The sequence below is a fragment of the Harpia harpyja genome, chromosome 19, assembly GCF_026419915.1.
Source record: "Harpia harpyja isolate bHarHar1 chromosome 19, bHarHar1 primary haplotype, whole genome shotgun sequence".
Lineage (NCBI taxonomy): Eukaryota > Metazoa > Chordata > Aves > Accipitriformes > Accipitridae > Harpia > Harpia harpyja.
In genome coordinates this window covers 20673952-20741873 of record NC_068958.1, presented here as the reverse complement: position 1 = coordinate 20741873, position 67922 = coordinate 20673952, and the positions used below count along the sequence as shown (strand labels likewise).

General features: G+C 47.5%; 4 protein-coding genes across 4 annotated transcripts in view; all 4 read left to right on the top strand.

Annotated features, from left to right (window-relative positions):
- The window catches only part of LOC128154793 (zinc finger CCCH domain-containing protein 11A-like), a 9648-nt gene extending 7927 nt beyond the window's left edge, over positions 1 to 1721 (top strand). Inside the window, exons 14-16 of the mRNA XM_052815874.1 lie at positions 223 to 389; positions 792 to 859; positions 1415 to 1721. Coding sequence (XP_052671834.1) covers positions 223 to 389; positions 792 to 859; positions 1415 to 1679 — 500 coding nt within the window. The 3' untranslated portion in view covers positions 1680 to 1721. The remainder of the gene's footprint in view (positions 1 to 222; positions 390 to 791; positions 860 to 1414) is intronic.
- Positions 1722 to 10238: 8517 nt separating this feature from the next.
- LOC128154239 (zinc finger CCCH domain-containing protein 11A-like) lies at positions 10239 to 16894 on the top strand. The gene is made up of 13 exons (XM_052814504.1): positions 10239 to 10292; positions 10487 to 10606; positions 11233 to 11356; positions 11805 to 12023; positions 12324 to 12440; positions 12969 to 13049; positions 13539 to 13649; positions 14219 to 14281; positions 14543 to 14638; positions 14849 to 14886; positions 15172 to 15336; positions 15736 to 15803; positions 16359 to 16894. Exons 1-13 carry the CDS (start codon positions 10239 to 10241, stop codon positions 16621 to 16623), a joined length of 1521 nt encoding a protein of 506 aa, XP_052670464.1. The 3' UTR covers positions 16624 to 16894.
- A 16538-nt stretch (positions 16895 to 33432) lies between these two features.
- Positions 33433 to 42714, top strand: LOC128154826 (zinc finger CCCH domain-containing protein 11A-like). The gene is made up of 16 exons (XM_052815961.1): positions 33433 to 33603; positions 33799 to 33918; positions 34546 to 34669; positions 35118 to 35336; positions 35637 to 35753; positions 36282 to 36362; positions 36852 to 36962; positions 37532 to 37594; positions 37856 to 37955; positions 38160 to 38245; positions 38775 to 39275; positions 39797 to 39870; positions 40587 to 40899; positions 41217 to 41383; positions 41786 to 41853; positions 42408 to 42714. Exons 1-16 carry the CDS (start codon positions 33550 to 33552, stop codon positions 42670 to 42672), a joined length of 2463 nt encoding a protein of 820 aa, XP_052671921.1. The 5' UTR covers positions 33433 to 33549; the 3' UTR covers positions 42673 to 42714.
- An 8612-nt stretch (positions 42715 to 51326) lies between these two features.
- Positions 51327 to 57773, top strand: LOC128154238 (zinc finger CCCH domain-containing protein 11A-like). Its single transcript, XM_052814503.1, has 13 exons — positions 51327 to 51380; positions 51575 to 51694; positions 52321 to 52444; positions 52893 to 53111; positions 53412 to 53528; positions 54057 to 54137; positions 54631 to 54741; positions 55311 to 55373; positions 55635 to 55730; positions 55941 to 55978; positions 56264 to 56428; positions 56828 to 56895; positions 57451 to 57773. The coding sequence occupies exons 1-13, from the start codon at positions 51327 to 51329 to the stop codon at positions 57713 to 57715; spliced, it is 1521 nt and encodes a 506-aa protein (XP_052670463.1). The 3' UTR covers positions 57716 to 57773.
- The last annotated feature ends 10149 nt before the right edge of the window (positions 57774 to 67922 follow it).

Here is a 67922-nt window from a genome sequence, read left to right as displayed (position 1 = left end):
TTGTAATTGTTTTGCTCCTTTTTATGGCTTGTTGGTAAACAGAGTTAACGGTGTGGAAGATAGTGCTGAGAATCCGGGAAAAGGCAGTGTAGTTGTGCTGGCTAAATACATTTAACTAGAAGGGTTGTGGCGCTGTTAAGAGAACCTGTTTGTTTGTTGTTTTGTTTTTTTTTTCCTGAGGTAGAGCATGACGGTATCAGTTCTCTCTTCCTTTTACTCTAGCCAAATGGAAGGTGTGCCTGAAGCCTTTGGATGGGAAAGCCACCTTCCCCACAAAGCAGCCACTGAAACGTAAGGCAGCCGAGAGTCATCCCTCTGCCGTGGCGGCTGTGAAGCCATTGAGTGCCACTGGTGGCGACGGGAAGGAGCCTTCAGCTAAAAAAGCAGCTGTGGTAAGGACAGCGACTGAGGCAGTAGTGGGTCCCTAGTAAAATTGATGCCCAAGTTGTACGCTCCTCTTGGAGAACAGGTGGAAGACTGAAATGTTCTCCGGCTCTCTGTTCCCTTTTAAATCCAGAAGTGGTCGACAGGACGCTTGTAGTACCTTTCTGCTTTTTACGAGGTGAATGGCAGTGTTTACATAACGCTCTGCTACGTCCATTAATGCCGTGTTCTTTAGGAAGACCCAAGGTCGTTAGTAAACTTTAAGGGAATACTAACTTTTCTTCAGGTGTGCCCTGGTTCTGTATTTTGGTTAGGGTTCAGCAATGCCAGAGGAGAAGCAGTGGAGGAAGAATCTGCAAAGCAGTCTTTGACCTGTGTATCATAAAAACCACCTTGCTTCTTCCTAGGCCATTGTTCCGGCTTTGCCAGAGGACAGCCTCCTCTCCGTACGTGGGAGAGAAGAACCCCAAGCCAGGTAACAACTAGAACTTGTTCTTTTTCTTGATCAGTGTGCCTTTCACGTGAAACTGAGTTGTGTTTTTTTCACACGTGGAAACATTAGGGTTTTGAGATAATTCATGCCAAAATCCAGCAGAGGAAAAATTTGTCTGAAAGAATAAGCTTCTAGTAGCTGGCTGGACTGCTTATTCAGATTCTTGTCTGAAAATGCTGCAAGTTGGTACAGCTTTTCAGTGGCTTCTTGGGTTTTCTGAACGCCTGCAGAGGTTGACTTGGTAACCTTTTTGCAGTCAAATTAGTAAAGGTGGCCAAGTACCTCTGGCTACAAAAATGGAACCTTCTTTGCCAGACCCCAGATGCTGTGTCTTCGCGGATAAATCCCCAAACTGCAAAATGTACCTGCTGATACATTGGACTCTAAAAGTAGCCCCAGGTTAATTGAATAACAATCCCTGTGTAAGGCTGAGGTGTAGGAGGGATTAACTACCGTTTTAAGAGCTGGTTTGCAGAAAACATGTCTCTGCTTAAGGAATGTCATACACTGATTTGCTCTCTTTCTTGTTCTTCCAAGTCCTGTACTGCATCTTGGAAGCCAGGCAGACTCTGTGGCACAGTCAGAGGTCACAAGCTCAACTTCACCTTCTTCACAAGTAGCAGTAAAGAAACGCCGGTTGAGCTTCTCAGGGGCCTGGGAAGCCCCCTTCTCTGTAGAAGATGACTTTGAGAAGTTTCTTTGGGAAATCTCAGGAGGCAAACAGGAAGACGAAGTTGATGTGGACCCAGAGAATGAGGAGGATGACTTCTTCATGGAAATTGGTGAACTGATTGACGGCTGAAAATAAAGAAATAAATAAATTGCAACTGATTATTTTGTTGGATACCCAGAGGTGATTCTTTTTCGAGCTGAGGTTTTGCAATGAGTCTTAAAGCACAGGTGAACTGGTAGAAATTGGCAGTATCTGCACTCAGTTGTCCTGAACTTCCCTGCAGGTCAGAGGTGCGGTCTGAATTTGTGACCCTGCAGAAGACAGCTGAGACTGGGGTCTATTGTGTACCCTGCCACCAGGGATCGTTTTCCCTAGCAGCTACCTTTTGAATGATTTTCTTAAATTTTTGAAGAACTTGAGTCTCTTCTCTTCCTACGAGGATTTGTGAAGCTGCGGGGGCCCTCAGGCATTTGCTGCTGGCAGAGGAAAAATCGGTTGTCGGAGTTGCTTGTCAATACTTTCTCTCTGGGAGAAAACACTTGCGTGCTTTGATAATCCACTGTGCTGTCTTAGTTCCTAGAGGAAAGGTCTGAAACCACAACTGAGCAAACTGCTGTTCCGGCTCCAGAAGGGTCACCCAGCCCCAAGCTGCCGACGCTTTATCCTGCTGCAGGACTTTCTCCCGCTGAGACTTCTGCGCAGACTTCGGGAGAGAGGAAGAGCGTGCGAGAGCCCGGCGAGGAAGGCTTCCCCCTCGCTGCTTCCCTCCTACTGCTCTGTCGTCAGCCTTCGCTGTCCCCGGCCTAGGCTCTGCCCGTGGAGACGGGGTTTGGTGTACGCCATGGTTTCTGTAAATATTTTATTCTTCCCTCTTATATTCGTATTCTCCCGAAGGTCCTGTATTAAATGTAGCCTGGCCTCCTCTGCCTTCAGCCGTAGCCTAGCCGTTCCCTATGACAGCAGTTAACTCGGTTGCCCTTCTCTGGACACGCTCCAGCACCTCAATGTCTTTCCTGTGGTTAGGGGCCCAAAACTGAACGCAGGACTCGAGCTGCGGCCTCACCAGTGCCAAGTACAGGGGAACAATCACATCCCTGCTCCTGCTGGCCACACTCTTTCTGATACAGGCCAGGATGCCGTTGGCCTTCTTGGCCACCTGGGCACACTGCCGGCTCATATCCAGACGGCTGTCAACCAGCACCCCCAGGTCCTTCTCTGCTGGGCAGCTTTCCAGCTGCTCTTCCCCAAGCCTGTAGCGCCGCACGGGGTCACCGTGACCGAAGCGCAGGACCCGGCCCTCGGCCTCGTTGAACTTCATACGATTGGCCTCGGCCCATCGATCCAGCCTGTCCAGATCTCTCTGTAGAGCCTCCCTACCCTCAAGCAGATCGACCCTGCCTCCCAACTTGGCGTCATCTGCAAACTTGCTGAGGGTGCGCTCAATCCCCTCATCCAAATCATCGATGAAGATATTAAACAGAACTGGCCCCAACACCGAGCCCTGGGGAACACCACTTGTGACCCGCCGCCAACCGGATTTCACCCCATTCACCACGACCCTCTGGGCTCGTCCGTCCGGCCAGTTTCTCAGCCAGCGAAGAGCACGCTTGTCCAAGCCACGAGACGCCAGCTTCTCAAGGAGTATGCCATGAGAGACAGTGTGAAAGGCCTTGCTGAAGTCAAGGAAGATAACATCCACAGCCTTTCCCTCATCCACTAGGCGGGTCACCTGGTCATAGAAGGAGATCAGGTTGGTCAAGCAGGACCTGCCTTTTGTAAAGCCATGCTGACCGGGCCCGATCCCCTGCTTGTCCCGGACTTGCCACGTGAGCGCTCTCAAGACAAACCGTTCCATAATCTTCCCTGGTACCGAGGTCAGGCTGACAGGCCCGTAGTTCCCCGGATCCTGCCTCCGACCCTTCTTGTGAATGGGTGTCACATTGGCAAACCTCCAGTCCCCTGGGACCTCCCCTGTTGACCAGGATCGCCGACAGATGATGGAGAGAGGCTCGGCAAGGACCTCCGCCAGTTCCCTCAGTGTCTTGGATGCATCCCATCTGGTCCCATAGACTTGTGAGTGTCCAGATGGCGTAGTAGGTCCCTAACTGTTGCCGAAATCCGGAATAAAACTCCTTAACAGCAATGAGAAGTTAAGAAGCAGGCACTCCTTTATTGCAGCGCTGGGCACACGGGGGATCGCTCCGCCTATCCTGTGCACCTGTCTTGTCTTAACGATACAGTTAAATACACACCTGTTACACATATTCATTAAGTTTCTGGGAAATGTTATACATAATCATCAACTTTCCAGTAAATCATTAGCATATGTATATGTCTCTTCACGCAGGCGCAGCAACGGTCTCTGGTGGTCTTCAGAAGCCCTCTGCTGGTCTTTCATAGTCTTCCTCACTTGTCCGCTTCTTGACCTCTTTTAGCTGATTCTGCGCAGTATGATTCTCATCACTATCTATATTAGTTTGCATAAAAATGTATACTATGTTCTCTTTTGAAATCTAACTTTTTCAATGATTGGTCTTTCAGTTATCAAGATGGGAAAGGTAGGGAGTTTCCAAGAACCAAATCTTCTTGGCTTCTTAAAAGAAAATATAAGCCAACGATAGTCAGCTAAAAGTACAGTACTACACATTCTTTAAGTTCTTTATCTACTGTAGTCACACACTAGAACTTTATATTCCTAAGATTTTAGCTGTAATCAGATTTGATTTCTTTTAAAATGTAACATAACTATTTCCTCCTGGATGAAGGGGGGTATGTTCTGCTCTTCATCCTTGCCTTCCAGCTCAGGGGGATGTTCGTGTATATGCGTTATACTCGTATTCTCCCGAAGGTCCTGTATTAAACGTAGCCTGGGCTCCTCCGCCTTCACCGGTAGCTGAGCCGTTGCCCATGACAGCAGTTAACAGCGTTTTTACCGAACCCTGGCGCAGGAAAGGTGCGGGTGCGTGGTCTGTCTGTGGGGAGGGGGGGGGGCACAGAGGGTCCCGGGGGGGGCACAGAGGGTCCCGGGGGGGCACAGACGGTCCCGGGGGGGCTCCCCGCTGCTCGCCACGCCGACGCGGAGCAGTAGAGACGCCGGTCCTCCCAGCCGCCTCGAGCGGCCTGGTCCGCCAGCATCCCAGGGCTCCTTGCGCGCTCCCGCCCTGCTTCGCGGCTTCCGGTGGCGGTGGCGGCGGCGGCGGCGGGAGCGTGTGCCGGGCGGCAGCAGCAGCGGCAGCAGCAGCGGCAGCAGCAGCAGCCATAGCCATAGCCATGGCGTACCGCGGGCAGGGCCAGAAGGTGCAGAAGGTGATGGTGCAGCCCATCGTATCCTTCGTGTGGCGGGGGGGGGGGGGCGGTCTGGCGGGGGCGGGGGGCTGGGCTAGGCGGGCAGGAGCTGCTGTGTGGGCCCGGGAGGCGCCGAAGGGCCGTGTCGCCGAGGACTCGTTGCCGTGCTGCGTCCTTAACGCTCCGCTCCAGATCCTCATCTTCCGCTACCTGCAGAACGTGAGTACCGCCGGGCTGCCGCGGCTTCGGCCCCGTGTGAGAGGCACGTCCCGGTGCTTCTTGCGCAGGGCCCTTAGAGCCGTGTGGGGAGCGGGGCGGCACGCCGGAGGGGTCTTTCCGAGTTCAGGATGGGGTTTTTGGAGCCGGTTCCTGTTGAACTGAAGAACTTGCCGTCGTTGCGATCCGTGAGAAGACCAGCTAGTTCCGAGTTGGGCGTTTTTCCTCCTCACCTTAAGGGGTTACCTTTGTAAGAGGCGTTTGCTCTTGCAGTCGGGTGTGCAGGGATGTTTTCCGTGACAGTCTTTAAAGCCTGTGCTGTTGCGTGTTCGCCAGTGAAGGCAGAGAGTATTTCCAAAATAGTCTACCACCTTAAAAATGACCGAGGATGTAACCGAAACCACGCGTGAGAGTTACTGCCTCGAGTGTTACGAAGCTATCGGCAGCAAGGAGTTGTTAATGCACAGGAGAGAACAAAATTGTGTGGAGTGTTTATGTTCCTGTTGTGCTCTCCCCCTCCATCATTTTGCAGAGGTCCAGGATCCAGGTGTGGCTTTCTGAGCAAGTGAACATGGGGCTAGAAGGCTGCATCATTGTGAGTATCAGGATGTCTTTGGCTTGGGGTTTTTGTTGGTTGTTCTTCAAATTGATAAAACTGTTTCTTCCTGTCAGGAAAAACTAGCATGGGGGGGTGGCAAGACCTCGTGCCTCTCCAATTAATAGTCTTAATTGTCCAGCCCACGTCAGCACAGCTCACGATAGTTTGTGTCGTTGTTGCTGAAGTTTAGCGCAGGGGACGTAGCTCACCGACGGCTTTTGTTGCTGATTTTTAGGGCTTTGATGAATATATGAACTTGGTGCCGGACGACGCAGAGGAAATTCACTCCAAAGCAAAACCAAGGAAAGAGCTGGGTATGTCAGTGTGTCTGTGTAACCCGAGCGATGCCTGAATCCTGGCTGCGTGAGCCTTCCCCGTAGCAAGGCTTTAAAGCACAAAAGGTGTGAAGAGTGTTGAGTTTGGAGTACAGTGAGCAGATACTGGCTAGGTCTCGGTTCCTGCTGTTTCCTGAGCTGGTGGTTTTGTTGAACGTGAAGGAGAAAGAATCTGCCTCTGCCTGAGGCGAGTCTTTGTCTTTCAAACGTGGGGAACAACGGATGGACTGCGCTGCACGTTTTCTGCAGCCCGGCTGGCTGGAGGGGTCCAGTCGAACTCCTCCCAGCTACGTCTAAGGCAGGTGGCCCTGAACAATTCTGACACTTGCTGTGTCATCTCTGAGTTGAAGCAGGGAGCCACCTGTGTGGCGGTATTTAATATTTACCACCTGCTGGTGAGGATAAACAGCAGCCTGTGCTAAGTGACATGTTTGGGCTCTTGGTGGGGACAGAGTGCTGTTGAAACAGCGAGCTCAGGAGTCATCAGTGATTCAACTGATCACGCTGAACAGATAGGCTGAATTTGTTTCTGGGTGGCTGGGTGTTTCAGGGGGAAAGGTAGTCTAGAGAAAACTTCCTTGTTCTGTCGCTTCTCATCTAAAATGGCACCCTTCTAAATGGCTGCAAATGGTCTCTTTGTGAGACTTACTAAAATGCTTCAGTGAGGAAGCTGAATCGTCGTAGTAAATTGCTGCCAGGCCCCAGCATTGATTTCCGAAATAGAAAAAGAATGAGTGTGTCTTATTTAAGTATGCCTGTCTCGCCCAACAGTAAATGCAGCAGCTCTAGTAGTCCCCTTAGTTTGGAATTGATTCCCGATGCGCATTTGGACACGGAGGAGGAAAAGCTGGTGGACAGAGAGAGCGATAGAGGAGAGCCGCCCGCTAAAAATACGAGAAAGAAGGGGTTATGTGTTAAGGGAAAGCCACTATGTTAAAAATTGGTGCTATCTAAAAATTTGTTGAGGATTTGGGATGTGCAGGTAGTGCTACAGCTGCGTGTGTTGCAGTCATGCCTGTTGGCACTGAGCAAGATGGAGAGAGCTTCGTTACTGAATGCAGTATGTTGAAGCAAGTACTGTTGCCTGGAAGAAGAGCAAAGAGTTGCATCGTGTGGAACTTTGGATCTATGGTTTGCCTGGTGTGCCATATCCAGAATAAACAAACAAAAAAAAATGAGCTGTGGCAAGCCAGGTACTCATGTGGGGACACTGAGTCTGTAAGTGCTGTAGGGGAGGGTGAATGTGCCTGTAACGTGTCTGTGTCAGCCGTCTCCCCGGACAGGGGTTTTAACAGTGGTGGTTTGACGTATGTTCCCAGCTCTCACGTGGGCAGTGACAGTGTGGCAGAGCCAGCGGGCTGGTTTTTCAGCTGGAAGAAGAGGAGGAGTGAACTGCAACTGTGCCTGGGTAAACAAGAGCTGTCAAAGAGATTTGCCATAGACGTGGGTCGTTGCAGCTGCAGCAGTAGTGGATTCTGGAGCATCTGGAGAAGGTAGAGGGAGTTTTCTTCGTGCAAGCGATACTGTCCAAAGCCAGAAATCAATAGAAACACATCTGTTGTCTGGAACTTCTCAGTTGACCCTCAGTATACCTGGCAGGCTCCTTGCAATGTTTAAAAAGCGTGTTGGGCAGGGCAGAGCAGGGACTTGCTTTGGCACTTCCATGTTGCAGCAACGCTTGCAGACCACATGCCCTGCACGCTGGGCCAGGGCCTAAATGTGATGGTGCTGTTGGTAACCTGAAGCTGAGGAAGCACTTCTAGATTTTTCTATGGTTCCACGTGAATTTTTGCCTCGTCAAGGTGACGTATTGAGCTATTTCTTTTCAACGTATAGGCTTAGAGCCAGTTGTGGTTGAACATCTCCAGGCTTGGGTGTTCCCGGTCCATCTTTGCCTACTGAGCAGGTGCTTGGTAGGAGAAAGGACATGAGTCTTAAGCATGGGATTCAGACTGTCAACTACATACTGCTGTGAAGGAGCTCGGATAGGAGAATGCACTTAAATAACAGGTCAACAGAGCTATTATAAAATTGATTACTGAAGACACTTTTTTTTCAATGCCAGCATATTACAAGCTCATACAGGTTGTGGCACTAAGAGAGTCAGTTCCCATCTATAACGTGACTGTACAACAGTGTAAAAGGAAAATTTGTCACGGCTTTGGAGAAAGCACAACACAGAAGTATGGATTGAACTGTTGATACCCGGACCCTGAACCACCCACAGACTACTTGACAGTGCTGGCCCAAAGATATCTTTTGATACACAGACTGCGCCGGCAGAAGTCCCCTTGTGGAAAACAGGCAGCTCCCTCCCACTGGCTGTGCTAAAACTTCTGCAGTAGGAAGTGTCCTACAAGAACCAAGTTACCAAACTGATGTGTGGCTTTCCCTTAATCCCCTGCCCCCGACTTTCCAGCTTCCAACAGCACTGCCAGCATTGTGCGCACAGTGCTAGGTGCCAGCTGCCGTGTTTCGTGTATATTTTGAAATTAATGATTCCGGACTTTGAGCACAGGGGCACTGAGAGCAGGTCAGCAGGTACTTAAGTGATTTTCTTGCTCATTCTGCTAGTTCTTCAGGGACTCCAGCATCCAAACGATCTTGTACAGGATCACTTGAAGCAGGAAACGGCTGCTCAGCGAACCTCTCTCTACCTTTTAGGTTAAAGTGACTTTAAACAAGCAGAAGGTGGAGCAGCATCCCCCGGGGAGGGAGAGTGGGTCTCTTCTCAGCTGATTCCAGTGGTGCCAGATGTCTGATGGGTGCAAGGTTGTTGGCCTGCAGGTGGAGGCCAGTGGGGAGCTGCAGTTCTTAGTCAAGCGCTGCCATCGGTCACGTCCATCCAGCTTTGCAGAACGTGTGGAAAGACTTTGAGATGAAAGGTGTCGCTGTCGCTTTTGGACTGGGAGATGGGTGAAATATTTTAGGGTTGAAACTGATTTCCTCCGGAGTGGTGCGCTCGGGTCTGAACGCTTTGTCTTGGCCACTTTACTAGATTGCTGCTGTAAAGGTTGCTTTGAAGAATTCCTTCTCCTGCAGAGACAAACTTGATGTGTCAAGCTAAAGAGAGATCTGTAGTGAAGCAGTGTGTGACCTGATGAGTGCTTCAGATGAGGGTTATTCTTTGACAGTTAGAGAAACACCAGGCCAATCAGCCCTTTCAGGAACAGACTGATTTGCCTCTCATTTTAAGGAAGGATGTCCTAATTCAGGTCCCCGAAGTGGCACATCTTCAAATAGAGTTGCTCCAGCCAGCAAGGGGCAGCTGTGCCCCATGGCTGCGGTAAGTGAGGGCTGTGACTCTCGGATCACGAGGAAAGGTGACCCCGACTCAGGGGCAGAGGAAGCTGAGACAATCATCTGCTTTAAGCTTTGCTTTCTTGGCTGGCAACCTTGCGGTTGTTGCTCTGAGAGGGTCTTGAGTGCTGTAACCGCCAGTCTCGGAACATGCCCCCAGTCCATGTTTAGACAGTATTTAACAGGTAGAGTTGACTAAAACAAATGTAAAGAGTGGAAATTCTGACTCTTCTGCTTCAGCTTTGGACAACTTGGCTTCAGATTCTCATCCAGAGATGAGATGTGTTAGCAAGAGCTTGTTCTGTGCTTCAGACGACCCGATGGGTGGTTTGCATACGCATCATAACGCAGCATTGTCTATGTAACTTGTGACACCTAGGGCGCTGTCAGCCTAGTGGAGTGCGGTAACAAGCAGGTAAATCATCATCAGCTGTTTGCAGCTGGGGTAAGGCTGACAGATTGACAGGGGGGATGAGAACACGTAGTTCCTGGTGCTCTGCCTTCCTTGTGATCTGACTGTCGTAATAAACAGGGGGGGCGTTAAGCATCTTTAATACTTTTGTAAGCGATTAAAGGCACAAAGTAGAGCAGCAAGAGAGACTGCCCAAGTGGAATACTTTGTGCTTTATAACCCACAAGTACCCACAGGTAGGTGCAATAATACTCCCCTCGTGCGTTTGTTGGGGTGCAAAACAAAGTTTTGTTCCCTTCTTGGTCTTTGGTACAGGATAAAGGCAGGTCAGCAAGCTGGAAGGTTAGGCCAGGGAGTAGGACTGTTTCTTCTTTTTCACCTACTGATACCTTTCTTTAGGGTTACTTTGAAAAAGAAGATTTGACTGATCAAGCATTGACTTTCAGTCCAAGAAAGAGCGAAGCCAGCTCTTGCCAGGACTGGAGGAAGTCCCTGTTGAGAGCGAACCCTTAGGACCTGAGCTCGTTCTCAGAGTGTCGATTATGTCTAAGCAAGGAGACGACTGCTACTTCTATTTCTATTCCACCTGTAACAAGGTATGTTTGGGCTTCTTTTGCTTTGGGGTTTCTTGTTGAGTTTTTAGGAGAGGAGGGGGCAGAGGGGGAGGGGACATCCAGATTTCTGTTAACTGAATAAGCAGTTAGATTCTGCTTCCAGTTCTGCTAGCATGGATAATTTTTTAGGCTGTACTGTTTTAATTTCCTTTTTGTTGATTTCCTTTTGGTTACAGGGAGACAGCTGTTCCTTCCGCCACTGTGAGGCTGCTCTGGGCAATGAGAGAGTGTGCAGGCTGTGGCGGGAGGGTCGCTGTTTCAGGACTAGCTGCAGGTTCAGACACATGGAAGTCGAAGTGAGTGTTTGCCTAAAGATGTGTTCTCAAACGAAATCCCTGAAAGCATTTTTCCTTGCTGTCGGTAGACTGAATGTGCTTGTACGTGATAGCTTTACTTGCTTTAAAATGATACTGGTTTGTGTTACTTGGAGGGGGGTGGGAGGAATTTGGGGGAAGAAAAATCAATTTCTTAGGTATATCTCAGCAAGACATTTTTGTATTAGGTGCTGACGTTGTTCTGAGGTCTTGGGGTAGCACAGGGTGGGGAGGGAGAAGATGGGAAGGAGATAAGGCTCTGAAAGGTAAATTGAGAGAGATTCAAGCTAGGCAATTTAAGGCATTTTTTCCCTCTGAAAAATCCCAGTATTTTGCACGTTGTCTTAGTTTAACCCACCCTGAACTGGTGTGTGAGAGCCGCCCATCTTCTCCAACGGAATGACAGGAAAGCTAGATAATATGTAGTTGTTACAGCTTACGCAAACTTTGTCGATCTGCCCTGAAATGCTTTCAGTGATAACTGCCCTTTGGAATGATGTTTCCGCAGTGCACTGCAATAGCCCTGTCTCTGGCATGACGTGTAACTATGTCTCTTAGCAAATCTCAGGCGAGTGTTACCATGAGCTTTTATTTCTTTCTGTCTTCAGAAAAAACGCAGTGAGATTCCTTGCTACTGGGAGAATCAACCAGCTGGCTGTCAAAAATCCAACTGTGCGTTCCGTCACACGAAAGGACGTTATGTCGACGGACGCTTCTTCCCGCCAAGCAAAAGTGAGTTTCTTGGGTCCTTTTTCTTTCAGCATTAAAGAATTAATTTTGAATATTACTTAGGAGTGGGTACAATGCCGTAGAAGGCATCAGGTAACTGCTCACTGATGAGTGTAGGGAGAAGTGTGCAGTCGCAGGCTCTCAGCTAAACGGACTGTAATTCTGGTATGTAATTTTTTCTTTCATGCTCAGCTTCTCTGTGCTTTGTGTGATCTTTGCACTTCAGGTTGCTTTCCCCTCATTTAATCCTTTCTGGATGGTCGGGTGGCGAGATTAGTGTGTGAAGGGAAGCGGTTGTTCCTAGTGTGTTCGTAGGGGTGGGGAATAGGAAACTCTGAATTCAGTAGCCAGGTGGGTTATGTACCTTATCTACCCTATCTAGACAGTGAGTGCAAGGTTGAGGTGAAAGTTTTACATGGCCAAATGAGAGATGATCCTCGTCTTCCTCTAGCTACGCTTCCAAGTCCCCCTGAGTCTGCAGAAGATGCTGTGAAAATGGCTCAGGCGTCACTGCAGCAAAACAAACTTTCTGTCCAGTCAAATCCCTCTCCGCCGCTGAGGGGGGTGATGAAAGCGGAAAACTCTGAAAAGGTCCCAAGTCCTACGCATCCTCCAGTTGTAATCAATGCTGCAGATGATGATGAAGATGGGTACTTTTTACTTCCTGAAGGCATTTCTACTGGAGGTGAATGTATAAATGACAGAATGCCTGAACTGTGTAGCGTTTAAAGCTACGGACGAGAGTCTGGACTCTTAAATAGTTTTTCCCCGGTATAGCTCTTGCTTATATGAGCTTGTCAAGTCAATATAGCTGTTTAAAAAAACCCCTCCTACAAACAGTTGCTTGTAGTTAAGAATACGAACAGAATGTGAACCGTGGACTGAAACGTCATTGTACGAGCTACATAAGCGTGAAACATCTTGTATAATCCCTGCTCCCTAACTGAATAGGTTTATTTTGGACTTTCAGACCAGCTTTCTGAAGAAGGAGGTGAAACTAAAACAGCTGTCCAGCAACCGGCAACAGAAGCCCCTAGTGGATCGCGGATAATTTCCACTAGGAAATGCAGCGGTAATACAAAGCAAGGTATTCTAGCAGCTGTAGTAGGATGGATTGGAAGGAGAACTTGACGATTAACTCCAAAGCACTATGTTCTAAAAGTACGGTAGAACATAGGGTAGCTGGATGGAGTCAGTTATTTCCATGGGCTCGTTCCTGTCTAATAATGTCGTATGTCCCTTGGGTCAGACAGGTCAACTCCTCCTTGTTGACTTTTGTAAAACAAAATAGAGCCACAGCGTGGAGTTTAAATGCCTGCAAGTGTGTCCTTTCAAACACTGTGGGAAGCCATATCTAATGACGGAGGAATCGAATATCATGTAGATGGATTAAAACGCTTAAAAGTGCAGGTTTTACTCTGTAGGATGGGAGGAGGGGTGCCAATTGCTTACCAAAATGCCCATCCGTTCTATGGCTTTTTTTACTTGTGGGGAGTGTTGAGAGGGTTTATTTGGAAGACTTTGGAAGGGTTCTGAGGTGTAAGAAGCTTGAGGAAGCGTGCTCTTCAACATGTGCCTTTAGGCCTCAGCTTCATTAATGATTTTCTGTTTTCAGAGGACAATTTAAATTTTGGAATAAAAACAGTTAAAGAAATCAAATTGAAGAAACTAAAGGAAAAAACAAAAAACCAAGGTGGTGAGTTAATATCCCTTACTTTCTTATCCTTCTGCCTTCTGTTCACCTTCATCCTTTTGTTTTTTTTGTTTTTGTTTTTAAGCTTCTGATACTACCTGGATAGCTGGCTATGCACTGGTGAATACAATTCTTGGCACGAGAAAGGAAATTTTTGGGGGCTGTTGGGTTCAGACTGGGAGGTGTATGCAGCTGAGAGCTGCTTGAGGGACAGACTTCCATGCTTAGTTGCAGGCCTTGAGCTACTTTGGCATGCAGTCTGTTTTCTTAAACTCAAACAGCTGATATTCTAGATTGGAATTCCAAGGGCAAATCAGAGGGAAATTGCTCATTTCTCTTATTTACATGCAGTGGTCATTGTGTGTTTGACAGTAATGGATAACTAATGTCTTTGGTCTTTGTGATAGTTCTTCTGTTTTGGTTGGTTGGTTGGTTTTTTGTTGGTTTTATTTTTTTCCCTAAACATCCTTATGTTTTGCTTGCTCTGATCAGAAGGTCCTTCAGGAGTTTCTGTTCCTCCGCTCCAATCTCGGGCTGTTCCTGTGCCAGAAAAGGAAATTGTACGGACGGTAGTGAGAACTGTGACTCTGTCTACAAAGCAAGGTAATAGCCAATGCTATTGTTTCCATTTCATGGCTCCTCAACCACAAGGTTAAGTAATAATTAAGGTAATTCAGACACGTTAGCCTGCTGGTGCTGCCTTTTCTAATTAAAACCCTGCTTTTATGCTTAAAGGCCCTGGTTTGATTGCAAATATTTGGCATTTGTAGGTGCTGAGTTTGTCGTATTGCAATAAAAGATCCAGAAGTGGTTTGTCAATACAAGTGTCAGTATGCAAATAAGGGGATAACTGGAAAACCCGGGGAGTAATGAAAGGGAAGACCTATAGAAGATGGTATTATACAAGTAGCCAATTTCTGAAGCATTGACGAGGCTGACGGTGGCACTTGCGGAGAGTAGCGTGATACGAGTCTGTGTATAAGTGGTGGTGTTCAGATCTGCACAAATTCCTTGGAAAGGCAAAAAACGTGTGGCACTACTACTACTCGTAGTCACTCGTTTCTGTGGTTTGGCTACCAGAAGAGTGTCTTTTGCTGGGACGTGGGCTAGAAGGACAATGCTTTTACTGGCTACTGGTTTGTGTGCACTGAAGAGATTATTCTTTGTTTTAGGGGAGGAGCCTGTGATTCAACTGAACCTTGGCGAGAGGATGGGAAAACGGAAAGCCTCCACAGGTAAGAGCTTTTTGTGAGCCGTTGTTCGGGTGTCCTCATCTAAACGTGAACTATATTTAAGGGTATTTTTGCTGCGTGCAGGAGGAAAATACATTTTGGCAGAGATGTGTATTGATGGCAGAAGTGGCAAATTTGGTTAGCAGCTGAAAGACAAATATAAGCAAAGATCCCTGGAAGCATTGAAGTTTGTGGCTGACTGTTCTAAAATCCTCCTCCAGAGAAACGTTCTTAAAGTATTGCTTGTTTTCTCTCTTTCTGAAGCTGGTAAAAGTGTCCTTCCGCTAAAGCGCAACCTTGCTGACAGGCTGGGGAAGAAGACAGAGGTTCTGGATAGTGCTGACAAAGCAGCAAAGAGAGGTACGGCTACTAAGCAGACATCTGGGTTTGATGCACAGATTTTCTGTTTAGGTTTGCTGTTTGTCCTTTCTTCTAACGGTTCTTTTTGCGCGTTGGTTGAGGGCTCGAGGTAGCTCTGAATCCCAGTGAAGTGATGGGTCTCATTTCGAAATGCGAACACCAAATGGAGATTTATGCAATCTGCCTAACTTTTCCTCTTCTCTCTTGTAGTTCAAGTCCCCAGGTCTCTGAAGGAGAGGCTAGGACTGTCCTCTGAGCAGACCAGTACAGAGACAGATAAGAACTGGCTATTAAGTATGCCTTCACCTTTTTCCTTTCCATGAGCTTTCATACAGCCCTAAAAGTTAATTTAAAAACACCTGCCTGATTCCTCTTGCTCGAGTGCTGAAGCTGTCCTCTTTAGCTGCTGGCTAAATACACTTACCTAGAAGGATTGTGGGACTGTTAAGAGAACCTGTTTGTTGTTTGGTTTTTTTTTCCCCTGAGGCAGAGCAAGACGGTATCAGTTCTCTCTTCCTTTTCCTCTAGCCAAACGGAAGGTGTGCCTGAAGCCTTTGGATGGGAAAGCCACCTTCCCCACAAAGCAGCCACTGAAACGTAAGGCAGCCGAGAGTCATCCCTCTGCCGTGGCGGCTGTGAAGTCATTGAGTGCCACTGGTGGCGACGGGAAGGAGCCTTCAGCTAAAAAAGCAGCTGTGGTAAGGACAGCGACTGAGGCAGTAGTGGGTCCCTAGTAAAATTGATGCCCAAGTTTTACGCTCCTCTTGGAGAACAGGTGGAAGACTGAAATGTTCTCCGGGTCTCTGTTCCCTTTTAAATCCAGAAGTGGTCGACAGGACACTTGTAGTACCTTTCTGCTTTTTACGAGGTGAATGGCAGTGTTTACATAACGCTCTGCTACGTCCATTAATGCCGTGTTCTTTAGGAAGACCCAAGGTCGTTAGTAAACTTTAAGGGAATACTAACTTTTCTTCAGGTGTGCCCTGGTTCTGTATTTTGGTTAGGGTTCAGCAATGCCAGAGGAGAAGCAGTGGAGGAAGAATCTGCAAAGCAGTCTTTGACCTGTGTATCATAAAAACCACCTTGCTTCTTCCTAGGCCATTGTTCCGGCTTTGCCAGAGGACAGCCTCCTCTCCGTACGTGGGAGAGAAGAACCCCAAGCCAGGTAACAACTAGAACTTGTTCTTTTTCTTGATCAGTGTGCCTTTCACGTGAAACTGAGTTTTGTTTTTTTCACACGTGGAAACATTAGGGTTTTGAGATAATTCATGCCAAAATCCAGCAGAGGAAAAATTTGTCTGAAAGAATAAGCTTCTAGTAGCTGGCTGGACTGCTTATTCAGATTCTTGTCTGAAAATGCTGCAAGTTGGTACAGCTTTTCAGTGGCTTCTTGGGTTTTCTGAACGCCTGCAGAGGTTGACTTGGTAACCTTTTTGCAGTCAAATTAGTAAAGGTGGCCAAGTACCTCTGGCTACAAAAATGGAACCTTCTTTGCCAGACCCCAGATGCTGTGTCTTCGCGGATAAATCCCCAAACTGCAAAATGTACCTGCTGATACATTGGGCTCTAAAAGCAGCCCCAGGTTAATTGAATAACAATCCCTGTGTAAGGCTGAGGTGTAGGAGGGATTAACTACCGTTTTAAGAGCTGGTTTGCAGAAAACATGTCTCTGCTTAAGGAATGTCATACACTGATTTGCTCTCTTTCTTGTTCTTCCAAGTCCTGTACTGCACCTTGGAAGCCAGGCAGACTCTGTGGCACAGTCAGAGGTCACAAGCTCAACTTCACCTTCTTCACAAGTAGCAGTAAAGAAACGCCGGTTGAACTTCTCAGGGGCCTGGGAAGCCCCCTTCTCTGTAGAAGACGACTTTGAGAAGTTTCTTTGGGAAATCTCAGGAGGCAAACAGGAAGACGAAATGGATGTGGACCCAGAGAATGATGAGGATGACTTCTTCATGGAAATTGGTGAACTGATTGATGGCTGAAAATAAAGAAATAAATAAATTGAAACGGATTACTTTGTTGGATACCCAGAGGTGATTCTTTTTCGAGCTGAGGTTTTGCAATGAGTCTTAAAGCACAGGTGAACTGGTAGAAATTGGCAGTATCTGCACTCAGTTGTCCTGAACTTCCCTGCAGGTCAGAGGTGCGGTCTGAATTTGTGACCCTGCAGAAGACAGCTGAGACTGGGGTCTATTGTGTACCCTGCCACCAGGGATCGTTTTCCCTAGCAGCTACCTTTTGAATGATTTTCTTAAATTTTTGAAGAACTTGAATCTCTTCTCTTCCTACGAGGATTTGTGAAGCTGCAGGGGCCCTCAGGCATTAGCTGCTGGCAGAGGAAAAATCGGTTGTCGGAGTTGATTGTCAATACTTTCTCTTTGGGAGAAAACACTTGCGTGCTTTGATAATCCACTGTGCTGTCTTAGTTCTAGAGGAAAGGTCTGAAACCAAAACTGAGTAAACTGCTGTTCCAGCTCCAGAAGGGTCACCCAGCCCCAAGCTGCCAACACTTTATCCTGCTGCAGGACTTTCTCCCGCTGAGATTTCCACCAGAGTGGGTCGGTCGGTTGCTAACTTGCGCGCAGACTTCGGGAGAGAGGAAGAGCGCGCGAGAGCCCGGCGAGGAAGGCTTCCCCCTCGCTGCTTCCCTCCTCCTGCTCCGTCGTCAGCCTTCGCTGTCCCCGGCCTAGGCTCTGCCCATGGAGACGGGGTTTGGTGTACGCCATGGTTTCTGTAAATATTTTATTCTTCCCTCTTATATTCGTATTCTCCTGAAGGTCCTGTATTAAACGTAGCCTGGGCTCCTCCGCCTTCGCCGGTAGTTGAGCTGTTCCCCATGACAGCACTTAACAGGGTTTTTAACGAACCCTGGCGCAGGAAGGGTGCGGGTGCGTGGTCTGTCTGTGGGGCGTCCTTAACGCTCCGCTCCAGATCCTCATCTTCCGCTACCTGCAGAACGTGAGTACCGCCGGGCTGCCGCGGCTTCGGCCCCGTGTGAGAGGAACGTCCCGGTGCTTCTTGCGCAGGGCCCTTAGAGCCGTGTGGGGAGCGGGGCGGCACGCCGGAGGGGTCTTTCCGAGTTCAGGATGGGGTTTTTGGAGCCGGTTCCTGTTGAACTGAAGAACTTGCTGTCGTTGCGATCCGTGAGAAGACCAACTAGTTCCGATTTGGGCGTTTTTCCTTCTCACCTTAAGGGGTTACCTTTGTAAGAGGCGTTTGCTCTTGCAGTTGGGTGTGCAGGGATGTTTTCCGTGACAGTCTTTAAAGCCTGTGCTGTTGCGTGTTCGCCAGTGAAGGCAGAGAGTATTTCCAAAATAGTCTACCACCTTAAAAATGACCGAGGATGTAACCGAAACCACGCGTGAGAGTTACTGCCTCGAGTGTTACGAAGCTATCGGCAGCAAGGAGTTGTTAATGCACAGGAGAGAACAAAATTGTGTGGAGTGTTTATGTTCCTGTTGTGCTCTCCCCCTCCATCATTTTGCAGAGGTCCAGGATCCAGGTGTGGCTTTCTGAGCAAGTGAACATGGGGCTAGAAGGCTGCATCATTGTGAGTATCAGGATGTCTTTGGCTTGGGGTTTTTGTTGGTTGTTCTTCAAATTGATAAAACTGTTTCTTCCTGTCAGGAAAAACTAGCATGGGGGGTGGCAAGACCTCGTGCCTCTCCAATTAATAGTCTTAATTGTCCAGCCCACGTCAGCACAGCTCACGATAGTTTGTGTCGTTGTTGCTGAAGTTTAGAGCAGGGGACGTAGCTCACCGACGGCTTTTGTTGCTGATTTTTAGGGCTTTGATGAATATATGAACTTGGTGCCGGACGACGCAGAGGAAATTCACTCCAAAGCAAAACCAAGGAAAGAGCTGGGTATGTCAGTGTGTCTGTGTAACCCGAGCGATGCCTGAATCCTGGCTGCGTGAGCCTTCCCCGTAGCAAGGCTTTAAAGCACAAAAGGTGTGAAGAGTGTTGAGTTTGGAGTACAGTGAGCAGATACTGGCTAGGTCTCGGTTCCTGCTGTTTCCTGAGCTGGTGGTTTTGTTGAACGTGAAGGAGAAAGAATCTGCCTCTGCCTGAGGCGAGTCTTTGTCTTTCAAATGTGGGGAACAACGGATGGACTGCGCTGCACGTTTTCTGCAGCCCGGGTGGCTGGAGGGGTCCAGTCGAACTCCTGCTCAGGAATATGGAAGGCAACACGCAAAATGCTGAGCTGCTTGGGCACTGAAAAGAGCTAGGTCTGAGGGGATTTCTCTTGTTCCCCCCATGGTGGTGAATGTAGTAAAGTTGCACTATACAGGTGTCTCTCACTTCCTAGGGAAAAGAAATGGCGCCTTCTAGACCGTGAATTCCTCCTGATTTGTATTGGAATGCCTCTGCTGGGCAAAGCAGTGTCCCTTAATTGCCATCCATTTAAGCGTTGGCTTGTGCAAACTGCAGAAATCGTGCTTGAAATTTAATTTAATTATCAATGGCATCAGCAACACATTTGGAAGAATGTTTCTTGTCAGACTTCTACCTGAAGGAGCGCCAGTAATTTCTAGCAGGAGATGCGTAGGAATCTGTATGACACAAGAGTCTGTTTTTGAAGGTGCTAAGGGTCAAAAGTGAATAGTCCCATCAATACTGAAGAAGGGAAGAAAACCTTGCACTTAACAACTGGTCTTACTCCTGTTGTGGTTTAAGCCCAGCCGGTAACAAAGCACCACGCAGCCGCTTGCTCACTCTCCTCTCCCCCTGCTGCCCCGGGCCACGGTGGGATGAGCAGAAAACATAAGGCAGGCTCGTGGGTCGAGGTAAGGACTGGGAGAGATCACTCACCCCTTATGGTCACGGGCAAAAGACAGGCTCAGCTTGGGGAAGAAACAAAATCAATGTAGTTTACTACAAATCCAAAGAAGCCAAGGATATTAGGAAGTCAAACCAAACCTGCGAACACCTGCCCCCCACCCCTCCCTCCTTCCCGCCTCAACTCCACTCCCGGGTTTCTCTCCCTGCTCCCCCGGCGGCGGGGAATGGGGGCTGGGGTCGGTTCCTCACAGGTTGTCTCTGCCGCTCCTTCCTCCTCAGGGGGAGGAGGACTCCGCGCTCGTCCCCTGCTCCACCGCGAGGTCCCTCCCACAGGAGACTGTCCTTCAGGAAGGTCTCGTCCTTGCCGCGGGCTGCAGTTCCTCACAAACTTCCCTGGCGTGGGTCCTTTCCGCGGGCTTCAGTTCTTCCCGAACTTCCCTGGCGTGGGTCCTTTCCGCGGGCCGGTCTTCAGCCACACGCTGCTCCAGCGCGGGCTTTCCCATGGAGCCACGGCCATCTTGGGGGGCCTCTGCTCCACCGTTCGCCTCCAGGGGCTGCAGGGGCATCAACCTCCTCAGGTGCCCCTCCTGCCCCCCGACCCCGGTGTCTGCAGAGCTGTTCCTCTCACATTCCTAATCCCCCTGCTCGCTGCAGGTTCCCCTTCTGAAATAGTTTATCCCAGAGGCGCTACCACTGTCGCTGATTGCGTCGGCCTGGGCCAGAGGCGGGTCCGACTCCGAGCTGAGGGAGCTTCGAGCAGCTTCTCACAGGAGCCACCCCTGCAGCCCCTGCGCTGCTACCAAAACCCCGCCACACAAACCCATAACAACTCCCTTTGCCAAGCAGTCAAAACCCAGAAACTAACATGAGAACCCAACTTGTCCTCTCTTTATTTCAGATTTGGGAAAATTCCCTGCTGGAAAAAAGAAAATCCTGGAAAATCCGCTAGTGTTTGTGTGAGTAGAAGGTTCCAACCTTTTGTTATTAAGCTGTAAGAACTATTTCATGCCGTTTTGTCCAAAAGCGTCAGAAATACTTGCACAGAAATGCGCAGCATCTGAATGGAAGGCGTCAGAACCGCTTGAATTTGAGCTTTATCTGGTGTGGCTGCAGGTTTTGTGGCATTTAGTATCTTCAGAACAGTAAGAATCAAAGTATCTGACTTTGCATCCAAAAAACCTGCTTGTGGCTAAAGAAGATCAGTTTCAGCTCTGGAGGCACCAAAAAATCATCAGCTGTCAAACTGGACCTAAGCCATCTTTTCAAACCTTCCGTGATCTTGCTGCAATGCGTGATGATGGATATATGGATTAGAGAACAGCGTACGATGGCAAACTTGTAGCATTGGCTCTGATGTAAAAAGAAAACAAATTCTTTCCTAAAATCAAAGTAATTCCAAATTCTTGGTACCGTGCAGCCACGCCACTTGCAAAGGAAGCATTTCCCTGCCTCTCAAAGCTTGCTGTATCCTCGATCTGCTGTCTTCCTGCTGTTAATTGATTGCAACTCTGCGTGTCTGATTAGGGCTAAGAGTTGCTCTCGATAGGGATATCATACAACATATGCTGTGCACGCTCGTGTGTATAGATACGTTTATACTGTACGCGTGTACATAGGCATGCCTGTTTGTGTGCTGGCCCTAAAATCACTCGTGTTCTAAAGCATCAGCCTTGAAGGCATATTCATCAAACTGTTCTGTAGATCTTTTGTTTTTACGGGTTCCCTCAAAATGAGAGACTTTTTATGCAGTCTGCTGTGGCAAATAGCCCCACATTCTAATCTTTACTATCACTCTTGCTGACTTTATCGTCACTCGCTCTTGGTGTGTGTATAAACAGGTATGTGTATGTATGTTCAGACAGTATTTAACAGGTAGAGTTGACTAAAACAAATGTAAAGAGTGGAAATTCTGACTCTTCTGCTTCAGCTTTGGACAACTTGGCTTCAGATTCTCATCCAGAGATGAGATGTGTTAGCAAGAGCTTGTTCTGTGCTTCAGACGACCCGATGGGTGGTTTGCATACGCATCATAACGCAGCATTGTCTATGTAACTTGTGACACCTAGGGCGCTGTCAGCCTAGTGGAGTGCGGTAACAAGCAGGTAGATCATCAGCAGCTGTTTGCAGCTGGGGTAAGGCTGACAGATTGACGGGGGGATGAGAACACGTAGTTCCTGGTGCTCTGCCTTCCTTGTGATCTGACTGTCGTAATAAACAGGGGGGGCGTTAAGCATCTTTAATACTTTTGTAAGCGATTAAAGGCACAAAGTAGAGCAGCAAGAGAGACTGCCCAAGTGGAATACTTTGTGCTTTATAACCCACAAGTACCCACAGGTAGGTGCAATAATACTCCCCTCGTGCGTTTGTTGGGGTGCAAAACAAAGTTTTGTTCCCTTCTTGGTCTTTGGTACAGGATAAAGGCAGGTCAGCAAGCTGGAAGGTTAGGCCAGGGAGTAGGACTGTTTCTTCTTTTTCACCTACTGATACCTTTCTTTAGGGTTACTTTGAAAAAGAAGATTTGACTGATCAAGCCATCAGGAGACTTTCAGTCCAAGAAAGAGCAAAGCCAGCTCTTGCCAGGACTGGAGGAAGTCCCTGTTGAGAGCGAACCCTTAGGACCTGAGCTCGTTCTCAGAGTGTCGATTATGTCTAAGCAAGGAGACGACTGCTACTTCTATTTCTATTCCACCTGTAACAAGGTATGTTTGGGCTTCTTTTGCTTTGGGGTTTCTTGTTGAGTTTTTAGGAGAGGAGGGGGCAGAGGGGGAGGGGACATCCAGATTTCTGTTAACTGAATAAGCAGTTAGATTCTGCTTCCAGTTCTGCTAGCATGGATAATTTTTTAGGCTGTACTGTTTTAATTTCCTTTTTGTTGATTTCCTTTTGGTTACAGGGAGACAGCTGTTCCTTCCGCCACTGTGAGGCTGCTCTGGGCAATGAGAGAGTGTGCAGGCTGTGGCGGGAGGGTCGCTGTTTCGGGACTACCTGCAGGTTCAGACACATGGAAGTCGAAGTGAGTGTTTGCCTAAAGATGTGTTCTCAAACGAAATCCCTGAAAGCATTTTTCCTTGCTGTCGGTAGACTGAATGTGCTTGTACGTGATAGCTTTACTTGCTTTAAAATGATACTGGTTTGTGTTACTTGGAGGGGGGTGGGAGGAATTTGGGGGAAGAAAAATCAATTTCTTAGGTATATCTCAGCAAGACATTTTTGTATTAGGTGCTGACGTTGTTCTGAGGTCTTGGGGTAGCACAGGGTGGGGAGGGAGAAGATGGGAAGGAGATAAGGCTCTGAAAGGTAAATTGAGAGAGATTCAAGCTAGGCAATTTAAGGCATTTTTTCCCTCTGAAAAATCCCAGTATTTTGCACGTTGTCTTAGTTTAACCCACCCTGAACTGATGTGTGAGAGCCGCCCATCTTCTCCAACGGAATGACAGGAAAGCTGGATAATATGTAGTTGTTACAGCTTACGCAAACTTTGTCGATCTGCCCTGAAATGCTTTCAGTGATAACTGCCCTTTGGAATGATGTTTCCGCAGTGCACTGCAATAGCCCTGTCTCTGGCATGACGTGTAACTATGTCTCTTAGCAAATCTCAGGCGAGTGTTACCATGAGCTTTTATTTCTTTCTGTCTTCAGAAAAAACGCAGTGAGATTCCTTGCTACTGGGAGAATCAACCAGCTGGCTGTCAAAAATCCAACTGTGCGTTCCGTCACACGAAAGGACGTTATGTCGACGGACGCTTCTTCCCGCCAAGCAAAAGTGAGTTTCTTGGGTCCTTTTTCTTTCAGCATTAAAGAATTAATTTTGAATATTACTTAGGAGTGGGTACAATGCCGTAGAAGGCATCAGGTAACTGCTCACTGATGAGTGTAGGGAGAAGTGTGCAGTCGCAGGCTCTCAGCTAAACGGACTGTAATTCTGGTATGTAATTTTTTCTTTCATGCTCAGCTTCTCTGTGCTTTGTGTGATCTTTGCACTTCAGGTTGCTTTCCCCTCATTTAATCCTTTCTGGATGGTCGGGTGGCGAGATTAGTGTGTGAAGGGAAGCGGTTGTTCCTGGTGTGTTCGTAGGGGTGGGGAATAGGAAACTCTGAATTCAGTAGCCAGGTGGGTTATGTACCTTATCTACCCTATCTAGACAGTGAGTGCAAGGTTGGGGTGAAAGTTTTACATGGCCAAATGAGAGATGATCCTCATCTTCCTCTAGCTACGCTTCCAAGTCCCCCTGAGTCTGCAGAAGATGCTGTGAAAATGGCTCAGGCGTCACTGCAGCAAAACAAACTTTCTGTCCAGTCAAATCCCTCTCCGCAGCTGAGGGGGGTGATGATAGTGGAAAACTCTGAAAAGGTCCCAAGTCCTACGCATCCTCCAGTTGTAATCAATGCTGCAGATGATGATGAAGATGGGTACTTTTTACTTCCTGAAGGCACTTCTACTGGAGGTGAATGTATAAATGAGAGAATGCCTGAACTGTGTAGCGTTTAAAGCTACGGACGAGAGTCTGGACTCTTAAATAGTTTTTCCCCGGTATAGCTCTTGCTTATATGAGCTTGTCAAGTCAATATAGCTGTTTAAAAAAACCCTCCTACAAACAGTTGCTTGTAGTTAAGAATACGAACAGAATGTGAACCGTGGACTGAAACGTCATTGTACGAGCTACATAAGCATGAAACGTCTTGTATAATCCCTGCTCCCTAACTGAATAGGTTTATTTTGGACTTTCAGACCAGCTTTCTGAAGAAGGAGGTGAAACTAAAACAGTTGTCCAGCAACCGGCAACAGAAGCCCCTAGTGGATCGCGGATAATTTCCACTAGGAAATGCAGCGGTAATACAAAGCAAGGTATTCTAGCAGCTGTAGTAGGATGGATTGGAAGGAGAACTTGACGATTAACTCCAAAGCACTATGTTCTAAAAGTACGGTAGAACATAGGGTAGCTGGATGGAGTCAGTTATTTCCATGAGCTCGTTCCTGTCTAATAATGTCGTATGTCCCTTGGGTCAGACAGGTCAACTCCTCCTTGTTGACTTTTGTAAAACAAAATAGAGCCACAGCGTGGAGCTTAAATGCCTGCAAATGCGTCCTTTCAAACACTGTGGGAAGCCATGTCTAATGACAGAGGAATCGAATATCATGTAGATGGATTAAAACGCTTAAAAGTGCAGGTTTTACTCTGTAGGATGGGAGGAGGGGTGCCAATTGCTTACCAAAATGCCCATCCGTTCTATGGCTTTTTTTACTTGTGGGGAGTGTTGAGAGGGTTTATTTGGAAGACTTTGGAAGGGTTCTGAGGTGTAAGAAGCTTGAGGATGTGTGCTCTTCAACATGTGCCTTTAGGCCTCAGCTTCATTAATGATTTTCTGTTTTCAGAGGACAATTTAAATTTTGGAATAAAAACACTTGAAGAAATCAAATTGGAGAAACTAAAGGAAAAAACAAAAAAGCAAGGTGGTGAGTTAATATCCCCTACTTATAGTGAATACTGTTGTTTCCATTTCATGGCTCCTCAACCACAAGGTTAAGTAATAATTAAGATAATTCAGACACGTTAGCCTGCTGGTGCTGCCTTTTCTAATTAAAACCCTGCTTTTATGCTTAAAGGCCCTGGTTTGATTGCAAATATTTGGCATTTGTAGGTGCTGAGTTTGTTGTATTGCAATAAAAGATCCAGAAGTGTTTTTTATCAGCCTGACATGAAGCCGTAGCTCTTCACGTATTACAGCATCTTACAGACTCTCCAATGTGCTTAATTGGACTTTCATGTTCCTGAAGTTGAGTGAGATTTGTGAATGAGCTAATGTGTGGACAGCATGTGGCAGAAGTAGTGGTTGGGTTAAGTGCAGTAGCAGCAGAGAGAGAGGCTACTGTCAATACAAGTGTCGGTATGCAAATAAGGGGATAACCGGAAAACCCGGGGAGTAATGAAAGGGAAGACCTATAGAAGATGGTATTATACAAGTAGCCAATTTTTGAAGCATTGACGAGGCTGACGGTGGCACTTGCGGAGAGTAGCGTGATACGAGTCTGTGTATAAGTGGTGGTGTTCAGATCTGCACAAATTCCTTGGAAAGGCAAAAAACGTGTGGCACTACTACTACTCGTAGTCACTCGTTTCTGTGGTTTGGCTACCAGAAGAGTGTCTTTTGCTGGGACGTGGGCTAGAAGGACAATGCTTTTACTGGCTACTGGTTTGTGTGCACTGAAGAGATTATTCTTTGTTTTAGGGGAGGAGCCTGTGATTCAACTGAACCTTGGCGAGAGGATGGGAAAACGGAAAGCCTCCACAGGTAAGAGCTTTTTGTGAGCCGTTGTTCGGGTGCCCTCATCTAAACGTGAACTATATTTAAGGGTATTTTTGCTGCGTGCAGGAGGAAAATACATTTTGGCAGAGATGTATGTTGACGGCAGAAGTGGCAAATTTGGTTAGCAGCTGAAAGACAAATATAAGCAAAGATCCCTGGAAGCATTGAAGTTTGTGGCTGACTGTTCTAAAATCCTCCTCCAGAGAAACGTTCTTAAAGTATTGCTTGTTTTCTCTCTTTCTGAAGCTGGTAAAAGTGTCCTTCCGCTAAAGCGCAACCTTGCTGACAGGCTGGGGAAGAAGACAGAGGTTCTGGATAGTGCTGACAAAGCAGCAAAGAGAGGTACGGCTACTGAGCAGACATCTGGGTTTGATGCACAGATTTTCTGTTTAGGTTTGCTGTTTGTCCTTTCTTCTAACGGTTCTTTTTGCGTGTTGGTTGAGGGCTCGAGGTAGCTCTGAATCCCAGTGAAGTGATGGGTCTCATTTCGAAATGCGAACACCAAATGGAGATTTATGCAGTCTGCCTAACTTTTCCTGTTCTCTCTTGTAGTTCAAGTCCCCAGGTCTCTGAAGGAGAGGCTAGGACTGTCCTCTGAGCAGACCAGTACAGAGACAGATAAGAACTGGCTATTAAGTATGCCTTCACCTTTTTCCTTTCCATGAGCTTTCATACAGCCCTAAAAGTTAATTTAAAAACACCTGCCTGATTCCTCTTGCTCGAGTGCTGAAGCTGTCCTCTTTAGCTGCTGGCTAAATGCACTTACCTAGAAGGATTGTGGGACTGTTAAGAGAACCTGTTTGTTGTTTGGTTTTTTTTTTCCCCTGAGGCAGAGCAAGACGGTATCAGTTCTCTCTTCCTTTTCCTCTAGCCAAACGGAAGGTGTGCCTGAAGCCTTTGGATGGGAAAGCCACCTTCCCCACAAAGCAGCCACTGAAACGTAAGGCAGCCGAGAGTCATCCCTCTGCCGTGGCGGCTGTGAAGCCATTGAGTGCCACTGGTGGCGACGGGAAGGAGCCTTCAGCTAAAAAAGCAGCTGTGGTAAGGACAGCGACTGAGGCAGTAGTGGGTCCCTAGTAAAATTGATGCCCAAGTTGTACGCTCCTCTTGGAGAACAGGTGGAAGACTGAAATGTTCTCCGGGTCTCTGTTCCCTTTTAAATCCAGAAGTGGTCGACAGGACGCTTGTAGTACCTTTCTGCTTTTTACGAGGTGAATGGCAGTGTTTACATAACGCTCTGCTACGTCCATTAATGCCGTGTTCTTTAGGAAGACCCAAGGTCGTTAGTAAACTTTAAGGGAATACTAACTTTTCTTCAGGTGTGCCCTGGTTCTGTATTTTGGTTAGGGCTCAGCAATGCCAGAGGAGAAGCAGTGGAGGAAGAATCTGCAAAGCAGTCTTTGACCTGTGTATCATAAAAACCACCTTGCTTCTTCCTAGGCCATTGTTCCGGCTTTGCCAGAGGACAGCCTCCTCTCCATACGTGGGAGAGAAAAACCCCAAGCCAGGTAACAACCACAACTTGTTCTTTTTCTTGATCAGTGTGCCTTTCACGTGAAACTGAGTTGTGGTTTTTTTCACACGTGGAAAAATTAGAGTTTTGAGATAATTCATGCCAAAATCCAGCAGAGGAAAAATTTGTCTGAAAGAATAAGCTTCTAGCAGCTGGCTGGACTGCTTATTCAGATTCTTGTCTGAAAATGCTGCAAGTTGGTACAGCTTTTCAGTGGCTTCTTGGGTTTTCTGAACGCCTGCAGAGGTTGACTTGGTAACCTTTTTGCAGTCAAATTAGTAAAGGTGGCCAAGTACCTCTGGCTACAAAAATGGAACCTTCTTTGCCAGACCCCAGATGCTGTGTCTTCGCGGATAAATCCCCAAACTGCAAAATGTACCTGCTGATACATTGGGCTCTAAAAGTAGCCCCAGGTTAATTGAATAACAATCCCTGTGTAAGGCTGAGGTGTAGGAGGGATTAACTACCGTTTTAAGAGCTGGCTTGCAGAAAACATGTCTCTGCTTAAGGAATGTCATACACTGATTTGCTCTCTTTCTTGTTCTTCCAAGTCCTGAACTGCACCTTGGAAGCCAGGCAGACTCTGTGGCACAGTCAGAGGTCACAAGCTCGACCTCAGCTTCCACACAAGTAGCGGTAAAGACACACCAGCTGAGCTCCACAGGGGCCTGGGAAGCCCCCTTCTCTGTAGAAGACGACTTTGAGAAGTTTCTTTGGGAAATCTCAGGAGGCAAACTGGAAGACATAATTGACCCAGACCCAGAGAAGGATGAGGATGAGCTCCTCATGGAACTTGCTGAAATGCTGGACATCTGAACCGCATAGTCTTAAGGCTGAAAATAAAGAAATAAATAAATAAATTGCAACTGATTATTTTGTTGGATACCCAGAGGTGATTCTTTTTCGAGCTGAGGCTTTGCAATGAGTCTTAAAGCACAGGTGAACTGGTAGAAATTGGCAGTATCTGCACTCAGTTGTCCTGAACTTCCCTGCAGGTCAGAGGTGCGGTCTGAATTTGTGACCCTGCAGAAGACAGCTGAGACTGGGGTCTATTGTGTACCCTGCCACTAGGGATCATTTTCCCTAGCAGCTACCTTTTGAATGATTTTCTTAAATTTTTGAAGAACTTGAGTCTCTTCTCTTCCTACGAGGATTTGTGAAGCTGCGGGGGCCCTCAGGCATTTGCTGCTGGCAGAGGAAAAATCGGTTGTCGGAGTTGATTGTCAATACTTTCTCTCTGGGAGAAAACGCTCGTGTGCTTTGATAATCCACTGTGCTGTCTTAGTTCCTAGAGGAAAGGTCTGAAACCAAAACTGAGCAAACTGCTGTTCCGGCTCCAGAAGGGTCACCCAGCCCCAAGCTGCCGACGCTTTATCCTGCTGCAGGACTTTCTCCCGCTGAGACTTCTGCGCAGACTTCGGGAGAGAGGAAGAGCGCGCGAGAGCCCGGCGAGGAAGGCTTCCCCCTCGCTGCTTCCCTCCTCCTGCTCCGTCGTCAGCCTTCGCTGCCCCCGGCCTAGGCTCTGCCCGTGGAGACGGGGTTTGGTGTACGCCATGGTTTCTGTAAATATTTTATTCTTCCCTCTTTATATTCGTATTCTCCTGAAGGTCCTGTATTAAACGTAGCCTGGGCTCCTCCGCCTTCACCGGTAGTTGAGCTGTTCCCCATGACAGCACTTAACAGGGTTTTTAACGAACCCTGGCGCAGGAAGGGTGTGGGTGCGTGGTCTGTCTGTGGGGCGTCCTTAACGCTCCGCTCCAGATCCTCATCTTCCGCTACCTGCAGAACGTGAGTACCGCCGGGCTGCCGCGGCTTCGGCCCCGTGTGAGAGGCACGTCCCGGTGCTTCTTGCGCAGGGCCCTTAGAGCCGTGTGGGGAGCGGGGCGGCACGCCGGAGGGGTCTTTCCGAGTTCAGGATGGGGTTTTTGGAGCCGGTTCCTGTTGAACTGAAGAACTTGCTGTCGTTGCGATCCGTGAGAAGACCAGCTAGTTCCGAGTTGGGCGTTTTTCCTCCTCACCTTAAGGGGTTACCTTTGTAAGAGGCGTTTGCTCTTGCAGTCGGGTGTGCAGGGATGTTTTCCGTGACAGTCTTTAAAGCCTGTGCTGTTGCGTGTTCGCCAGTGAAGGCAGAGAGTATTTCCAAAATAGTCTACCACCTTAAAAATGACCGAGGATGTAACCGAAACCACGCGTGAGAGTTACTGCCTCGAGTGTTACGAAGCTATCGGCAGCAAGGAGTTGTTAATGCACAGGAGAGAACAAAATTGTGTGGAGTGTTTATGTTCCTGTTGTGCTCTCCCCCTCCATCATTTTGCAGAGGTCCAGGATCCAGGTGTGGCTTTCTGAGCAAGTGAACATGGGGCTAGAAGGCTGCATCATTGTGAGTATCAGGATGTCTTTGGCTTGGGGTTTTTGTTGGTTGTTCTTCAAATTGATAAAACTGTTTCTTCCTGTCAGGAAAAACTAGCATGGGGGGTGGCAAGACCTCGTGCCTCTCCAATTAATAGTCTTAATTGTCCAGCCCACGTCAGCACAGCTCACGATAGTTTGTGTCGTTGTTGCTGAAGTTTAGCGCAGGGGACGTAGCTCACCGACGGCTTTTGTTGCTGATTTTTAGGGCTTTGATGAATATATGAACTTGGTGCCGGACGACGCAGAGGAAATTCACTCCAAAGCAAAACCAAGGAAAGAGCTGGGTATGTCAGTGTGTCTGTGTAACCCGAGCGATGCCTGAATCCTGGCTGCGTGAGCCTTCCCCGTAGCAAGGCTTTAAAGCACAAAAGGTGTGAAGAGTGTTGAGTTTGGAGTACAGTGAGCAGATACTGGCTAGGTCTCGGTTCCTGCTGTTTCCTGAGCTGGTGGTTTTGTTGAACGTGAAGGAGAAAGAATCTGCCTCTGCCTGAGGCGAGTCTTTGTCTTTCAAATGTGGGGAACAACGGATGGACTGCGCTGCACGTTTTCTGCAGCCCGGGTGGCTGGAGGGGTCCAGTCGAACTCCTGCTCAGGAATATGGAAGGCAACACGCAAAATGCTGAGCTGCTTGGGCACTGAAAAGAGCTAGGTCTGAGGGGATTTCTCTTGTTCCCCCCATGGTGGTGAATGTAGTAAAGTTGCACTATACAGGTGTCTCTCACTTCCTAGGGAAAAGAAATGGCGCCTTCTAGACCGTGAATTCCTCCTGATTTGTATTGGAATGCCTCTGCTGGGCAAAGCAGTGTCCCTTAATTGCCATCCATTTAAGCGTTGGCTTGTGCAAACTGCAGAAATCGTGCTTGAAATTTAATTTAATTATCAATGGCATCAGTAACACATTTGGAAGAATGTTTCTTGTCAGACTTCTACCTGAAGGAGCGCCAGTAATTTCTAGCAGGAGATGCGTAGGAATCTGTATGACACAAGAGCCTGTTTTTGAAGGTGCTAAGGGTCAAAAGTGAATAGTCCCATCAATACTGAAGAAGGGAAGAAAACCTTGCACTTAACAACTGGTCTTACTCCTGTTGTGGTTTAAGCCCAGCCGGTAACAAAGCACCACGCAGCCGCTTGCTCACTCTCCTCTCCCCCTGCCGCCCCGGGCCACGGTGGGATGAGCAGAAAACATAAGGCAGGCTCGTGGGTCGAGGTAAGGACTGGGAGAGATCACTCACCCCTTATGGTCACGGGCAAAAGACAGGCTCAGCTTGGGGAAGAAACAAAATCAATGTAGTTTACTACAAATCCAAAGAAGCCAAGGATATTAGGAAGTCAAACCAAACCTGCGAACACCTGCCCCCCACCCCTCCCTCCTTCCCGCCTCAACTCCACTCCCGGGTTTCTCTCCCTGCTCCCCCGGCGGCGGGGAATGGGGGCTGGGGTCGGTTCCTCACAGGTTGTCTCTGCCGCTCCTTCCTCCTCAGGGGGAGGAGGACTCCGCGCTCGTCCCCTGCTCCACCGCGAGGTCCCTCCCACAGGAGACTGTCCTTCAGGAAGGTCTCGTCCTTGCCGCGGGCTGCAGTTCCTCACAAACTTCCCTGGCGTGGGTCCTTTCCGCGGGCTTCAGTTCTTCCCGAACTTCCCTGGCGTGGGTCCTTTCCGCGGGCTTCAGTTCTTCCCGAACTTCCCTGGCGTGGGTCCTTTCCGCGGGCCGGTCTTCAGCCACACGCTGCTCCAGCGCGGGCTTTCCCATGGAGCCACGGCCATCTTGGGGGGCCTCTGCTCCACCGTTCGCCTCCAGGGGCTGCAGGGGCATCAACCTCCTCAGGTGCCCCTCCTGCCCCCCGACCCCGGTGTCTGCAGAGCTGTTCCTCTCACATTCCTAATCCCCCTGCTCGCTGCAGGTTCCCCTTCTGAAATAGTTTATCCCAGAGGCGCTACCACTGTCGCTGATTGCGTCGGCCTGGGCCAGAGGCGGGTCCGACTCCGAGCTGAGGGAGCTTCGAGCAGCTTCTCACAGGAGCCACCCCTGCAGCCCCTGCGCTGCTACCAAAACCCTGCCACACAAACCCATAACAACTCCCTTTGCCAAGCAGTCAAAACCCAGAAACTAACATGAGAACCCAACTTGTCCTCTCTTTATTTCAGATTTGGGAAAATTCCCTGCTGGAAAAAAGAAAATCCTGGAAAATCCGCTAGTGTTTGTGTGAGTAGAAGGTTCCAACCTTTTGTTATTAAGCTGTAAGAACTATTTCATGCCGTTTTGTCCAAAAGCGTCAGAAATACTTGCACAGAAATGCGCAGCATCTGAATGGAAGGCGTCAGAACCGCTTGAATTTGAGCTTTATCTGGTGTGGCTGCAGGTTTTGTGGCATTTAGTATCTTCAGAACAGTAAGAATCAAAGTATCTGACTTTGCATCCAAAAAACCTGCTTGTGGCTAAAGAAGATCAGTTTCAGCTCTGGAGGCACCAAAAAATCATCAGCTGTCAAATTGGACCTAAGCCATCTTTTCAAACCTTCCGTGATCTTGCTGCAATGCGTGATGATGGATATATGGATTAGAGAACAGCGTACGATGGCAAACTTGTAGCATTGGCTCTGATGTAAAAAGAAAACAAATTCTTTCCTAAAATCAAAGTAATTCCAAATTCTTGGTACCGTGCAGCCACGCCACTTGCAAAGGAAGCATTTCCCTGCCTCTCAAAGCTTGCTGTATCCTCGATCTGCTGTCTTCCTGCTGTTAATTGATTGCAACTCTGCGTGTCTGATTAGGGCTAAGAGTTGCTCTCGATAGGGATATCATACAACATATGCTGTGCACGCTCGTGTGTATAGATACGTTTATACTGTACGCGTGTACATAGGCATGCCTGTTTGTGTGCTGGCCCTAAAATCACTCGTGTTCTAAAGCATCAGCCTTGAAGGCATATTCATCAAACCGTTCTGTAGATCTTTTGTTTTTACGGGTTCCCTCAAAATGAGAGACTTTTTATGCAGTCTGCTGTGGCAAATAGCCCCACATTCTAATCTTTACTATCACTCTTGCTGACTTTATCGTCACTCGCTCTTGGTGTGTGTATAAACAGGTATGTGTATGTATGTTCAGACAGTATTTAACAGGTAGAGTTGACTAAAACAAATGTAAAGAGTGGAAATTCTGACTCTTCTGCTTCAGCTTTGGACAACTTGGCTTCAGATTCTCATCCAGAGATGAGATGTGTTAGCAAGAGCTTGTTCTGTGCTTCAGACGACCCGATGGGTGGTTTGCATACGCATCATAACGCAGCATTGTCTATGTAACTTGTGACACCTAGGGCGCTGTCAGCCTAGTGGAGTGCGGTAACAAGCAGGTAAATCATCAGCAGCTGTTTGCAGCTGGGGTAAGGCTGACGGATTGACAGGGGGGATGAGAACACGTAGTTCCTGGTGCTCTGCCTTCCTTGTGATCTGACTATCCTAATAAACGGGGGGCGTTAAGCATCTTTAATACTTTTGTAAGCGATTAAAGGCACAAAGTAGAGCAGCAAGAGAGACTGCCCAAGTGGAATACTTTGTGCTTTATAACCCACAAGTACCCACAGGTAGGTGCAATAATACTCCCCTCGTGCGTTTGTTGGGGTGCAAAACAAAGTTTTGTTCCCTTCTTGGTCTTTGGTACAGGATAAAGGCAGGTCAGCAAGCTGGAAGGTTAGGCCAGGGAGTAGGACTGTTTCTTCTTTTTCACCTACTGATACCTTTCTTTAGGGTTACTTTGAAAAAGAAGATTTGACTGATCAAGCCATCAGGAGACTTTCAGTCCAAGAAAGAGCGAAGCCAGCTCTTGCCAGGACTGGAGGAAGTCCCTGTTGAGAGCGAACCCTTAGGACCTGAGCTCGTTCTCAGACTTTGTCGATTATGTCTAAGCAAGGAGACGACTGCTACTTCTATTTCTATTCCACCTGTAACAAGGTATGTTTGGGCTTCTTTTGCTTTGGGGTTTCTTGTTGAGTTTTTAGGAGAGGAGGGGGCAGAGGGGGAGGGGACATCCAGATTTCTGTTAACTGAATAAGCAGTTAGATTCTGCTTCCAGTTCTGCTAGCATGGATAATTTTTTAGGCTGTACTGTTTTAATTTCCTTTTTGTTGGATTTCCTTTTGGTTACAGGGAGACAGCTGTTCCTTCCGCCACTGTGAGGCTGCTCTGGGCAATGAGAGAGTGTGCAGGCTGTGGCGGGAGGGTCGCTGTTTCGGGACTAGCTGCAGGTTCAGACACATGGAAGTCGAAGTGAGTGTTTGCCTAAAGATGTGTTCTCAAACGAAATCCCTGAAAGCATTTTTCCTTGCTGTCGGTAGACTGAATGTGCTTGTACGTGATAGCTTTACTTGCTTTAAAATGATACTGGTTTGTGTTACTTGGAGGGGGGTGGGAGGAATTTGGGGGAAGAAAAATCAATTTCTTAGGTATATCTCAGCAAGACATTTTTGTATTAGGTGCTGACGTTGTTCTGAGGTCTTGGGGTAGCACAGGGTGGGGAGGGAGAAGATGGGAAGGAGATAAGGCTCTGAAAGGTAAATTGAGAGAGATTCAAGCTAGGCAATTTAAGGCATTTTTTCCCTCTGAATAATCCCAGTATTTTGCACGTTGTCTTAGTTTAACCCACCCTGAACTGATGTGTGAGAGCCCCCCGTCTTCTCCAACGGAATGACAGGAAAGCTGGATAATATGTAGTTGTTACAGCTTACGCAAACTTTGTCGATCTGCCCTGAAATGCTTTCAGTGATAAACTGCCCTTTGGAATGATGTTTCCGCAGTGCACTGCAATAGCCCTGTCTCTGGCATGACGTGTAACTATGTCTCTTAGCAAATCTCAGGCGAGTGTTACCATGAGCTTTTATTTCTTTCTGTCTTCAGAAAAAACGCAGTGAGATTCCTTGCCACTGGGAGAATCAAGCAGTTGGCTGTCAAAAATCCAACTGCGCGTTCCGTCACACGAAAGGACGTTATGTCGACGGACGCTTCTTCCCGCCAAGCAAAAGTGAGTTTCTTGGGTCCTTTTTCTTTCAGCATTAAAGAATTAATTTTGAATATTACTTAGGAGTGGGTACAATGCCGTAGAAGGCATCAGGTAACTGCTCACTGATGAGTGTAGGGAGAAGTGTGCAGTCGCAGGCTCTCAGCTAAACGGACTGTAATTCTGGTATGTAATTTTTTCTTTCATGCTCAGCTTCTCTGTGCTTTGTGTGATCTTTGCACTTCAGGTTGCTTTCCCCTCATTTAATCCTTTCTGGATGGTCGGGTGGCGAGATTAGTGTGTGAAGGGAAGCCGTTGTTCCTGGTGTGTTCGTAGGGGTGGGGAATAGGAAACTCTGAATTCAGTAGCCAGGTGGGTTATGTACCTTATCTACCCTATCTAGACAGTGAGTGCAAGGCTGAGGTGAAAGTTTTACATGGCCAAATGAGAGATGATCCTCGTCTTCCTCTAGCTACGCTTCCAAGTCCCCCTGAGTCTGCAGAAGATGCTGTGAAAATGGCTCAGGCGTCACTGCAGCAAAACAAACTTTCTGTCCAGTCAAATCCCTCTCCGCCGCTGAGGGGGGTGATGAAAGCGGAAAACTCTGAAAAGGTCCCAAGTCCTACGCATCCTCCAGTTGTAATCAATGCTGCAGATGATGATGAAGATGGGTACTTTTTACTTCCTGAAGGCATTTCTACTGGAGGTGAATGTATAAATGACAGAATGCCTGAACTGTGTAGCGTTTAAAGCTACGGACGAGAGTCTGGACTCTTAAATAGTTTTTCCCCGGTATAGCTCTTGCTTATATGAGCTTGTCAAGTCAATATAGCTGTTTAAAAAAAACCCTCCTACAAACAGTTGCTTGTAGTTAAGAATACGAACAGAATGTGAACCGTGGACTGAAACGTCATTGTACGAGCTACATAAGCGTGAAACATCTTGTATAATCCCTGCTCCCTAACTGAATAGGTTTATTTTGGACTTTCAGACCAGCTTTCTGAAGAAGGAGGTGAAACTAAAACAGCTGTCCAGCAACCGGCAACAGAAGCCCCTAGTGGATCGCGGATAATTTCCACTAGGAAATGCAGCGCTAATACAAAGCAAGGTATTCTAGCAGCTGTAGTAGGATGGATTGGAAGGAGAACTTGACGATTAACTCCAAAGCACTATGTTCTAAAAGTACGGTAGAACATAGGGTAGCTGGATGGAGTTAGTTATTTCCATGGGCTCGTTCCTGTCTAATAATGTCGTATGTCCCTTGGGTCAGACAGGTCAACTCCTCCTTGTTGACTTCTGTAAAACAAAATAGAGCCACAGCGTGGAGTTTAAAAGCCTGCAAGTGTGTCCTTTCAAACACTGTGGGAAGCCATGTCTAATGACAGAGGAATCGAATATCACGTAGATGGATTAAAACGCTTAAAAGTGCAGGTTTTACTCTGTAGGATGGGAGGAGGGGTGCCAATTGCTTACCAAAATGCCCATCCGTTCTATGGCTTTTTTTACTTGTGGGGAGTGTTGAGAGGGTTTATTTGGAAGACTTTGGAAGGGTTCTGAGCTGTAAGAAGCTTGAGGAAGCGTGCTCTTCAACATGTGCCTTTAGGCCTCAGCTTCATTAACGATTTTCTGTTTTCAGAGGACAATTTAAATTTTGGAATAAAAACACTTGAAGAAATCAAATTGAAGAAACTAAAGGAAAAAACAAAAAACCAAGGTGGTGAGTTAATATCCCTTACTTTCTTATCCTTCTGCCTTCTGTTCACCTTCATCCTTTTGTTTTTTTTGTTTTTGTTTTTAAGCTTCTGATACTACCTGGATAGCTGGCTATGCACTGGTGAATACAATTCTTGGCACGAGAAAGGAAATTTTGGGGGGCTGTTGGGTTCAGACTGGGAGGTGTATGCAGCTGAGAGCTGCTTGAGTGACAGACTTCCATGCTTAGTTGCAGGCCTTGAGCTACTTTGGCGTGCAGTCTGTTTTCTTAAACTCAAACAGCTGATATTCTAGATTGGAATTCCAAGGGCAAATCAGAGGGAAATTGCTCATTTCTCTTATTTACATGCAGTGGTCATTGTGTGTTTGACAGTAATGGATAACTAATGTCTTTGGTCTTTGTGATAGTTCTTCTGTTTTGGTTGGTTGGTTGGTTTTTCGTTGGTTTTATTTTTTTCCCTAAACATCCTTATGTTTTGCTTGCTCTGATCAGAAGGTCCTTCAGGAGTTTCTGTTCCTCCGCTCCAATCTCGGGCTGTTCCTGTGCCAGAAAAGGAAATTGTACGGACGGTAGTGAGAACTGTGACTCTGTCTACAAAGCAAGGTAATAGCCAATGCTATTGTTTCCATTTCACGGCTCCTCAACCGAAAGGTTAAGTAATAATTAAGGTAATTCAGACACGTTAGCCTGCTGGTGCTGCCTTTTCTAATTAAAACCCTGCTTTTATGCTTAAAGGCCCTGGTTTGATTGCAAATATTTGGCATTTGTAGGTGCTGAGTTTGTCGTATTGCAATAAAAGATCCAGAAGTGGTTTGTCAATACAAGTGTCAGTATGCAAATAAGGGGATAACTGGAAAACCCGGGGAGTAATGAAAGGGAAGACCTATAGAAGATGGTATTATACAAGTAGCCAATTTCTGAAGCATTGACGAGGCTGACGGTGGCACTTGCGGAGAGTAGCGTGATACGAGTCTGTGTATAAGTGGTGGTGTTCGGATCTGCACAAATTCCTTGGAAAGGCAAAAAACGTGTGGCACTACTACTACTCGTAGTCACTCGTTTCTGTGGTTTGGCTACCAGAAGAGTGTCTTTTGCTGGGACGTGGGCTAGAAGGACAATGCTTTTACTGGCTACTGGTTTGTGTGCACTGAAGAGATTATTCTTTGTTTTAGGGGAGGAGCCTGTGATTCAACTGAACCTTGGCGAGACGATGGGAAAACGGAAAGCCTCCATCGGTAAGAGCTTTTTGTGAGCCGTTGTTCGGGTGCCCTCATCTAAACGTGAACTATATTTAAGGGTATTTTTGCTGCGTGCAGGAGGAAAATACATTTTGGCAGAGATGTATGTTGACGGCAGAAGTGGCAAATTTGGTTAGCAGCTGAAAGACAAATATAAGCAAAGATCCCTGGAAGCATTGAAGTTTGTGGCTGACTGTTCTAAAATCCTCCTCCAGAGAAACGTTCTTAAAGTATTGCTTGTTTTCTCTCTTTCTGAAGCTGGTAAAAGTGTCCTTCCGCTAAAGCGCAACCTTGCTGACAGGCTGGGGAAGAAGACAGAGGTTCTGGATAGTGCTGACAAAGCAGCAAAGAGAGGTACGGCTACTGAGCAGACATCTGGGTTTGATGCACAGATTTTCTGTTTAGGTTTGCTGTTTGTCCTTTCTTCTAACGGTTCTTTTTGCGTGTTGGTTGAGGGCTCGAGGTAGCTCTGAATCCCAGTGAAGTGATGGGTCTCATTTCGAAATGCGAACACCAAATGGAGATTTATGCAGTCTGCCTAACTTTTTCTGTTCTCTCTTGTAGTTCAAGTCCCCAGGTCTCTGAAGGAGAGGCTAGGACTGCCCTCTGAGCAGACCAGTACAGAGACAGATAAGAACTGGCTATTAAGTATGCCTTCCCCTTCTGTCTTTCCATGAACTTTCATGCGACCGTAAAAGTTAATTTAAAAACACCTGCCTGATTCCTCTTGCTCAAGTGCTGAAGCTGTCCTGTTTAGCCACTGTCAGAGATCTGGCTCTAGGGGTGGGGGGGTGTTTTCCACTCGTGCCTCATCAAGGTTTCCGCTTGAAAACTGCTGTGAGCCGTCAGAACCTGCTGTATGCTTACGCAGAAGTAGGACAGAAGCACTACCAGGAGCAGGAGTTTGAGATGTGAACAGAGAGACAACGGTCTGAGAAAGTAACAAAATAAAATAGACTAATGCTTTTTGTGTCGCAACTCTCTCCGGATAGCACTAGTTTTCAAACTACAAGTGGCTTAAAGGAGGAGAATACCGTGCAGAATGGTGCTGTCCTAAGATGCATTCTTGGGATCACGCAAACCTAGTTTTCCTTAGTCCTGTGACAGATTTTGGAGACTTTAAATATTGCTGGACTCTCCTTAAATGTTGGTGCTTCTCTTTTTTTGATGATGACAGAGAAGGCTGCTAAGCCAGCAGGAGAGATCCATGTGAAAACAGTGGAGGAAATTCGACTTGAGAGAGCTCATCGGAGACGAGGAGAACCTCAAGGGAAACCCCAGACTGAAGGACGTTGTAAAACAGAAGATCCCAGCTCGGGGGCAAGACTTTCCCCTGCAGTTCGTGTGAAAACTTTCTCAGGATCCCTGGCTGAAAAAAACCACAAGCGATTGGAAGGAGAGAAGCGAAAACCAGAAGAGTTTCCTACCGAGACAAAAGTTGAGAGGAAACCCAAGAAGCAGAGCATACTTGCTCCGTCTGTGCTCAGCCAAGTGCGCCCGGCAGAGCCGGCAGGTAAAGCCAAGCCAGCAGGAGAAGTGCGTGTTAAAACCTTGGAAGAAATCAAGCGGGAGAAAGCTCTGCGGATGCAGCAGAGTGGAGGAAAAGTGCCAGCTCCACCAGCACAACCTGAACCTGCCCCGACAGGGAGGAGGTTGTTACGGATCACAAAGCTAATAGGTAATAAGGTGATTTGGTACCTGCCCTGGTGAAGCGCTTCCCCTGTCAAGCAAATTCAGTTTGCTCAGGATTTGCTTTGCTTTTTCCTTCTGCATATAGTAGAGGGTAGAAGAGTTTAAGGCTACGAAGTCAGAAGGCAAGGAAGTGCCAGAATATGCAACCATATTATTTTCTGTGAATCACGTGATGGTTTTCTGTATTTCCCACTGGAAAATTCTTCCACTGAGGAGCTTTGTAGCCTAGTTTCTTGCTTCTGTTTTTTTCTGCCATCCGCTTGTGGTATGGGATCTTCCCTGGGCTGAATCCAGGCTTACCTTCCTCTTTGGCATATGCGTTGTTTAACTTAGTTATTGATGTATCTATGTTTGCAAAGCATGTATCAACTTCTTAATGTGAGGGCCAGTTTTTGTCAAAATTGGCAGAGCACTAAAGATATCGTTAAAGAGGTAACTAGGTTTCTTTATTTCTGCTGTTGACAAAATGATGTGGGGTTTTTGGTTTTTTTTTTGCTTGTTTCGCAGCACCTGGAAGAGAAGAAAAGAAGATAGTGGAATTGAGCAAGCCTTTTCCCAAAGCTGTCTCTGCACCCGCAGAGGTGAGTCCTTTGTGAAGACATACATCTATCTATTCATACAATTTTTGATACATTTTGTTATGTTTTGTTTGTAACTTGCTGCATGCTCCCAGTTTGAGTGTGTTGCTACCTTTCTGCATTTGGAAAGCGCTGCAGTGATGTCGCAAGTCCTGTCACTTTCAATAGCATTTCCAGACAACGTGTTAAACCCCAAGCTTTGAATTAATCTTATTATACCTGACAACGAATAAGAAACCCTATTAGCACCAGATAAAATCTGCGAGGTTAATGTTTTTCTTCTCCGTGACTTTCTCTGTGAGACTGGAAGAAGGAGATCTTAAAATCCTGGGCTAAGAACTTTAATAGAAAAGGCTAGAGGTTTGTATTAGAGGAAGTCAGTCTGCCAGGGAATGCTGTCTTGGGGGAGCTTGTATGACTTCCTGTTGCTGAAAAAGAATGTAATAGATTACAGCTAGAGTCTTCTGCTCTATTGAAGAAGCTTGCTGTGTTGGGAATTGTAGGCTTTTGAAACTATTTCCATAGCAAAGCATGGATCCTGTTACAGGTTACAGGCAACGTTTTATGGGGAAAAATGTCAGATCTGAATGGTATTAACATGCTCTGTTCCACATGGAGCTATGTCGGAGGGATTGCTACTCAGATTTTCTTACTGAAATCTCCATAGATTTTTGTCCTCTTAGTCCTCTTCTTTTGTTTCTTTCCGGCCCTCTGATCAGAGTGCAACTAATTCCAAAGTTCAAGTGAAGAGCCTTGAAGAGATAATGTGGGAGAAGCGGCAGCTGAAGCAACGCCAAGAAGAGAAGCTTCAGAAGGAAGCAGCTGCTGTGCCATCTCCTGTTGAACAGGCAATCAAGGATAAAAGTCGAGCATCAGGGAGTCCTGAATCCAGTGTGGTTTCAGGCTCAGCTTATCAGCTTCCAAAGAGGATATTGGTGAAATCTCCGGGAGATGGGGTTGAAAGCCCAGGAAAGGGTGCTGCCGTATCACCAGGGAAACGGGCAGCTCAACTCCAGGAATGGAAAGCTGAAAGTAAGTGTTGACTGTATGTTAAAGAGTTACTTTAGGTCATGCTTTGAAAGAAAGGCAGAGGGTGACAATTTTCACGTTGTAACTCTGGCTCCTTTTTGTAATTGTTTTGCTCCTTTTTATGGCTTGTTGGTAAACAGAGTTAACGGTGTGGAAGATAGTGCTGAGAATCCGGGAAAAGGCAGTGTAGTTGTGCTGGCTAAATACATTTAACTAGAAGGGTTGTGGCGCTGTTAAGAGAACCTGTTTGTTTGTTGTTTTGTTTTTTTTTTCCTGAGGTAGAGCATGACGGTATCAGTTCTCTCTTCCTTTTACTCTAGCCAAATGGAAGGTGTGCCTGAAGCCTTTGGATGGGAAAGCCACCTTCCCCACAAAGCAGCCACTGAAACGTAAGGCAGCCGAGAGTCATCCCTCTGCCGTGGCGGCTGTGAAGCCATTGAGTGCCACTGGTGGCGACGGGAAGGAGCCTTCAGCTAAAAAAGCAGCTGTGGTAAGGACAGCGACTGAGGCAGTAGTGGGTCCCTAGTAAAATTGATGCCCAAGTTGTACGCTCCTCTTGGAGAACAGGTGGAAGACTGAAATGTTCTCCGGCTCTCTGTTCCCTTTTAAATCCAGAAGTGGTCGACAGGACGCTTGTAGTACCTTTCTGCTTTTTACGAGGTGAATGGCAGTGTTTACATAACGCTCTGCTACGTCCATTAATGCCGTGTTCTTTAGGAAGACCCAAGGTCGTTAGTAAACTTTAAGGGAATACTAACTTTTCTTCAGGTGTGCCCTGGTTCTGTATTTTGGTTAGGGCTCAGCAATGCCAGAGGAGAAGCAGTGGAGGAAGAATCTGCAAAGCAGTCTTTGACCTGTGTATCATAAAAACCACCTTGCTTCTTCCTAGGCCATTGTTCCGGCTTTGCCAGAGGACAGCCTCCTCTCCGTACGTGGGAGAGAAGAACCCCAAGCCAGGTAACAACCACAACTTGTTCTTTTTCTTGATCAGTGTGCCTTTCACGTGAAACTGAGTTTTGTTTTTTTCACACGTGGAAACATTAGGGTTTTGAGATAATTCATGCCAAAATCCAGCAGAGGAAAAATTTGTCTGAAAGAATAAGCTTCTAGTAGCTGGCTGGACTGCTTATTCAGATTCTTGTCTGAAAATGCTGCAAGTTGGTACAGCTTTTCAATGGCTTCTTGGGTTTTCTGAACGCCTGCAGAGGTTGACTTGGTAACCTTTTTGCAGTCAAATTAGTAAAGGTGGCCAAGTACCTCTGGCTACAAAATGGAACCTTCTTTGCCAGACCCCAGATGCTGTGTCTTCGCGGATAAATCCCCAAACTGCAAAATGTACCTGCTGATACATTGGACTCTAAAAGTAGCCCCAGGTTAATTGAATAACAATCCCTGTGTAAGGCTGAGGTGTAGGAGGGATTAACTACCGTTTTAAGAGCTGGTTTGCAGAAAACATGTCTCTGCTTAAGGAATGTCATACACTGATTTGCTCTCTTTCTTGTTCTTCCAAGTCCTGTACTGCATCTTGGAAGCCAGGCAGACTCTGTGGCACAGTCAGAGGTCACAAGCTCAACTTCACCTTCTTCACAAGTAGCAGTAAAGAAACGCCGGTTGAGCTTCTCAGGGGCCTGGGAAGCCCCCTTCTCTGTAGAAGACGACTTTGAGAAGTTTCTTTGGGAAATCTCAGGAGGCAAACAGGAAGACGAAGTTGATGTGGACCCAGAGAATGAGGAGGATGACTTCTTCATGGAAATTGGTGAACTGATTGACGGCTGAAAATAAAGAAATAAATAAATTGCAACTGATTATTTTGTTGGATACCCAGAGGTGATTCTTTTTCGAGCTGAGGTTTTGCAATGAGTCTTAAAGCACAGGTGAACTGGTAGAAATTGGCAGTATCTGCACTCAGTTGTCCTGAACTTCCCTGCAGGTCAGAGGTGCGGTCTGAATTTGTGACCCTGCAGAAGACAGCTGAGACTGGGGTCTATTGTGTACCCTGCCACCAGGGATCGTTTTCCCTAGCAGCTACCTTTTGAATGATTTTCTTAAATTTTTGAAGAACTTGAGTCTCTTCTCTTCCTACGAGGATTTGTGAAGCTGCGGGGGCCCTCAGGCATTTGCTGCTGGCAGAGGAAAAATCGGTTGTCGGAGTTGCTTGTCAATACTTTCTCTCTGGGAGAAAACACTTGCGTGCTTTGATAATCCACTGTGCTGTCTTAGTTCCTAGAGGAAAGGTCTGAAACCACAACTGAGCAAACTGCTGTTCCGGCTCCAGAAGGGTCACCCAGCCCCAAGCTGCCGACGCTTTATCCTGCTGCAGGACTTTCTCCCGCTGAGACTTCTGCGCAGACTTCGGGAGAGAGGAAGAGCGTGCGAGAGCCCGGCGAGGAAGGCTTCCCCCTCGCTGCTTCCCTCCTACTGCTCTGTCGTCAGCCTTCGCTGTCCCCGGCCTAGGCTCTGCCCGTGGAGACGGGGTTTGGTGTACGCCATGGTTTCTGTAAATATTTTATTCTTCCCTCTTATATTCGTATTCTCCCGAAGGTCCTGTATTAAATGTAGCCTGGCCTCCTCTGCCTTCAGCCGTAGCCTAGCCGTTCCCTATGACAGCAGTTAACTCGGTTGCCCTTCTCTGGACACGCTCCAGCACCTCAATGTCTTTCCTGTGGTTAGGGGCCCAAAACTGAACGCAGGACTCGAGCTGCGGCCTCACCAGTGCCAAGTACAGGGGAACAATCACATCCCTGCTCCTGCTGGCCACACTCTTTCTGATACAGGCCAGGATGCCGTTGGCCTTCTTGGCCACCTGGGCACACTGCCGGCTCATATCCAGACGGCTGTCAACCAGCACCCCCAGGTCCTTCTCTGCTGGGCAGCTTTCCAGCTGCTCTTCCCCAAGCCTGTAGCGCCGCACGGGGTCACCGTGACCGAAGCGCAGGACCCGGCCCTCGGCCTCGTTGAACTTCATACGATTGGCCTCGGCCCATCGATCCAGCCTGTCCAGATCTCTCTGTAGAGCCTCCCTACCCTCAAGCAGATCGACCCTGCCTCCCAACTTGGCGTCATCTGCAAACTTGCTGAGGGTGCGCTCAATCCCCTCATCCAAATCATCGATGAAGATATTAAACAGAACTGGCCCCAACACCGAGCCCTGGGGAACACCACTTGTGACCCGCCGCCAACCGGATTTCACCCCATTCACCACGACCCTCTGGGCTCGTCCGTCCGGCCAGTTTCTCAGCCAGCGAAGAGCACGCTTGTCCAAGCCACGAGACGCCAGCTTCTCAAGGAGTATGCCATGAGAGACAGTGTGAAAGGCCTTGCTGAAGTCAAGGAAGATAACATCCACAGCCTTTCCCTCATCCACTAGGCGGGTCACCTGGTCATAGAAGGAGATCAGGTTGGTCAAGCAGGACCTGCCTTTTGTAAAGCCATGCTGACCGGGCCCGATCCCCTGCTTGTCCCGGACTTGCCACGTGAGCGCTCTCAAGACAAACCGTTCCATAATCTTCCCTGGTACCGAGGTCAGGCTGACAGGCCCGTAGTTCCCCGGATCCTGCCTCCGACCCTTCTTGTGAATGGGTGTCACATTGGCAAACCTCCAGTCCCCTGGGACCTCCCCTGTTGACCAGGATCGCCGACAGATGATGGAGAGAGGCTCGGCAAGGACCTCCGCCAGTTCCCTCAGTGTCTTGGATGCATCCCATCTGGTCCCATAGACTTGTGAGTGTCCAGATGGCGTAGTAGGTCCCTAACTGTTGCCGAAATCCGGAATAAAACTCCTTAACAGCAATGAGAAGTTAAGAAGCAGGCACTCCTTTATTGCAGCGCTGGGCACACGGGGGATCGCTCCGCCTATCCTGTGCACCTGTCTTGTCTTAACGATACAGTTAAATACACACCTGTTACACATATTCATTAAGTTTCTGGGAAATGTTATACATAATCATCAACTTTCCAGTAAATCATTAGCATATGTATATGTCTCTTCACGCAGGCGCAGCAACGGTCTCTGGTGGTCTTCAGAAGCCCTCTGCTGGTCTTTCATAGTCTTCCTCACTTGTCCGCTTCTTGACCTCTTTTAGCTGATTCTGCGCGGTATGATTCTCATCACTATCTATATTAGTTTGCATAAAAATGTATACTATGTTCTCTTTTGAAATCTAACTTTTTCAATGATTGGTCTTTCAGTTATCAAGATGGGAAAGGTAGGGAGTTTCCAAGAACCAAATCTTCTTGGCTTCTTAAAAGAAAATATAAGCCAACGATAGTCAGCTAAAAGTACAGTACTACACATTCTTTAAGTTCTTTATCTACTGTAGTCACACACTAGAACTTTATATTCCTAAGATTTTAGCTGTAATCAGATTTGATTTCTTTTAAAATGTAACATAACTATTTCCTCCTGGATGAAGGGGGGTATGTTCTGCTCTTCATCCTTGCCTTCCAGCTCAGGGGGATGTTCGTGTATATGCGTTATACTCGTATTCTCCCGAAGGTCCTGTATTAAACGTAGCCTGGGCTCCTCCGCCTTCACCGGTAGCTGAGCCGTTGCCCATGACAGCAGTTAACAGCGTTTTTACCGAACCCTGGCGCAGGAAAGGTGCGGGTGCGTGGTCTGTCTGTGGGGAGGGGGGGGGGGCACAGAGGGTCCCGGGGGGGGCACAGAGGGTCCCGGGGGGGCACAGACGGTCCCGGGGGGGGCACAGACGGTCCCGGGGGGGGCACAGAGGGTCCCGGGGGGGCTCCCCGCTGCTCGCCACGCCGACGCGGAGCAGTAGAGACGCCGGTCCTCCCAGCCGCCTCGAGCGGCCTGGTCCGCCAGCATCCCAGGGCTCCTTGCGCGCTCCCGCCCTGCTTCGCGGCTTCCGGTGGCGGTGGCGGCGGCGGGAGCGTGTGCCGGGCGGGAGCAGCAGCAGCAGCGGCAGCAGCAGCAGCCATAGCCATAGCCATGGCGTACCGCGGGCAGGGCCAGAAGGTGCAGAAGGTGATGGTGCAGCCCATCGTATCCTTCGTGTGGCGGGGGGGGGGGGCGGTCTGGCGGGGGCGGGGGGCTGGGCTAGGCGGGCAGGAGCTGCTGTGTGGGCCCGGGAGGCGCCGAAGGGCCGTGTCGCCGAGGACTCGTTGCCGTGTCGCCGAGGACTCGTTGCCGTGTCGCCGAGGACTCGTTGCCGTGTCGCCGAGGACTCGTTGCCGTGCTGCGTCCTTAACGCTCCGCTCCAGATCCTCATCTTCCGCTACCTGCAGAACGTGAGTACCGCCGGGCTGCCGCGGCTTCGGCCCCGTGTGAGAGGAACGTCCCGGTGCTTCTTGCGCAGGGCCCTTAGAGCCGTGTGGGGAGCGGGGCGGCACGCCGGAGGGGTCTTTCCGAGTTCAGGATGGGGTTTTTGGAGCCGGTTCCTGTTGAACTGAAGAACTTGCCGTCGTTGCGATCCGTGAGAAGACCAGCTAGTTCCGATTTGGGCGTTTTTCCTCCTCACCTTAAGGGGTTACCTTTGTAAGAGGCGTTTGCTCTTGCAGTCGGGTGTGCAGGGATGTTTTCCGTGACAGTCTTTAAAGCCTGTGCTGTTGCGTGTCCGCCAGTGAAGGCAGAGAGTATTTCCAAAATAGTCTACCACCTTAAAAATGACCGAGGATGTAACCGAAACCACGCGTGAGAGTTACTGCCTCGAGTGTTACGAAGCTATCGGCAGCAAGGAGTTGTTAATGCACAGGAGAGAACAAAATTGTGTGGAGTGTTTATGTTCCTGTTGTGCTCTCCCCCTCCATCATTTTGCAGAGGTCCAGGATCCAGGTGTGGCTTTCTGAGCAAGTGAACATGGGGCTAGAAGGCTGCATCATTGTGAGTATCAGGATGTCTTTGGCTTGGGGTTTTTGTTGGTTGTTCTTCAAATTGATAAAACTGTTTCTTCCTGTCAGGAAAAACTAGCATGGGGGGTGGCAAGACCTCGTGCCTCTCCAATTAATAGTCTTAATTGTCCAGCCCACGTCAGCACAGCTCACGATAGTTTGTGTCGTTGTTGCTGAAGTTTAGCGCAGGGGACGTAGCTCACCGACGGCTTTTGTTGCTGATTTTTAGGGCTTTGATGAATATATGAACTTGGTGCCGGACGACGCAGAGGAAATTCACTCCAAAGCAAAACCAAGGAAAGAGCTGGGTATGTCAGTGTGTCTGTGTAACCCGAGCGATGCCTGAATCCTGGCTGCGTGAGCCTTCCCCGTAGCAAGGCTTTAAAGCACAAAAGGTGTGAAGAGTGTTGAGTTTGGAGTACAGTGAGCAGATACTGGCTAGGTCTCGGTTCCTGCTGTTTCCTGAGCTGGTGGTTTTGTTGAACGTGAAGGAGAAAGAATCTGCCTCTGCCTGAGGCGAGTCTTTGTCTTTCAAACGTGGGGAACAACGGATGGACTGCGCTGCACGTTTTCTGCAGCCCGGCTGGCTGGAGGGGTCCAGTCGAACTCCTCCCAGCTACGTCTAAGGCAGGTGGCCCTGAACAATTCTGACACTTGCTGTGTCATCTCTGAGTTGAAGCAGGGAGCCACCTGTGTGGCGGTATTTAATATTTACCACCTGCTGGTGAGGATAAACAGCAGCCTGTGCTAAGTGACATGTTTGGTCTCTTGGTGGGGACAGAGTGCTGTTGAAACAGCGAGCTCAGGAGTCATCAGTGATTCAACTGATCACGCTGAACAGATAGGCTGAATTTGTTTCTGGGTGGCTGGGTGTTTCAGGGGGAAAGGTAGTCTAGAGAAAACTTCCTTGTTCTGTCGCTTCTCATCTAAAATGGCACCCTTCTAAATGGCTGCAAATGGTCTCTTTGTGAGACTTACTAAAATGCTTCAGTGAGGAAGCTGAATCGTCGTAGTAAATTGCTGCCAGGCCCCAGCATTGATTTCCGAAATAGAAAAAGAATGAGTGTGTCTTATTTAAGTATGCCTGTCTCGCCCAACAGTAAATGCAGCAGCTCTAGTAGTCCCCTTAGTTTGGAATTGATTCCCGATGCGCATTTGGACACGGAGGAGGAAAAGCTGGTGGACAGAGAGAGCGATAGAGGAGAGCCGCCCGCTAAAAATACGAGAAAGAAGGGGTTATGTGTTAAGGGAAAGCCACTATGTTAAAAATTGGTGCTATCTAAAAATTTGTTGAGGATTTGGGATGTGCAGGTAGTGCTACATCTGCGTGTGTTGCAGTCATGCCTGTTGGCACTGAGCAAGATGGAGAGAGCTTCGTTACTGAATGCAGTATGTTGAAGCAAGTACTGTTGCCTGGAAGAAGAGCAAAGAGTTGCATCGTGTGGAACTTTGGATCTATGGTTTGCCTGGTGTGCCATATCCAGAATAAACAAACAAAAAAAAATGAGCTGTGGCAAGCCAGGTACTCATGTGGGGACACTGAGTCTGTAAGTGCTGTAGGGGAGGGTGAATGTGCCTGTAACGTGTCTGTGTCAGCCGTCTCCCCGGACAGGGGTTTTAACAGTGGTAGTTTGACGTATGTTCCCAGCTCTCACGTGGGCAGTGACAGTGTGGCAGAGCCAGCGGGCTGGTTTTTCAGCTGGAAGAAGAGGAGGAGGGAACTGCAACTGTGCCTGGGTAAACAAGAGCTGTCAAAGAGATTTGCCATAGACGTGGGTCGTTGCAGCTGCAGCAGTAGTGGATTCTGGAGCATCTGGAGAAGGTAGAGGGAGTTTTCTTCGTGCAAGCGATACTGTCCAAAGCCAGAAATCAATAGAAACACATCTGTTGTCTGGAACTTCTCAGTTGACCCTCAGTATACCTGGCAGGCTCCTTGCAATGTTTAAAAAGCGTGTTGGGCAGGGCAGAGCAGGGACTTGCTTTGGCACTTCCATGTTGCAGCAACGCTTGCAGACCACATGCCCTGCACGCTGGGCCAGGGCCTAAATGTGATGGTGCTGTTGGTAACCTGAAGCTGAGGAAGCACTTCTAGATTTTTCTATGGTTCCACGTGAATTTTTGCCTCGTCAAGGTGACGTATTGAGCTATTTCTTTTCAACGTATAGGCTTAGAGCCAGTTGTGGTTGAACATCTCCAGGCTTGGGTGTTCCCGGTCCATCTTTGCCTACTGAGCAGGTGCTTGGTAGGAGAAAGGACATGAGTCTTAAGCATGGGATTCAGACTGTCAACTACGTACTGCTGTGAAGGAGCTCGGATAGGAGAATGCACTTAAATAACAGGTCAACAGAGCTATTATAAAATTGATTACTGAAGACACTTTTTTTTCAATGCCAGCATATTACAAGCTCATACAGGTTGTGGCACTAAGAGAGTCAGTTCCCATCTATAACGTGACTGTACAACAGTGTAAAAGGAAAATTTGTCACGGCTTTGGAGAAAGCACAACACAGAAGTATGGATTGAACTGTTGATACCCGGACCCTGAACCACCCACAGACTACTTGACAGTGCTGGCCCAAAGATATCTTTTGATACACAGACTGCGCCGGCAGAAGTCCCCTTGTGGAAAACAGGCAGCTCCCTCCCACTGGCTGTGCTAAAACTTCTGCAGTAGGAAGTGTCCTACAAGAACCAAGTTACCAAACTGATGTGTGGCTTTCCCTTAATCCCCTGCCCCCGACTTTCCAGCTTCCAACAGCACTGCCAGCATTGTGCGCACAGTGCTAGGTGCCAGCTGCCGTGTTTCGTGTATATTTTGAAATTAATGATTCCGGACTTTGAGCACAGGGGCACTGAGAGCAGGTCAGCAGGTACTTAAGTGATTTTCTTGCTCATTCTGCTAGTTCTTCAGGGACTCCAGCATCCAAACGATCTTGTACAGGATCACTTGAAGCAGGAAACGGCTGCTCAGCGAACCTCTCTCTACCTTTTAGGTTAAAGTGACTTTAAACAAGCAGAAGGTGGAGCAGCATCCCCCGGGGAGGGAGAGTGGGTCTCTTCTCAGCTGATTCCAGTGGTGCCAGATGTCTGATGGGTGCAAGGTTGTTGGCCTGCAGGTGGAGGCCAGTGGGGAGCTGCAGTTCTTAGTCAAGCGCTGCCATCGGTCACGTCCATCCAGCTTTGCAGAACGTGTGGAAAGACTTTGAGATGAAAGGTGTCGCTGTCGCTTTTGGACTGGGAGATGGGTGAAATATTTTAGGGTTGAAACTGATTTCCTCCGGAGTGGTGCGCTCGGGTCTGAACGCTTTGTCTTGGCCACTTTACTAGATTGCTGCTGTAAAGGTTGCTTTGAAGAATTCCTTCTCCTGCAGAGACAAACTTGATGTGTCAAGCTAAAGAGAGATCTGTAGTGAAGCAGTGTGTGACCTGATGAGTGCTTCAGATGAGGGTTATTCTTTGACAGTTAGAGAAACACCAGGCCAATCAGCCCTTTCAGGAACAGACTGATTTGCCTCTCATTTTAAGGAAGGATGTCCTAATTCAGGTCCCCGAAGTGGCACATCTTCAAATAGAGTTGCTCCAGCCAGCAAGGGGCAGCTGTGCCCCATGGCTGCGGTAAGTGAGGGCTGTGACTCTCGGATCACGAGGAAAGGTGACCCCGACTCAGGGGCAGAGGAAGCTGAGACAATCATCTGCTTTAAGCTTTGCTTTCTTGGCTGGCAACCTTGCGGTTGTTGCTCTGAGAGGGTCTTGAGTGCAGTAACCGCCAGTCTCGGAACATGCCCCCAGTCCATGTTTAGACAGTATTTAACAGGTAGAGTTGACTAAAACAAATGTAAAGAGTGGAAATTCTGACTCTTCTGCTTCAGCTTTGGACAACTTGGCTTCAGATTCTCATCCAGAGATGAGATGTGTTAGCAAGAGCTTGTTCTGTGCTTCAGACGACCCGATGGGTGGTTTGCATACGCATCATAACGCAGCATTGTCTATGTAACTTGTGACACCTAGGGCGCTGTCAGCCTAGTGGAGTGCGGTAACAAGCAGGTAGATCATCAGCAGCTGTTTGCAGCTGGGGTAAGGCTGACGGATTGACAGGGGGGATGAGAACACGTAGTTCCTGGTGCTCTGCCTTCCTTGTGATCTGACTGTCGTAATAAACAGGGGGGGCGTTAAGCATCTTTAATACTTTTGTAAGCGATTAAAGGCACAAAGTAGAGCAGCAAGAGAGACTGCCCAAGTGGAATACTTTGTGCTTTATAACCCACAAGTACCCACAGGTAGGTGCAATAATACTCCCCTCGTGCGTTTGTTGGGGTGCAAAACAAAGTTTTGTTCCCTTCTTGGTCTTTGGTACAGGATAAAGGCAGGTCAGCTAGCTGGAAGGTTAGGCCAGGGAGTAGGACTGTTTCTTTTTTTTCACCTACTGATACCTTTCTTTAGGGTTACTTTGAAAAAGAAGATTTGACTGATCAAGCATTGACTTTCAGTCCAAGAAAGAGCGAAGCCAGCTCTTGCCAGGACTGGAGGAAGTCCCTGTTGAGAGCGAACCCTTAGGACCTGAGCTCGTTCTCAGAGTGTCGATTATGTCTAAGCAAGGAGACGACTGCTACTTCTATTTCTATTCCACCTGTAACAAGGTATGTTTGGGCTTCTTTTGCTTTGGGGTTTCTTGTTGAGTTTTTAGGAGAGGAGGGGGCAGAGGGGGAGGGGACATCCAGATTTCTGTTAACTGAATAAGCAGTTAGATTCTGCTTCCAGTTCTGCTAGCATGGATAATTTTTTAGGCTGTACTGTTTTAATTTCCTTTTTGTTGATTTCCTTTTGGTTACAGGGAGACAGCTGTTCCTTCCGCCACTGTGAGGCTGCTCTGGGCAATGAGAGAGTGTGCAGGCTGTGGCGGGAGGGTCGCTGTTTCAGGACTAGCTGCAGGTTCAGACACATGGAAGTCGAAGTGAGTGTTTGCCTAAAGATGTGTTCTCAAACGAAATCCCTGAAAGCATTTTTCCTTGCTGTCGGTAGACTGAATGTGCTTGTACGTGATAGCTTTACTTGCTTTAAAATGATACTGGTTTCTGTTACTTGGAGGGGGGTGGGAGGAATTTGGGGGAAGAAAAATCAATTTCTTAGGTATATCTCAGCAAGACATTTTTGTATTAGGTGCTGACGTTGTTCTGAGGTCTTGGGGTAGCACAGGGTGGGGAGGGAGAAGATGGGAAGGAGATAAGGCTCTGAAAGGTAAATTGAGAGAGATTCAAGCTAGGCAATTTAAGGCATTTTTTCCCTCTGAATAATCCCAGTATTTTGCACGTTGTCTTAGTTTAACCCACCCTGAACTGGTGTGTGAGAGCCGCCCATCTTCTCCAACGGAATGACAGGAAAGCTAGATAATATGTAGTTGTTACAGCTTACGCAAACTTTGTCGATCTGCCCTGAAATGCTTTCAGTGATAACTGCCCTTTGGAATGATGTTTCCGCAGTGCACTGCAATAGCCCTGTCTCTGGCATGACGTGTAACTATGTCTCTTAGCAAATCTCAGGCGAGTGTTACCATGAGCTTTTATTTCTTTCTGTCTTCAGAAAAAACGCAGTGAGATTCCTTGCTACTGGGAGAATCAACCAGCTGGCTGTCAAAAATCCAACTGTGCGTTCCGTCACACGAAAGGACGTTATGTCGACGGACGCTTCTTCCCGCCAAGCAAAAGTGAGTTTCTTGGGTCCTTTTTCTTTCAGCATTAAAGAATTAATTTTGAATATTACTTAGGAGTGGGTACAATGCCGTAGAAGGCATCAGGTAACTGCTCACTGATGAGTGTAGGGAGAAGTGTGCAGTCGCAGGCTCTCAGCTAAACGGACTGTAATTCTGGTATGTAATTTTTTCTTTCATGCTCAGCTTCTCTGTGCTTTGTGTGATCTTTGCACTTCAGGTTGCTTTCCCCTCATTTAATCCTTTCTGGATGGTCGGGTGGCGAGATTAGTGTGTGAAGGGAAGCGGTTGTTCCTGGTGTGTTCGTAGGGGTGGGGAATAGGAAACTCTGAATTCAGTAGCCAGGTGGGTTATGTACCTTATCTACCCTATCTAGACAGTGAGTGCAAGGTTGAGGTGAAAGTTTTACATGGCCAAATGAGAGATGATCCTCGTCTTCCTCTAGCTACACTTCCAAGTCCCCCTGAGTCTGCAGAAGATGCTGTGAAAATGGCTCAGGCGTCACTGCAGCAAAACAAACTTTCTGTCCAGTCAAATCCCTCTCCGCCGCTGAGGGGGGTGATGAAAGCGGAAAACTCTGAAAAGGTCCCAAGTCCTACGCATCCTCCAGTTGTAATCAATGCTGCAGATGATGATGAAGATGGGTACTTTTTACTTCCTGAAGGCATTTCTACTGGAGGTGAATGTATAAATGAGAGAATGCCTGAACTGTGTAGCGTTTAAAGCTACGGACGAGAGTCTGGACTCTTAAATAGTTTTTCCCCGGTATAGCTCTTGCTTATATGAGCTTGTCAAGTCAATATAGCTGTTTAAAAAAAACCCTCCTACAAACAGTTGCTTGTAGTTAGGAATACGAACAGAATGTGAACCGTGGACTGAAACGTCATTGTACGAGCTACATAAGCGTGAAACATCTTGTATAATCCCTGCTCCCTAACTGAATAGGTTTATTTTGGACTTTCAGACCAGCTTTCTGAAGAAGGAGGTGAAACTAAAACAGCTGTCCAGCAACCGGCAACAGAAGCCCCTAGTGGATCGCGGATAATTTCCACTAGGAAATGCAGCGCTAATACAAAGCAAGGTATTCTAGCAGCTGTAGTAGGATGGATTGGAAGGAGAACTTGACGATTAACTCCAAAGCACTATGTTCTAAAAGTACGGTAGAACATAGGGTAGCTGGATGGAGTTAGTTATTTCCATGGGCTCGTTCCTGTCTAATAATGTCGTATGTCCCTTGGGTCAGACAGGTCAACTCCTCCTTGTTGACTTTTGTAAAACAAAATAGAGCCACAGCGTGGAGTTTAAAAGCCTGCAAGTGTGTCCTTTCAAACACTGTGGGAAGCCATGTCTAATGACGGAGGAATCTAATATCATGTAGATGGATTAAAACGCTTAAAAGTGCAGGTTTTACTCTGTAGGATGGGAGGAGGGGTGCCAATTGCTTACCAAAATGCCCATCCGTTCTATGGCTTTTTTTACTTGTGGGGAGTGTTGAGAGGGTTTATTTGGAAGACTTTGGAAGGGTTCTGAGCTGTAAGAAGCTTGAGGAAGCGTGCTCTTCAACATGTGCCTTTAGGCCTCAGCTTCATTAATGATTTTCTGTTTTCAGAGGACAATTTAAATTTTGGAATAAAAACAGTTAAAGAAATCAAATTGAAGAAACTAAAGGAAAAAACAAAAAACCAAGGTGGTGAGTTAATATCCCTTACTTTCTTATCCTTCTGCCTTCTGTTCACCTTCATCCTTTTGTTTTTTTTGTTTTTGTTTTTAAGCTTCTGATACTACCTGGATAGCTGGCTATGCACTGGTGAATACAATTCTTGGCACGAGAAAGGAAATTTTGGGGGGCTGTTGGGTTCAGACTGGGAGGTGTATGCAGCTGAGAGCTGCTTGAGGGACAGACTTCCATGCTTAGTTGCAGGCCTTGAGCTACTTTGGCATGCAGTCTGTTTTCTTAAACTCAAACAGCTGATATTCTAGATTGGAATTCCAAGGGCAAATCAGAGGGAAATTGCTCATTTCTCTTATTTACATGCAGTGGTCATTGTGTGTTTGACAGTAATGGATAACTAATGTCTTTGGTCTTTGTGATAGTTCTTCTGTTTTGGTTGGTTGGTTGGTTGGTTTTTTGTTGGTTTTATTTTTTTCCCTAAACATCCTTATGTTTTGCTTGCTCTGATCAGAAGGTCCTTCAGGAGTTTCTGTTCCTCCGCTCCAATCTCGGGCTGTTCCTGTGCCAGAAAAGGAAATTGTACGGACGGTAGTGAGAACTGTGACTCTGTCTACAAAGCAAGGTAATAGCCAATGCTATTGTTTCCATTTCATGGCTCCTCAACCGAAAGGTTAAGTAATAATTAAGGTAATTCAGACACGTTAGCCTGCTGGTGCTGCCTTTTCTAATTAAAACCCTGCTTTTATGCTTAAAGGCCCTGGTTTGATTGCAAATATTTGGCATTTGTAGGTGCTGAGTTTGTCGTATTGCAATAAAAGATCCAGAAGTGGTTTGTCAATACAAGTGTCCGTATGCAAATAAGGGGATAACTGGAAAACCCGGGGAGTAATGAAAGGGAAGACCTATAGAAGATGGTATTATACAAGTAGCCAATTTCTGAAGCATTGACGAGGCTGACGGTGGCACTTGCGGAGAGTAGCGTGATACGAGTCTGTGTATAAGTGGTGGTGTTCAGATCTGCACAAATTCCTTGGAAAGGCAAAAAACGTGTGGCACTACTACTACTCGTAGTCACTCGTTTCTGTGGTTTGGCTACCAGAAGAGTGTCTTTTGCTGGGACGTGGGCTAGAAGGACAATGCTTTTACTGGCTACTGGTTTGTGTGCACTGAAGAGATTATTCTTTGTTTTAGGGGAGGAGCCTGTGATTCAACTGAACCTTGGCGAGAGGATGGGAAAACGGAAAGCCTCCACAGGTGAGAGCTCTTTGTGAGCCGTTGTTCGGGTGCCCTCATCTAAACGTGAACTATATTTAAGGGTATTTTTGCTGCGTGCATGAGGAAAATACATTTTGGCAGAGATGTGTATTGACGGCAGAAGTGGCAAATTTGGTTAGCAGCTGAAAGACAAATATAAGCAAAGATCCCTGGAAGCATTGAAGTTTGTGGCTGACTGTTCTAAAATCCTCCTCCAGAGAAACGTTCTTAAAGTATTGCTTGCTTTCTCTCTTTCTGAAGCTGGTAAAAGTGTCCTTCCGCTAAAGCGCAACCTTGCTGACAGGCTGGGGAAGAAGACAGAGGTTCTGGATAGTGCTGACAAAGCAGCAAAGAGAGGTACGGCTACTGAGCAGACATCTGGGTTTGATGCACAGATTTTCTGTTTAGGTTTGCTGTTTGTCCTTTCTTCTAACGGTTCTTTTTGCGTGTTGGTTGAGGGCTCGAGGTAGCTCTGAATCCCAGTGAAGTGATGGGTCTCATTTCGAAATGCGAACACCAAATGGAGATTTATGCAGTCTGCCTAACTTTTCCTGTTCTCTCTTGTAGTTCAAGTCCCCAGGTCTCTGAAGGAGAGGCTAGGACTGTCCTCTGAGCAGACCAGTACAGAGACAGATAAGAACTGGCTATTAAGTATGCCTTCACCTTTTTCCTTTCCATGAGCTTTCATACAGCCCTAAAAGTTAATTTAAAAACACCTGCCTGATTCCTCTTGCTCGAGTGCTGAAGCTGTCCTCTTTAGCTGCTGGCTAAATACACTTACCTAGAAGGATTGTGGGACTGTTAAGAGAACCTGTTTGTTGTTTGTTTTTTTTTCCCCCTGAGGCAGAGCAAGACGGTATCAGTTCTCTCTTCCTTTTACTCTAGCCAAACGGAAGGTGTGCCTGAAGCCTTTGGATGGGAAAGCCACCTTCCCCACAAAGCAGCCACTGAAACGTAAGGCAGCCGAGAGTCATCCCTCTGCCGTGGCGGCTGTGAAGCCATTGAGTGCCACTGGTGGCGACGGGAAGGAGCCTTCAGCTAAAAAAGCAGCTGTGGTAAGGACAGCGACTGAGGCAGTAGTGGGTCCCTAGTAAAATTGATGCCCAAGTTGTACCCTCCTCTTGGAGAACAGGTGGAAGACTGAAATGTTCTCCGGGTCTCTGTTCCCTTTTAAATCCAGAAGTGGTCGACAGGACACTTGTAGTACCTTTCTGCTTTTTACGAGGTGAATGGCAGTGTTTACATAACGCTCTGCTACGTCCATTAATGCCGTGTTCTTTAGGAAGACCCAAGGTCGTTAGTAAACTTTAAGGGAATACTAACTTTTCTTCAGGTGTGCCCTGGTTCTGTATTTTGGTTAGGGCTCAGCAATGCCAGAGGAGAAGCAGTGGAGGAAGAATCTGCAAAGCAGTCTTTGACCTGTGTATCATAAAAACCACCTTGCTTCTTCCTAGGCCATTGTTCCGGCTTTGCCAGAGGACAGCCTCCTCTCCGTACGTGGGAGAGAAGAACCCCAAGCCAGGTAACAACTAGAACTTGTTCTTTTTCTTGATCAGTGTGCCTTTCACGTGAAACTGAGTTGTGTTTTTTTCACACGTGGAAACATTAGGGTTTTGAGATAATTCATGCCAAAATCCAGCAGAGGAAAAATTTGTCTGAAAGAATAAGCTTCTAGTAGCTGGCTGGACTGCTTATTCAGATTCTTGTCTGAAAATGCTGCAAGTTGGTACAGCTTTTCAGTGGCTTCTTGGGTTTTCTGAACGCCTGCAGAGGTTGACTTGGTAACCTTTTTGCAGTCAAATTAGTAAAGGTGGCCAAGTACCTCTGGCTACAAAAATGGAACCTTCTTTGCCAGACCCCAGATGCTGTGTCTTCGCGGATAAATCCCCAAACTGCAAAATGTACCTGCTGATACATTGGGCTCTAAAAGCAGCCCCAGGTTAATTGAATAACAATCCCTGTGTAAGGCTGAGGTGTAGGAGGGATTAACTACCGTTTTAAGAGCTGGTTTGCAGAAAACATGTCTCTGCTTAAGGAATGTCATACACTGATTTGCTCTCTTTCTTGTTCTTCCAAGTCCTGTACTGCACCTTGGAAGCCAGGCAGACTCTGTGGCACAGTCAGAGGTCACAAGCTCGACCTCAGCTTCCTCACAAGTAGCGGTAAAGACACACCAGCTGAGCTCCACAGGGGCCTGGGAAGCCCCCTTCTCTGTAGAAGACGACTTTGAGAAGTTTCTTTGGGAAATCTCAGGAGGCAAACAGGAAGACGAAATGGATGTGGACCCAGAGAATGATGAGGATGACTTCTTCATGGAAATTGGTGAACTGATTGATGGCTGAAAATAAAGAAATAAATAAATTGAAACGGATTACTTTGTTGGATACCCAGAGGTGATTCTTTTTCGAGCTGAGGTTTTGCAATGAGTCTTAAAGCACAGGTGAACTGGTAGAAATTGGCAGTATCTGCACTCAGTTGTCCTGAACTTCCCTGCAGGTCAGAGGTGCGGTCTGAATTTGTGACCCTGCAGAAGACAGCTGAGACTGGGGTCTATTGTGTACCCTGCCACCAGGGATCGTTTTCCCTAGCAGCTACCTTTTGAATGATTTTCTTAAATTTTTGAAGAACTTGAGTCTCTTCTCTTCCTACGAGGATTTGTGAAGCTGCAGGGGCCCTCAGGCATTAGCTGCTGGCAGAGGAAAAATTGGTTGTCGGAGTTGATTGTCAATACTTTCTCTTTGGGAGAAAACACTTGCGTGCTTTGATAATCCACTGTGCTGTCTTAGTTCTAGAGGAAAGGTCTGAAACCAAAACTGAGTAAACTGCTGTTCCAGCTCCAGAAGGGTCACCCAGCCCCAAGCTGCCAACACTTTATCCTGCTGCAGGACTTTCTCCCGCTGAGATTTCCACCAGAGTGGGTCGGTCGGTTGCTAACTTGCGCGCAGACTTCGGAAGAGAGGAAGAGCGCGCGAGAGCCCGGCGAGGAAGGCTTCCCCCTCGCTGCTTCCCTCCTCCTGCTCCGTCGTCAGCCTTCGCTGTCCCCGGCCTAGGCTCTGCCCGTGGAGACGGGGTTTGGTGTACGCCATGGTTTCTGTAAATATTTTATTCTTCCCTCTTATATTCGTATTCTCCTGAAGGTCCTGTATTAAACGTAGCCTGGGCTCCTCCGCCTTCGCCGGTAGTTGAGCTGTTCCCCATGACAGCACTTAACAGGGTTTTTAACGAACCCTGGCGCAGGAAGGGTGCGGGTGCGTGGTCTGTCTGTGGGGCGTCCTTAACGCTCCGCTCCAGATCCTCATCTTCCGCTACCTGCAGAACGTGAGTACCGCCGGGCTGCCGCGGCTTCGGCCCCGTGTGAGAGGAACGTCCCGGTGCTTCTTGCGCAGGGCCCTTAGAGCCGTGTGGGGAGCGGGGCGGCACGCCGGAGGGGTCTTTCCGAGTTCAGGATGGGGTTTTTGGAGCCGGTTCCTGTTGAACTGAAGAACTTGCCGTCGTTGCGATCCGTGAGAAGACCAGCTAGTTCCGAGTTGGGCGTTTTTCCTCCTCATCTTAAGGGGTTACCTTTGTAAGAGGCGTTTGCTCTTGCAGTCGGGTGTGCAGGGATGTTTTCCGTGACAGTCTTTAAAGCCTGTGCTGTTGCGTGTCCGCCAGTGAAGGCAGAGAGTATTTCCAAAATAGTCTACCACCTTAAAAATGACCGAGGATGTAACCGAAACCACGCGTGAGAGTTACTGCCTCGAGTGTTACGAAGCTATCGGCAGCAAGGAGTTGTTAATGCACAGGAGAGAACAAAATTGTGTGGAGTGTTTATGTTCCTGTTGTGCTCTCCCCCTCCATCATTTTGCAGAGGTCCAGGATCCAGGTGTGGCTTTCTGAGCAAGTGAACATGGGGCTAGAAGGCTGCATCATTGTGAGTATCAGGATGTCTTTGGCTTGGGGTTTTTGTTGGTTGTTCTTCAAATTGATAAAACTGTTTCTTCCTGTCAGGAAAAACTAGCATGGGGGGTGGCAAGACCTCGTGCCTCTCCAATTAATAGTCTTAATTGTCCAGCCCACGTCAGCACAGCTCACGATAGTTTGTGTCGTTGTTGCTGAAGTTTAGAGCAGGGGACGTAGCTCACCGACGGCTTTTGTTGCTGATTTTTAGGGCTTTGATGAATATATGAACTTGGTGCCGGACGACGCAGAGGAAATTCACTCCAAAGCAAAACCAAGGAAAGAGCTGGGTGTGTCAGTGTGTCTGTGTAACCCGAGCGATGCCTGAATCCTGGCTGCGTGAGCCTTCCCCGTAGCAAGGCTTTAAAGCACAAAAGGTGTGAAGAGTGTTGAGTTTGGAGTACAGTGAGCAGATACTGGCTAGGTCTCGGTTCCTGCTGTTTCCTGAGCTGGTGGTTTTGTTGAACGTGAAGGAGAAAGAATCTGCCTCTGCCTGAGGCGAGTCTTTGTCTTTCAAATGTGGGGAACAACGGATGGACTGCGCTGCACGTTTTCTGCAGCCCGGGTGGCTGGAGGGGTCCAGTCGAACTCCTGCTCAGGAATATGGAAGGCAACACGCAAAATGCTGAGCTGCTTGGGCACTGAAAAGAGCTAGGTCTGAGGGGATTTCTCTTGTTCCCCCCATGGTGGTGAATGTAGTAAAGTTGCACTATACAGGTGTCTCTCACTTCCTAGGGAAAAGAAATGGCGCCTTCTAGACCGTGAATTCCTCCTGATTTGTATTGGAATGCCTCTGCTGGGCAAAGCAGTGTCCCTTAATTGCCACCCATTTAAGCGTTGGCTTGTGCAAACTGCAGAAATCGTGCTTGAAATTTAATTTAATTATCAATGGCATCAGCAACACATTTGGAAGAATGTTTCTTGTCAGACTTCTACCTGAAGGAGCGCCAGTAATTTCTAGCAGGAGATGCGTAGGAATCTGTATGACACAAGAGTCTGTTTTTGAAGGTGCTAAGGGTCAAAAGTGAATAGTCCCATCAATACTGAAGAAGGGAAGAAAACCTTGCACTTAACAACTGGTCTTACTCCTGTTGTGGTTTAAGCCCAGCCGGTAACAAAGCACCATGCAGCCGCTTGCTCACTCTCCTCTCCCCCTGCTGCCCCGGGCCACGGTGGGATGAGCAGAAAACATAAGGCAGGCTCGTGGGTCGAGGTAAGGACTGGGAGAGATCACTCACCCCTTATGGTCACGGGCAAAAGACAGGCTCAGCTTGGGGAAGAAACAAAATCAATGTAGTTTACTACAAATCCAAAGAAGCCAAGGATATTAGGAAGTCAAACCAAACCTGCGAACACCTGCCCCCCACCCCTCCCTCCTTCCCGCCTCAACTCCACTCCCGGGTTTCTCTCCCTGCTCCCCCGGCGGCGGGGAATGGGGGCTGGGGTCGGTTCCTCACAGGTTGTCTCTGCCGCTCCTTCCTCCTCAGGGGGAGGAGGACTCCGCGCTCGTCCCCTGCTCCACCGCGAGGTCCCTCCCACAGGAGACTGTCCTTCAGGAAGGTCTCGTCCTTGCCGCGGGCTGCAGTTCCTCACAAACTTCCCTGGCGTGGGTCCTTTCCGCGGGCTTCAGTTCTTCCCGAACTTCCCTGGCGTGGGTCCTTTCCGCGGGCCGGTCTTCAGCCACACGCTGCTCCAGCGCGGGCTTTCCCATGGAGCCACGGCCATCTTGGGGGGCCTCTGCTCCACCGTTCGCCTCCAGGGGCTGCAGGGGCATCAACCTCCTCAGGTGCCCCTCCTGCCCCCCGACCCCGGTGTCTGCAGAGCTGTTCCTCTCACATTCCTAATCCCCCTGCTCGCTGCAGGTTCCCCTTCTGAAATAGTTTATCCCAGAGGCGCTACCACTGTCGCTGATTGCGTCGGCCTGGGCCAGAGGCGGGTCCGACTCCGAGCTGAGGGAGCTTCGAGCAGCTTCTCACAGGAGCCACCCCTGCAGCCCCTGCGCTGCTACCAAAACCCCGCCACACAAACCCATAACAACTCCCTTTGCCAAGCAGTCAAAACCCAGAAACTAACATGAGAACCCAACTTGTCCTCTCTTTATTTCAGATTTGGGAAAATTCCCTGCTGGAAAAAAGAAAATCCTGGAAAATCCGCTAGTGTTTGTGTGAGTAGAAGGTTCCAACCTTTTGTTATTAAGCTGTAAGAACTATTTCATGCCGTTTTGTCCAAAAGCGTCAGAAATACTTGCACAGAAATGCGCAGCATCTGAATGGAAGGCGTCAGAACCGCTTGAATTTGAGCTTTATCTGGTGTGGCTGCAGGTTTTGTGGCATTTAGTATCTTCAGAACAGTAAGAATCAAAGTATCTGACTTTGCATCCAAAAAACCTGCTTGTGGCTAAAGAAGATCAGTTTCAGCTCTGGAGGCACCAAAAAATCATCAGCTGTCAAATTGGACCTAAGCCATCTTTTCAAACCTTCCGTGATCTTGCTGCAATGCATGATGATGGATATATGGATTAGAGAACAGCGTACGATGGCAAACTTGTAGCATTGGCTCTGATGTAAAAAGAAAACAAATTCTTTCCTAAAATCAAAGTAATTCCAAATTCTTGGTACCGTGCAGCCACGCCACTTGCAAAGGAAGCATTTCCCTGCCTCTCAAAGCTTGCTGTATCCTCGATCTGCTGTCTTCCTGCTGTTAATTGATTGCAACTCTGCGTGTCTGATTAGGGCTAAGAGTTGCTCTCGATAGGGATATCATACAACATATGCTGTGCACGCTCGTGTGTATAGATACGTTTATACTGTACGCGTGTACATAGGCATGCCTGTTTGTGTGCTGGCCCTAAAATCACTCGTGTTCTAAAGCATCAGCCTTGAAGGCATATTCATCAAACCGTTCTGTAGATCTTTTGTTTTTACGGGTTCCCTCAAAATGAGAGACTTTTTATGCAGTCTGCTGTGGCAAATAGCCCCACATTCTAATCTTTACTATCACTCTTGCTGACTTTATCGTCACTCGCTCTTGGTGTGTGTATAAACAGGTATGTGTATGTATGTTCAGACAGTATTTAACAGGTAGAGTTGACTAAAACAAATGTAAAGAGTGGAAATTCTGACTCTTCTGCTTCAGCTTTGGACAACTTGGCTTCAGATTCTCATCCAGAGATGAGATGTGTTAGCAAGAGCTTGTTCTGTGCTTCAGACGACCCGATGGGTGGTTTGCATACGCATCATAACGCAGCATTGTCTATGTAACTTGTGACACCTAGGGCGCTGTCAGCCTAGTGGAGTGCGGTAACAAGCAGGTAGATCATCAGCAGCTGTTTGCAGCTGGGGTAAGGCTGACAGATTGACAGGGGGGATGAGAACACGTAGTTCCTGGTGCTCTGCCTTCCTTGTGATCTGACTGTCGTAATAAACAGGGGGGGCGTTAAGCATCTTTAATACTTTTGTAAGCGATTAAAGGCACAAAGTAGAGCAGCAAGAGAGACTGCCCAAGTGGAATACTTTGTGCTTTATAACCCACAAGTACCCACAGGTAGGTGCAATAATACTCCCCTCGTGCGTTTGTTGGGGTGCAAAACAAAGTTTTGTTCCCTTCTTGGTCTTTGGTACAGGATAAAGGCAGGTCAGCAAGCTGGAAGGTTAGGCCAGGGAGTAGGACTGTTTCTTCTTTTTCACCTACTGATACCTTTCTTTAGGGTTACTTTGAAAAAGAAGATTTGACTGATCAAGCCATCAGGAGACTTTCAGTCCAAGAAAGAGCGAAGCCAGCTCTTGCCAGGATTGGAGGAAGTCCCTGTTGAGAGCGAACCCTTAGGACCTGAGCTCGTTCTCAGAGTGTCGATTATGTCTAAGCAAGGAGACGACTGCTACTTCTATTTCTATTCCACCTGTAACAAGGTATGTTTGGGCTTCTTTTGCTTTGGGGTTTCTTGTTGAGTTTTTAGGAGAGGAGGGGGCAGAGGGGGAGGGGACATCCAGATTTCTGTTAACTGAATAAGCAGTTAGATTCTGCTTCCAGTTCTGCTAGCATGGATAATTTTTTAGGCTGTACTGTTTTAATTTCCTTTTTGTTGATTTCCTTTTGGTTACAGGGAGACAGCTGTTCCTTCCGCCACTGTGAGGCTGCTCTGGGCAATGAGAGAGTGTGCAGGCTGTGGCGGGAGGGTCGCTGTTTCAGGACTAGCTGCAGGTTCAGACACATGGAAGTCGAAGTGAGTGTTTGCCTAAAGATGTGTTCTCAAACTAAATCCCTGAAAGCATTTTTCCTTGCTGTCGGTAGACTGAATGTGCTTGTACGTGATAGCTTTACTTGCTTTAAAATGATACTGGTTTGTGTTACTTGGAGGGGGGTGGGAGGAATTTGGGGGAAGAAAAATCAATTTCTTAGGTATATCTCAGCAAGACATTTTTGTATTAGGTGCTGACGTTGTTCTGAGGTCTTGGGGTAGCACAGGGTGGGGAGGGAGAAGATGGGAAGGAGATAAGGCTCTGAAAGGTAAATTGAGAGAGATTCAAGCTAGGCAATTTAAGGCATTTTTTCCCTCTGAAAAATCCCAGTATTTTGCACGTTGTCTTAGTTTAACCCACCCTGAACTGATGTGTGAGAGCCGCCCATCTTCTCCAACGGAATGACAGGAAAGCTGGATAATATGTAGTTGTTACAGCTTACGCAAACTTTGTCGATCTGCCCTGAAATGCTTTCAGTGATAACTGCCCTTTGGAATGATGTTTCCGCAGTGCACTGCAATAGCCCTGTCTCTGGCATGACGTGTAACTATGTCTCTTAGCAAATCTCAGGCGAGTGTTACCATGAGCTTTTATTTCTTTCTGTCTTCAGAAAAAACGCAGTGAGATTCCTTGCTACTGGGAGAATCAACCAGCTGGCTGTCAAAAATCCAACTGTGCGTTCCGTCACACGAAAGGACGTTATGTCGACGGACGCTTCTTCCCGCCAAGCAAAAGTGAGTTTCTTGGGTCCTTTTTCTTTCAGCATTAAAGAATTAATTTTGAATATTACTTAGGAGTGGGTACAATGCCGTAGAAGGCATCAGGTAACTGCTCACTGATGAGTGTAGGGAGAAGTGTGCAGTCGCAGGCTCTCAGCTAAACGGACTGTAATTCTGGTATGTAATTTTTTCTTTCATGCTCAGCTTCTCTGTGCTTTGTGTGATCTTTGCACTTCAGGTTGCTTTCCCCTCATTTAATCCTTTCTGGATGGTCGGGTGGCGAGATTAGTGTGTGAAGGGAAGCCGTTGTTCCTAGTGTGTTCGTAGGGGTGGGGAATAGGAAACTCTGAATTCAGTAGCCAGGTGGGTTATGTACCTTATCTACCCTATCTAGACAGTGAGTGCAAGGTTGGGGTGAAAGTTTTACATGGCCAAATGAGAGATGATCCTCATCTTCCTCTAGCTACGCTTCCAAGTCCCCCTGAGTCTGCAGAAGATGCTGTGAAAATGGCTCAGGCGTCACTGCAGCAAAACAAACTTTCTGTCCAGTCAAATCCCTCTCCGCAGCTGAGGGGGGTGATGATAGTGGAAAACTCTGAAAAGGTCCCAAGTCCTACGCATCCTCCAGTTGTAATCAATGCTGCAGATGATGATGAAGATGGGTACTTTTTACTTCCTGAAGGCACTTCTACTGGAGGTGAATGTATAAATGAGAGAATGCCTGAACTGTGTAGCGTTTAAAGCTACGGACGAGAGTCTGGACTCTTAAATAGTTTTTCCCCGGTATAGCTCTTGCTTATATGAGCTTGTCAAGTCAATATAGCTGTTTAAAAAAACCCTCCTACAAACAGTTGCTTGTAGTTAAGAATACGAACAGAATGTGAACCGTGGACTGAAACGTCATTGTACGAGCTACATAAGCATGAAACGTCTTGTATAATCCCTGCTCCCTAACTGAATAGGTTTATTTTGGACTTTCAGACCAGCTTTCTGAAGAAGGAGGTGAAACTAAAACAGTTGTCCAGCAACCGGCAACAGAAGCCCCTAGTGGATCGCGGATAATTTCCACTAGGAAATGCAGCGGTAATACAAAGCAAGGTATTCTAGCAGCTGTAGTAGGATGGATTGGAAGGAGAACTTGACGATTAACTCCAAAGCACTATGTTCTAAAAGTACGGTAGAACATAGGGTAGCTGGATGGAGTCAGTTATTTCCATGAGCTCGTTCCTGTCTAATAATGTCGTATGTCCCTTGGGTCAGACAGGTCAACTCCTCCTTGTTGACTTTTGTAAAACAAAATAGAGCCACAGCGTGGAGCTTAAATGCCTGCAAATGCGTCCTTTCAAACACTGTGGGAAGCCATGTCTAATGACAGAGGAATCGAATATCATGTAGATGGATTAAAACGCTTAAAAGTGCAGGTTTTACTCTGTAGGATGGGAGGAGGGGTGCCAATTGCTTACCAAAATGCCCATCCGTTCTATGGCTTTTTTTACTTGTGGGGAGTGTTGAGAGGGTTTATTTGGAAGACTTTGGAAGGGTTCTGAGGTGTAAGAAGCTTGAGGATGTGTGCTCTTCAACATGTGCCTTTAGGCCTCAGCTTCATTAATGATTTTCTGTTTTCAGAGGACAATTTAAATTTTGGAATAAAAACACTTGAAGAAATCAAATTGGAGAAACTAAAGGAAAAAACAAAAAAGCAAGGTGGTGAGTTAATATCCCCTACTTATAGTGAATACTGTTGTTTCCATTTCATGGCTCCTCAACCACAAGGTTAAGTAATAATTAAGATAATTCAGACACGTTAGCCTGCTGGTGCTGCCTTTTCTAATTAAAACCCTGCTTTTATGCTTAAAGGCCCTGGTTTGATTGCAAATATTTGGCATTTGTAGGTGCTGAGTTTGTTGTATTGCAATAAAAGATCCAGAAGTGTTTTTTATCAGCCTGACATGAAGCCGTAGCTCTTCACGTATTACAGCATCTTACAGACTCTCCAATGTGCTTAATTGGACTTTCATGTTCCTGAAGTTGAGTGAGATTTGTGAATGAGCTAATGTGTGGACAGCATGTGGCAGAAGTAGTGGTTGGGTTAAGTGCAGTAGCAGCAGAGAGAGAGGCTACTGTCAATACAAGTGTCGGTATGCAAATAAGGGGATAACCGGAAAACCCGGGGAGTAATGAAAGGGAAGACCTATAGAAGATGGTATTATACAAGTAGCCAATTTTTGAAGCATTGACGAGGCTGACGGTGGCACTTGCGGAGAGTAGCGTGATACGAGTCTGTGTATAAGTGGTGGTGTTCAGATCTGCACAAATTCCTTGGAAAGGCAAAAAACGTGTGGCACTACTACTACTCGTAGTCACTCGTTTCTGTGGTTTGGCTACCAGAAGAGTGTCTTTTGCTGGGACGTGGGCTAGAAGGACAATGCTTTTACTGGCTACTGGTTTGTGTGCACTGAAGAGATTATTCTTTGTTTTAGGGGAGGAGCCTGTGATTCAACTGAACCTTGGCGAGAGGATGGGAAAACGGAAAGCCTCCACAGGTAAGAGCTTTTTGTGAGCCTTTGTTCGGGTGCCCTCATCTAAACGTGAACTATATTTAAGGGTATTTTTGCTGCGTGCAGGAGGAAAATACATTTTGGCAGAGATGTATGTTGACGGCAGAAGTGGCAAATTTGGTTAGCAGCTGAAAGACAAATATAAGCAAAGATCCCTGGAAGCATTGAAGTTTGTGGCTGACTGTTCTAAAATCCTCCTCCAGAGAAACGTTCTTAAAGTATTGCTTGTTTTCTCTCTTTCTGAAGCTGGTAAAAGTGTCCTTCCGCTAAAGCGCAACCTTGCTGACAGGCTGGGGAAGAAGACAGAGGTTCTGGATAGTGCTGACAAAGCAGCAAAGAGAGGTACGGCTACTGAGCAGACATCTGGGTTTGATGCACAGATTTTCTGTTTAGGTTTGCTGTTTGTCCTTTCTTCTAACGGTTCTTTTTGCGTGTTGGTTGAGGGCTCGAGGTAGCTCTGAATCCCAGTGAAGTGATGGGTCTCATTTCGAAATGCGAACACCAAATGGAGATTTATGCAGTCTGCCTAACTTTTCCTGTTCTCTCTTGTAGTTCAAGTCCCCAGGTCTCTGAAGGAGAGGCTAGGACTGTCCTCTGAGCAGACCAGTACAGAGACAGATAAGAACTGGCTATTAAGTATGCCTTCACCTTTTTCCTTTCCATGAGCTTTCATACAGCCCTAAAAGTTAATTTAAAAACACCTGCCTGATTCCTCTTGCTCGAGTGCTGAAGCTGTCCTCTTTAGCTGCTGGCTAAATGCACTTACCTAGAAGGATTGTGGGACTGTTAAGAGAACCTGTTTGTTGTTTGGTTTTTTTTTTCCCCTGAGGCAGAGCAAGACGGTATCAGTTCTCTCTTCCTTTTCCTCTAGCCAAACGGAAGGTGTGCCTGAAGCCTTTGGATGGGAAAGCCACCTTCCCCACAAAGCAGCCACTGAAACGTAAGGCAGCCGAGAGTCATCCCTCTGCCGTGGCGGCTGTGAAGCCATTGAGTGCCACTGGTGGCGACGGGAAGGAGCCTTCAGCTAAAAAAGCAGCTGTGGTAAGGACAGCGACTGAGGCAGTAGTGGGTCCCTAGTAAAATTGATGCCCAAGTTGT

What these genes read in the sequence shown, in the direction of transcription:
- LOC128154239 (XM_052814504.1), top strand. Translation starts at nt 10,239, where the DNA reads ATGTCTAAGCAAGGAGACGACTGCTACTTCTATTTCTATTCCACCTGT. An exon ending in AAAAACAAAAAACCAAGGTG is followed by an intron (nt 13,050 to 13,538) that starts GTGAGTTAATAT and finishes TGCTCTGATCAG; the next exon opens with AAGGTCCTTCAGGAGTTTCT. An exon ending in AGAGAAGAACCCCAAGCCAG is followed by an intron (nt 15,804 to 16,358) that starts GTAACAACTAGA and finishes TGTTCTTCCAAG; the next exon opens with TCCTGTACTGCACCTTGGAA.
- LOC128154826 (XM_052815961.1), top strand. Translation starts at nt 33,550, where the DNA reads ATGTCTAAGCAAGGAGACGACTGCTACTTCTATTTCTATTCCACCTGT. An exon ending in AAAAACAAAAAACCAAGGTG is followed by an intron (nt 36,363 to 36,851) that starts GTGAGTTAATAT and finishes TGCTCTGATCAG; the next exon opens with AAGGTCCTTCAGGAGTTTCT. An exon ending in ACGGATCACAAAGCTAATAG is followed by an intron (nt 39,276 to 39,796) that starts GTAATAAGGTGA and finishes CTTGTTTCGCAG; the next exon opens with CACCTGGAAGAGAAGAAAAG.
- LOC128154238 (XM_052814503.1), top strand. Translation starts at nt 51,327, where the DNA reads ATGTCTAAGCAAGGAGACGACTGCTACTTCTATTTCTATTCCACCTGT. An exon ending in AAAAACAAAAAACCAAGGTG is followed by an intron (nt 54,138 to 54,630) that starts GTGAGTTAATAT and finishes TGCTCTGATCAG; the next exon opens with AAGGTCCTTCAGGAGTTTCT. An exon ending in GACTCTGTCTACAAAGCAAG is followed by an intron (nt 54,742 to 55,310) that starts GTAATAGCCAAT and finishes TCTTTGTTTTAG; the next exon opens with GGGAGGAGCCTGTGATTCAA.